The 72,089-nt window shown below is 48.0% G+C and overlaps 2 long non-coding RNA genes across 2 annotated transcripts; both read left to right on the forward strand.

Annotated features, from left to right (window-relative positions):
- Positions 1 to 11,859: 11,859 nt before the first annotated feature.
- Positions 11,860 to 20,469, forward strand: LOC129622519 (uncharacterized). The gene is made up of 3 exons (XR_008700032.1): positions 11,860 to 12,270; positions 16,616 to 16,755; positions 20,145 to 20,469. It is a non-coding gene; the product is annotated as an uncharacterized LOC129622519 (long non-coding RNA).
- A 3,069-nt stretch (positions 20,470 to 23,538) lies between these two features.
- On the forward strand, positions 23,539 to 43,869 carry LOC129623428 (uncharacterized). The gene is made up of 2 exons (XR_008700542.1): positions 23,539 to 23,846; positions 43,520 to 43,869. It is a non-coding gene; the product is annotated as an uncharacterized LOC129623428 (long non-coding RNA).
- Positions 43,870 to 72,089: the final 28,220 nt, after the last annotated feature.

Consider the following 72,089-nt stretch of genomic DNA (forward strand, 5'->3'; position numbering starts at 1 on the left):
TAGTTCTTCTTCACTTTCTGCCATAAGGTTGGTGTCATCTGCATATCTGAGGTTATTGTTATTTCTCCCAGCAATCTTGATTCCAGCTTGTGCTTCATCCAGCTCAGCGTTTCTCATGATGTACTTTGCATAGAAGTTAAATAAGCAGGGTGACAATATACAGCCTCGACGTACTCCTTTCCCGATTTGGAATCAATCTGTTGTTCCATGTCCAGTTCTAACTGTTGCTTCCTGACCTGCATACAGATTTCTCAAGAGGCAGGTCAGGTGGCCTGGTATTCCCATCCCTTTAAGAATTTCCCACAGTTTATTGTGATCCACACAGTCAAAGGCTTTGGCATAGTCAATAAAACAGAAGTAGATGTTTTTCTGGAACTCTCTTGCTTTTTTGATGATTCAATGGATGCTGGCAATTTGATCTCTGGTTCCTCTGCCTTTTCTAGATCCAGCTTGAACATCTGGAAGTTCATGGTTCACATACCGTTGAAGCCTGGCTTGGAGAATTTTGAGCATTACTTTGCTAGAGCGTGAGATGAGGGCAATTACGCAGTAGTTAGCACATTCTTTGGCATTGCCTTTCTTTGGGATTGGAATGAAAACTGACCTTTTCCAGTCCTGTAGCCACTACTGAGTTTTCTAGATTTTCTGGCATATTGAGTGCAACACTTTCACAGTGTTATCTTTTAGAATTTGAAATAGCTCAATTGGAATTCCATCACCTCCACTGGCTTTGTTCGTAGTGATGCTTTCTAAGGCCCACTTGACTTCACATTCCAGGATGTCTGGCTCTAGGTGAGTGATCACACCATCATGGTTATCTGGGTCATGAAGATCTTTTTTGTATAGTTCTTCTGTGTATTCTTGCCACCTCTTCTTAATATCTTCTGTTTCTGTTAGGCCCATCCCATTTCTGTCCTTTATTGTGCCCATCTAAAACTCTAGGTTACTTAAAGAGCGAAATATTTTTTTAAAGTACAGGGGCTTCCCTGGTGGCCCAGTGGTTAAGAATCCGCCTGCCAATGCAGGGGACGTGGGTTCAACCCCTGATCCGGAAAGATCCCACATGCGGAGGGCCAGCTAAGCCAGTGAGCAGCAGTTACTGAAGCCCAAGCACCAACAGCCCGTGCTCTGCAATAGACAAGCCATTGCTATGAGAAACCCTCACGCCACAATTAGAGAGTAGCCCGTGCTTGCTGTAACTAGAGAAAGCCTGTGCCCAGCAATGAGGATCCTGTGCAGCCAGTAATAAACAAGCAAACAAAACAAATTTTTAAGTACAAAAGAATTAGAAAAAAATATGAGATTATTTCTTTGGTTTCGTGACAGAATACTTGTGAAATAAAAAATTTTGATATATATATAAATTATTAACAAAAAGCAAATTATTCTAAAATTTATGTGGAATTGTGAAGGAACTAGAATAGCTACAACAATTTTATTTTAAAAATATTAAGTGAGAATTAGCCTACCCAATTTTCAAGACATTATAGAGCAACAGTCATCAAGGCTGTGTGGTATCAGCAAAGGGATAGACACATGGATCAATGAAACAGAACAGAGAATGCAGATACAGACCCACACAAACACACACCACTGATTTTAACAAAGGTGCAACCCAGTAGAGGAAGGTTAGACTTTGAAACAAATTGTGCCATAGGAACTGCACATCCGTAGACAAAGAAATGAACCTTAACCTAGTCCCCACTTCTTATTAAAAAATTAACTCCAAATGGCTCACAAACTTATACGTGAGACATCAAACTATAAAACGTTTAGGGGAAAAAATGGGAGAAGAGTCTTTGGAATCTTGGGCTAAGCAGAATTCTTTGTCTTGACACCAAAGGTACTATCCAAAAAAGGAAGAACTGATAAACTAGACTTCATCAAAATTAAGAATTCTTGCCTTTTGTGAAAGACCCAGTAAAGGGGATAAAAGGAGAAATTAAAGACTGGGAGAAAATATCTATAAAGCACTTATGTCACAGAGGACTAGTATATAGAATATATAAAGACCTCCAAAAACTGAGCATTAAAAAGCAATGAAATTCAAAAATGGACAAAAGACATAAATAGATATTTCACTGAAGAGAATGCAAGCACATGAAAAGATGTTCAACATACTTAGCCATTAGGGAAACGCCTCTTATATCACACAAGATTTCACTACACACTATAGAAAGATCCACCATGAAAAATAGTGAAACCAGTTGCTGAACAGGATGTAAAGAAAGTGGATCACTTAAACTTTGCAGGTGGGAATGTAAAATGGGAGAGCCATTAGAGTACAGTTTGACAATTTCTTACAGAATTAAACATGCAACTATCATTCAAAATAACAATTGTACTTTTGAACAGTCTGCAAATGTTCATAAGCACCTTCTTTGTAACAACTCCAAACTAGAAACAACCCAGATGTCCTGCAAAGCGGGGTACATCCACACCAGGGAATACTCCTCAGCAATAAAAAGGAACAAATTCTTGATCCACACAACAGCTTGAATGAATCTCCAGGGAAGTATGCTGAATGAATAAAGCCCATCTCGAAAGGTTACATAATGTATAATTCCATTCACTGAGCATTCGTGAAATGATAAAATTATAGAAATGAAGATCAGACTAGCTGTTGCCAAAGTTAAGGATAGGGTGGCAGTGGACTGTGGAGAGGAGGAAAGAAGTGGATATGGCTGTAAAGGGTCAATGTGGAAGCTCTTTGTGGTGAGGGAATTATTCTAATACTTGACTCCTGGTTTTGATATTGTATTATAATTTTAAAGATGTTACCTTTGGAGGAAACCAGGTTTTTTTAAAAAAGAGAGTATACGAGATCTCTCTGTGTTATTTCTTTGAACTGCATGTGAATCTACAATTATCTCACGATAAAAAGTTCAATGAAAACAACTACAAAAGAATTGGAAGAAAATATAGTATATTATTTTCATGGATTTATGACAGGGAAAGCTTATGAAATAAGACATTCGACATAGAGGCTGTTAAAGAAGATATCAATAAATTCAACCACATCAAAAAACACCATAAACAAAATGGAAAACAACCAAGAAAAATGTTTTCAGCAAGTTATAGTGTACACATAATTAATATTCAAAATATGTGTTTTCAATTGATATGGAAAAGCACACAAGGCAGAAGGAAATAGGCTAAAGGATATGAAAGGACAGTTCACCAAAGGAGAAATTCAAATGGTCAAGAGACCTATGTTATGCAATATTTCCAATAATCAAATCAAAGTAAATTAAAATGTAAGTTAAAATCTTTTATTCTATCAGACAAACAAAAGAGAAAGTTCGATGAATCTAGGATTGGTGAAGATGAGGGGCCTTCTCATAGTTTGTTGGTGGGAGTATAATTTTGCAGAATCCCTTTGGAGGGCACCTGAAGAATCTGTTAAATGCACTTACCTTTTGACCCAGTAAATCTGTTTCTTGATTCATCCCAGGAGAAACAGTCCTGAGTGCCTGAGGCAGCAGGTAAAGGGCCCTTCCTGCAACTTTCCTTATCACAATCAAGAATTGGAAATGACCTAGCTGTTTGCCCCGGAGGGGATGGTTATGTAAACTCTGGTGCCTCGATTCTTTGGAATACTGTGTGTAGGGCACACTGGAACTAGTAAAAGCAAGTTGCTAAATGATACAGAGAGAATTATAGATACCATTCGTGTAAACATACACACAGTTTCTGGAGATAATTTTCATTTTACATTCATGACCACAAACCTCAAATGATCATGCAACACAACCTGGTAATCCTAAAATGTTTCTCTCGTAAGTTTATTTTCTTTTTCTAAAATTACTATTTTGTGTCTTCTCTCTCCTTGCGTTTCCCACAGCCCCTCTCCACTTCACAGCTAGCTGATGACCTTGCTTAATACTTCAACAAAGAAAAACAATTGAAAATAGAACTATCATGGCTGCGTGCTCAGTCACTTCAGTTGTGTCCTACTCTTTGGAACCCCATGGACTGTTGCCCTGGCAGGCTCCTCTGTCCATGGGATCCTCTAGGCAAGAATACTGGAGTGGGTTGCCATGCCTTCCTCCAGGGGATCTTCCCGACCCGGGGATTGAACCCATGCCTCCTGAGTCTTTTGCATTACAGGCAGATTCTTTACCCACTGAAGTACCTGGGAATCCTATAATTACCAGGGGATCTAGCAATTCCACTTCAGTTTATATACCTGAAAGAATTAAAAGTGGGGTCTCAAAGGCATATTTCCACACCCATGTTCACAGAAGCATTATTTACAATAGCCAAAGAGTAGAAACAAATATCCATTAACACATGAATGGATAAACAAAATGTGGTTTATCTATATAATGAAATATTATTTAGCTTAAAAAAGGAAGGAAATTCTGATACATGCTACCACATGAATGAACTTTGAAAATATCGCCAAGTCAAATGAGCCAGAAGAACAAATGCTGTGTGATTCCATGTATATGAAGTATCTAGAATGGGTGAATTTATACAGACAGATGGTAGAAATAGAGGTTACCAAGGAGTGAGGATTAGGGAGTTTAAATTTTTTTCTTTTATTTATTATTTTTGGCCATATCATGAGGCTTGTGGGATCTTAGTTTCTCCCCCCACCCACTCCTTGGAAGTGAAAGTTCAGAGTCCTAACCACTGGACCGCCAGGGAATTCCTGAGAAGTTAGTATTTAATGGGCACAGAGTTTTGGTTTGGGATGATGAAAGGTTCTGGAAATGGATAGCGGTGACGGTTGCACAACACCGTGAATGGGCTTAATGTCACTCAGATGTCAAAGTAAAAAGGGTTAAAGTGATAAATGTAATGTATGTCTTATCCCCACATGCACACAGAAAGAGGGAGGAGGTTGACTATTAGTCTTTCTTTCTGTTATACAGCAAGACCCACACACCCCACTGTGCTGTGCCTAGTCGCCCAGTCATGTCCAACTCTTTGCAGCCCCATGGACTGTAACCCATCAGGCTCCTCTGTCCATGGGGATTCTCCAGGGAACAATACTGGAGTGAGTTGCCACGTCCTCCTCCAGGGGACCTTCCCAACCCAGGGATCAAACCCAGGTGTCCCACATTGCAAGCAGATTCTTTACTGTCTGAGCCAACAAGGAAGCCCAAGAATACTAGAGTGGGTAGCCTAACCCTTCTTCAGGGATCTTCCCAACCCAGGAATCGAACCTGAGTCTCCTGCATTGCAGGCAGATTCTTTACCAGCTGAACAACCAGGGAAGCCCACACAGCCTACCAGTACAGGTTTAAAAAAACAAAAATACCTTCTTTTCAAAGACATTCCTTCCCCTAGTCAACTCTGTCAGAAAAACAGAGGTCAAAAATAAGACATCTGGTCCTAGGAGCAGATTGCTGTGTTGAAGAATCAGGTCCTCAGAGGGCTTCAGCCGCCAGCCCCTACAGTCTGGATTCGGCACACTGGGTACCCCAGTGATTTCTGCCCATTTCCAGGAGTTCTGCAGGATTTGGAGGGAGCCACAGAGGACCCAGGCCTCCCATGTCCATTGGCACAGCAACAACCAAGACGGTCCCTGTGTGGGCACAGATGACCAAACTTCTGCCAGCAAATAAGTCATGGCAGGGCAGCCTATGGGAGATCTGACAGTTGATGGCTTGTCGTAGACCAGTCTCTGGCCTCCACATGTCCAGGTTTTTAGCCTGCCCCATGCAGCTGAGGTTTGCATGAGGATCTGCCAGGCAGCCTCTGCAAAACAAACTAAGCCATGAAAACTAAATGGCCTTTGGCTCCTGAGAAGATTTTATACATCCCGCCAGACTTTCACAGCCCACATCTTCTGCCCGCCAACATATGCTTTAGGAAAAGCAAGAGCAGTAAATCAAATTGATCTCATGAAGTTCCCCTCACTTAATGGAGCACATGTACTTCATCAAAAATGGCTACAAGGCGAGAGACTTTTAAGTGAACCTCATTTCCCCACCGATTTTCAATCTAAAATCAGCAATGTGTTCTTCTGGAGAAAAAAAAAAATAATTGGCCATTTAGACATGATTTCAACGTCCCTCCCCCAGCTTTATTAAGGTATAATTAACAAATAAAATTGTGTATTTTTAAAGTGTACAGCATGGTGACTTGGTATAAATACACATTGTGAAGTGATTACCACAGTCAAGTTAATTAACACATCCATCAGCTCACAGTTAAATTTTTTTAGTAGTGAGAATGCTTAAGATCTATTATCTTAGCAAATTTCATGTATATAGTAGTGTATTATTAACCAGTCACTATGCTGTACATTAGATCCTTAGAATTTTTCATCTTATAATTGGAAGTTTACAACATTGACTTATATCTCCCTCCCTCCTCCTCACCCTCCCCCATCCCCCAGCCCCTAGTCTCTTGTTCTATGAGTTCCATCTTTTTTTTTTTCTACATATAAGTGATACCATAAATTTTGTCTCTGTATGGCTGCTTGTCACTTAGCATAATACCTTCCAGGTTCATTCATGTTTTCACAAATGGCAGGATTTCCTCTTTTTTATGGTTGAATAATACTCCTTTGTGTGTGTATAACATTTTCTTTATCCATTCATCTGTCACCACTAAGGTTATTCCATTTCTTGGCTGTTATAAATAAGGTCGCAATGAAATAGGAGTGCAGATATCTTTCTGAGATACTGATTTTATTTCCTTTGGATATATACTCAGAAGTGCTATTAATTTGTTGAACTGCCATATTGGAAAACATACTGGCTGCACCAATGTGTATTCCCACCAATTGTTTACAGAGGTTCCCTTTTTTCCATACCCTCCCTAACAGTTGTCACTTGTCCTTTTGGTCACAGCCATCTTGACATGTTTGAAGTGATATCTCTTTGTATTTGCATTTTCTTGATGATTGGCCATTTGTGTGTTTTCTTTGGAAACGTGTCTACTCAGGTCCTTGGCCCATTTTAGAAACAGATGACTGCTTTTAAAATAAGATTTCTTTTGTTGATTCCTGACTCTTTTTCTGTCAGTTTACCTGAGTGTTTTATGATGAAAATGGCAGCTCAGAAAGGCTTGATCTCTCTAAGACTTGCCTGACCATTTGCTCATCCATCACACATTTATTGAACACCTATAATGTAACTGCCACTAAGCATGTTATGATGAGCAGACCCAGTACAGTTGTTGCCTTCATGGACCTTATAGTCTGTGGTAAAGGTGGATGTTAGACAAATGATATAAATATATATACATACAAGAAAAAGTAGGTTAGAAATCGGACCATTTAGCAAGGGCAATGTGACCCAGAGAAGGCTGAACTGAGGAAGTAAAGTGTGAGCTGAGGTCTGAAATAATGATTCATTAATTTATTCATTCATTCTCTTGACAGATTTTGTTCTCCTTTTTATTTTTTAAATTATAAAAGTATGATAACATTTACAGGAGACTTGAAAAATACAGAACAAAGCTACATATAGTTCCAGTATATATTACAATTATTTTTTAAGTAGATAAATTAAGATTTTTAGTTGGGGGCTGGTGCACTGGGACGACCCAGAGGGATGGAATGGGGAGGGAGGAGGGAGGAGGGTTCAGGATGGGGAACACATGTATACCTGTGGCGGATTCATTTTGATATTTGGCAAAACTAATACAGTTATGTGAAGTTTAAAAATAAAATAAAATTTAAAAAAAATTAAAATCAAACTCTCAAAAAATAGCAGAATGAATATAGAGAAAAGTAGAAGGATACAGTAGACCTGAAAAGACCATGAACCAATTCAACATATGATTCATACAGTTTTCATACAACAGTAGGATACAAATTCTATTCAAGTTCCCATAGACTGTAAACTAGGAGACATTGGAACATATCCAGGGATATAAAAAAGGTGCAAAAATTTCACGGTCTTGACAGATCTTTATTGACTGCTGATTATGCTCCAGGCACTGTTCTAGGTTTTGGGGATGCAGTGGTGAACCAGCCATGCAGAGTCCTTGCCCTCGTGAGCGTCCCTCTAGTCACAGTTGCTGAGGGTCATGAGAAAGGCCATCAGAGGGAAAGCAGGGGCCAAGGGCCTGAGACAGAAAGGAACATGGAATCCTCAGGGACAACCATGGCCTGTCTGGCTGGAGCCCTGGGAGGAAGAGAAGGGCAGTTCTAGATGAGGCTGGACTGGTAGACAGGGTCCTAGACTAGAGCCTATGACTTAGGATGCCGGTAATGCAATCATCAGAACACTTCCACGTTAACTATTTCTTTCCCCAACACAGCCCGATGCTTTTTTTAAAAATTTTTAGTTTGTATTCAGGTATAGCGGATTAACAAAAAATGTTATGATAGTTTCAGGTGAACAGAAAGGCACTCAGCCACACATATACAATGTATCCATTTCCTCCCATACCCCACTCCCATCCAGGCTGCCACATAACACTGAGCAGAGTTCCATGCGCCATACAGCAGGTCCTTGTTGGTTATCCACTTTAAAAATAGCAGTGTGTACATGCCTGTCGCAGACTGCCTAACTATCCCTTCTCCTCTTCCTTCCCTCTAGCAACCATCAGCTCATTCTCAAGGTCTGTGAGCCTGTTTCTATTTTGTAAGTTCATTTCTATCATTTCTTCTTAGATTCCACATATAAGGGATGTTATACAATATTTCTCCTTCTCTATCTGACTTATTTTACTCAGTACGACACTCTCTAGGTCCATCCATTATGCTGCAAACAGCATTGTTTTGTTCTTTTTAATGGCTAAGTAGTATTCCGTGGTATGTAGTATTCCATCGTACCACATCTTCTTTATCCATTCATCTGTCAGTGGACATTTAAGTTGCTTCCATGTCTTGGCTGCTGTAAACGGTGCTGCAATGAACATTGGGGAGCGTGTATCCTTTCAGATCTGTTTTTCTCCAGGAGTAGGATTGCAAGGTCATATGGTACAGCTTGTTGCTTTAAAATTTTTTTAATCGTATTTAATTAGTTAATTAATTTATTTGGCTGCTTCGGGTCGTAGTTCGGCACATGGGATCTTTGTTGCATAATTTGGGATCTTCTGCTTTGTGCTTGGGCTTCATAGTTGCGGCACATGGGCTTAGTGGCTCTGCCGCATGTGGGATCTTAGTTCCCATGGGTTGAACCCACGTGCCCTGCACTGCAAGGCAGATTCTTAACCACTGGACCACTAGAGAAGTCCCTAACCCATTGCTTTTATGCCCATTGGTAATGGTGGCTTGCTGGGCTTGGCAAAGTGCTGATGGCTTCAAGTGTTTTCTGATGAATTGGGTTTTGCTTTGCCACGTGCTTGTATGACCGATGGCAGCAGCCTCAGCAAACCAGATGCCACAACATGGACCCTCTGGACACCCACATTCCCTCGATGTTTTTTCTGTGTAGTTCCTTTGAGATCGTTTACTTGATTTAACAATCCTACTCACTAACCTGTGTCTGTGAGAAAGTTATACAACCTCTCTGAACTTCACATTCTTCACTGTCTTCCAGGGGATAATACCTCAACTGTGAGGCTGTTGGGATGACTCACTGAATAAAATTTCGAAAATCCATGTAACATTGCCCAGCACAGTACCCGGAACTCAGTAGATGGGCATCACAAATGTTATTTCCTCTCATTTATCCCTTATTTAATTGGGAGTTTTGTTAAGTGAATTTTCTTTAAGCAAGGGATGTCTGTTCTCAAATTACAGTAACTGCTACTTTCCGGGGCAAGAGGTTGTTAACAAGACTTCCTCTGGCAATAGTTCGGGACCAGCCAGGGAAGATGAAGAGGGTCCTTTTTGAGTTATTAGGGTGACTCCATCCTGTAACAAAGCAGCAGCAATGATAAAGCCCAGGCCTTTGTCTTCCCTCTTTCATGGGGAGCAAAGTCATATGTATGTGTGTATGTATGTGGGAGCATGTCACGTGGCCGAGCCAGCACTTTAAAGCCCCTGCCTCTGAACACTGATCTCAAAACAAAATAATTGCATGCAGACATTCCTTTTGATCACATTCTAATACCGATTTACAACTCTGCTTTCTTGTAACTCCAAAGAAAGCCCTAATCATGGAACACATACCAAAAATTAGAATTTTGGCTGTGTAGGCGTGGATGTCTCTAAGCGTGTATTTGTAGAGGGGCAGTAAGCAGTGGTTTTTTTTAGTGTTTAATTCTCCCCTAAATTAAGGTCTCCATGTGGCTAGTGGGATATTTTCAACTGAATGGCTCAGTTGAGCACTGGAGGCAGAAGACAACTTTTTTGTGGTTTGCTCGAGGCCAGGCAGTTTTTCCATTCTGTTCTTTTATTATGATCGTGATTACTTCATTACCTACCCCTGATGGGGTTTCTTTGGGTCCCAGTCTGTTTTTAATAAGAAACAGACTGAAAACAAAGTTTCGGTTGTGTTTGAAATCTTCAGCTTTCCCCCCCTTCCTGAAATAATAGGTTAAAATTTTTATTTGTCTTCTGAGGTTCTGAGGTTGGCTCAGAAATGCTCTGACCCAAGTCCTCTGGGGCACTTAAGACGCCACCATGCAATGGAGATTCTGGGGCTCTGCCCTCATTTACTGAATCTGAAGCTTTAAGGGGAGGCTCATGGACCTGCACTTCTAGCAGATATTCTGGGTGATTCTTGTGACAATGAACATTTGAGAACAGGGTAAAGGAGGAGAAGCCCATCAGCAGCATTTCTTTTTAATTGTGATATAATTCAAATGCCGTAAACTTCACCATTTGGAAGAGAACAATTCAGTGGTTTTTAGCATAGTCGCAAGGCTGTGCAACCATCGCCACTCTCCAATTTCAGAGCATTTCTAACCTCCCTCAAAGAAACCCCATACCTATTAGCAGTTAGTCCCAGTTTCCTCCTCCCTCAGCCTCTGGCAACCACGAATCTATTTTCTGTTTCTACAAATTTGCCTGTTCTGGACATTTCATATAAATGATATCATACGATTTATGACTTTTTGTGTCTGGCCTCTGTAACTTAGCATATTGTTTCCAAGGTTTATTCATGTTGTAGCATGTGTTAGCACTTTGGTTCTTTTTGTTGCTGAGTAATATTCCACTATATGGAATATCTTGTTCATCCATTAATCAACTGATTGTTAATCAATATTTGCCAAGTACTGTTTATGAGCAAGATAGTCTGCTGGGCTGCCCAGGGGTTGAGGATGAGTTCTCTAGTAGTGCAAGGAATCAAGAAGAGGGGATGGGGACCATAGCATCTGGCACAAAGCAGGATGAATGAATGAATGAATGAATGGAGAGACCACACACAGGAAAAGAAATTAACTTGGAGAGGCAGCACGGTGCCCAGCTGGGTTGTGAAGGTGCTGCCCAAGTTCAGGACCAGCAGTGAGAGTCACTCAGCCAGGTGTGGCGGCCTCTGCTGCAAGTTGGGTCTGAGCCCTGGGGTCCCAGAGAAGCATCAGACATGCCCCAGCTCACAGAGCTCATAGACTATGAAAGAGGCAAGACATGGACCCAGATTACAGGATAATAATACAGGGTAGTTGTGGAGGGAGTGGACAGGGCAGGGTAGAGGGAGAAGCCCTTTGGGCTCAGGGGTTGGAAAAGGTGAAAGAGGAGGCAGCAATGGAGCTGGACTTGGCAGCTTGGGTGGGGCTTGCATGGGTGATAGACAAGGGGAACAAGTTACCAGGAAAGTCAGGGACAGAGCTAGACTCGGGGACAGAGTTCTGGGACACCTGTTTTACTCCAGTCAATTGTTCTCAACTCTGACTGCACCTCAGAGTTATTCGAGGGCTTAAAAAAAAAAAAAAAAAACCCAAAGCCTGGGCCCCACCCCTGGAGAGTCTGTTTTAATTAAATTGCTTTCAGGCGAGCACAGGCAGCAGTATTTATTAAAAGCTTCCCAAGTGATTCTAATGAGCTGCCAGAGAGAGTTAAAAACCACTGACTCAAAGACTCAAGGAGAAACAGTTGGACGTGAGCCTGGAGCGTTAGGTGGGGAGTGAACCGTAGGCAAGCTGACCACATCATTCATTGTCCAAACTGGGACATCTTTTGCAAGAAAAGGAGGTGCTATTAATCATTATGCCAGGACAGCAGGTATAACCTAGCCTACTTCAGACAAGCTGGACTGTGTGGTCACCCTAACCCCAGAGGACCCTGAATGCAGATTATGGTATTTGAACATCACCTCATTACAAGTGGGAGCCATTGAAGGTTCTGGAGCAGAACACTGACACCCAATAGAACTGATGTTTTAAGAAGATTAAGGAAGCAGCTGGCTGGGAAAGATTGGAAGGGAGAGGAATCAGGGGAGGACTGAACAGGGAAATGAGAAGGCAGATAAGGTATAGTATGAGACACACCCCGTGACCCCTCCAAATAAAAATGGCTCACTTGGGACTTCCCTAGCAGTCCAGTGGTTAAGACTCTGTGCTACTCTTGCAGGGGGCTCAGGTTCGATCCCTGCTCCAGGAACTAAGATCCCACATGCCCTGCTACAACCGCCCACCTCCTCAAAAATGGTGCACTTGCTGGACGGGGGCTGGTTCAAGGCAATTTCTTTGCCTCCTCCTCCTCCTACTTAAAAATTCTGAAATAGCCATGGGTTAGAAGTAGGGGCAGGAGAAGGCAATGGCAACCCACTCCAGTACTCTTGGCTGGAAAATCCCATGGACGGGGAGCCTGGTAGGCTACAGTCCATGGGGTCGCACAGAGTCGGATACGACTGAAGTGACTTAGCAGCAGCAGCAGCAGAAGTAGGGGCAGCAGGGGCTTCCCTACCACCCTAAGTAGCCTGGCATAAGGAGGTCCCCTGAGGGCTGTTTGCAAACTTCCTGCTGCTTATTTGTGAACCATGAGACTACTGCCTTGGTGCCTGGCCTAACCTGCAGTATCCAAGCCACTCCCTGGTGAGTTTCTACCTCTCAGGGAGACCCTGAGCTTCCAGATCAGCGGGAGGTGTTGTTGTCCAGGCACCTTCTCTCTTTTTGTCTCGCCAGGTGGAGCTTGTCAGGTGAGAGGTACACCTGTCCCACCCAGTTTGAGGCCCCAAAACTGGGTGTGTTTGGCGATGATCATGAGAATTCAGGTCATCACTGTGCGTGGGTGTATCTTTGCCCCAAACTGTCGCCTGGACAGGCAGCACCAGGGCAGGCCCCTGCCCTCTGTGTCCCCTGACCCCTAAAGCAGAAAGTGTTGGCCCAGCTGGAGTGGCTTCCCTGGTGGGCTCAGCAATAAAGAATCCGCCGGCAATGCAGGAGACACCGGTTCGATTCCTGGGTGAGGAAGATCCTCTGGAGAAGGAAATGGCAATCCACTCCAGTGTTCTTGCCTGGAGAATACCATGGACAGAGGAGCCTGGCGGGCTATAGTCCATGGGGTCACAAAGAGTCAGACATGACAGAGCGACTGAGCACACGTGCACACAGACCAGGAGAGGGGCAGACCTGGGGAGGCACGACCCTAGCAAACTTTGCAAGATCATTTTCCATAGAGACACCTCAGTGCTGCACCAGAAGCCACGGAAATCAGGACCTTTTGATTTTCCACTTTCTCTCCATTTGCCATTTGTAATTAGAATTACTCACAGGACTAAGTATGCCTCTGATTTCCTTGGGGGTTGGGTGTGGAATGGTGGGTGTGGAATGAGGCTTCCTGTTCATATGGGCATATGGAGCCCAAGCAATTATTGAATAAATAAGAGTGACTGAATTTATGCCCCAGACTGGTAAAGTGTGTTTACTTAGGATAAAGTCCAGAAAGTTATACAACGAAAAGTCATTATTCATTGCCTCTGGTTGGTAAGATATCAGGTGATACTGTTCTTTTTCCTTTTCATTCATCTGTATTTTCTGTTTTCTTTTATTTTTTTCCTGTAGTGATTGTGTAATTACTTGAGTTATTGTAAATGCTTTTACAGTGGCTCAAAAAGTAATTATTATCTAGAGGCTCCAAGAAAAGGCTGCATGATGTCTGTTTTTATCTGTTCCAGGAGGTGGAGAAGGATATTTCATGTTTTAGAGTTCTCTTAATCCCGCGTGATTAAAATAGAAAAGTTAGGGGCCTACTGGTGTATATTCAATTGTCTGGAAAGAATCAATTAGCAGAATCCACCTAGCAGAGTTTGATTTGCAGTGATAGGAGAAACCAAGCCAAAAGTGGAAAGGAGAAGAGAAGGTCCAGATGGGGCCAGGTGTGGAGCACGGTTTCCAAGTCTCTGAGGGCTGCCCTGGGGCAGAGGGAGCCCAGGGCTCCTAAAGAGCAGGAGGCACAAGGGCTGAAACCTCAGGCAGGCCATATAAGGAAGGCCTTCCCAGCACATCTATGAATGGAATGTCTCAGGAGATGTTGTAATGAAATGACCTCTAACTTCAACAGACAAAGATGCTTTGTCTGCTGGTTATTATGTCATCTTAAACATGACACGAGAGGAGTGAGGATGAGCAGTAAAGAGAGAAAATATAAGAACAATTGATCCAGCCAAGAGGCTCCAGAAAAAGAAGACAATTAGGGCACAGGTGACGCCCATATCATGCACGTATGCAAATTAGAAAAGGGTGTCCTGAGTGGATGGATGGCCCCATCCACTCGGGACAAGGGTGAGGGGAATGCGAGCTGGATTTTATCCTTCCACTGGCTTCTTCATCCAGCTGTTCAGTTAATAGCCTATGCGTTTGTATATGGAGGCCCATGGAAAGGTGGCTGCAGGACAGGCATGGATGACAGTCCACAAGTGACCTCAGCCAGCCCTGGGGGTACGAGCTTAAGATGTGGCACTCCAATGAAGAGGCCAGCCTTGCGCATGGCATGGCACAGGGCCCATTGGAGCCCGCTGAGGTCCAGAGAAGGGTTCTAAGGTTAATGGCAAGCTGGGTGTAGGCTCCTGCCTGCCATTGCAGGAGATGTAAGAGATGCGGGTTCGATCCCTGGGTGGGTTAGATCCCCTGGAGAAGGGCATGGCAACCCACTCCAGTATTCTTGCCTGGAGAATCCCATGGACAGAAGAGCCTGGAGAGCTATAGTTCATGGGATCACAAAGAGTCAGACACGACTGAAGTGACTTCACACACACACACACACACACACTCACACACACATAGTGTGAGGCAGGGAAACTGAGGTCGAATCCTATCTGCAGGCACAGAGGCAACATGGCAAATGGACAGAGGCAAAGGATGAACGATGTGCCTTTGGGTCTATCCATCCCAATAGGATACATCTCTGGTCACGAGGCTCATTTAAGACCCCTCTGGATTGTCCTGTTTGCAGAAGTCCTGCTGGGTTTGGCAGGAGGGGATCACAGTCAGGACAGACAGAATGGGCTCTTGGGGCCATTGGTGAGTCCCACTGGGTCCAGGACTGGCAGGTGCTGACTAGGTACCAGACCTGCTCATCACTTAGCTATTCTTTATGGCGTTTCCAAACTTGAGTGTGTATTCTCACCAACCTCTCCTTCAAAGTGTCTGATTCTGTGGGTCTGGGGTAGAGCTAGAGGATTTGCAATTTGTATTTCTAGTAAGTTTCCAGGTGTTGCCGATGCTGCTGAACCAGCGATCACTCTTTGAAAACCACTGCTCCACAGATGTTCTTACCTCCTGGAGCACAAGGCATTCCCCGAGGACTGGCAGACATTCGCCTCCTGTCTACCTCTCCTTGTCACCTCTAGGTGCTTGGAGGGTCCCCTCACCTGTGATCCCTGTATTTGGCAGGATTTTACCTGCTTCAACCCTTCTATTCTTTTTTTAAATTGTATTTTATTTTTAACTGAAGGATAATTATTTTACAGTATTGTGATGGTTTCTGGCATACATCAACATGAATTAGCCAAAGGTATACCTATGTCCCCTCCCTCTTGAACCTTCCTCCCACCTTCCTCCCCATCCCACCTCTCTAGGTTGTCACAGAGCACCAGCTTTGGGTTCCCGCGTCATATAGAAAATTCCTGCTGGCTAACTATTTTACGTATGGTAATGTGTATGTTTCAATGCTACTCTTTCAAATTATCCCACCCACTCTTTCCTCCACTGTGTCCAAAAGTCTATCCTTTATGACCGTGTCTCCTTTGCTGCCCTGCAAATAGGTTCATCAGTATACCATCGTTCTAGATTCCATATGCATGCATTAATATATGATATTTGTCTTTCTCTTTCTAACTTACTTCACTCTATAATAGGCTCTAGGTTCACCCACCTCATTAGAACTGACTCAAATGCATTCCTTTTTACAAGCTAAGTAATATGCCATTGATTCCATTGTGTATACGTACCACAACTTCTTTATCCATTCATCTGTTGATGGACATCTAGGTTGCTACCGTGTCCTGGCTATTGTAAATAGTGCTGCAATTAACACTGGGGTATGTGTGCTACCCTTCTATTCTTGACTTTCTCTGAAAGGACTGATGTTTGTGAGGAAGGGCTGGCCACTCCCCACGTGGGTGGTGGGAAGGGGTTGGCTGATCCTCAGTTTCTAGATGGCAGCCAAGGTCCCCAGGGATGCTAGGCCCTGGTTTTCAGCCTCCCCCTCCCCAGGCAGATGTGAGGGGGGACTGGCAGAGCAGTGGTTGTTCCCCTGACATCCCTGATGGAGCCCTAAGTCAACCCCTTTCAGTCAAAGAGACAAGTTCTAAAGCCCTCAGACTTCGAACTGGAACTGACTTCTTGGGCCCTCTGAGGGTCTCTGTTTCCCCAGATCGTAGCGAGGCTGCCCCATCTCCCTCAGATCCTTTCCAGCTCCAGCCGTCCTGACTCGGAGGAAGAAGATGGATGGGAGGAAAGAGAAGCTTCAGGAGAGTTTGCTGGGCGGGGTGGGCGATGGTGACGTCAGCTGTGGTAAGCCAGGCCTGGGAAGGCAGTGTGAGTCACTGGGCACACTGGGGCCGGGCTGGGAGCAGGGGAGGCTTTCACGGGGAGTTGTGTGAGTGAACCACTGCTGAGAAGGCTGGGCTGGCAGTGGCGCTGGGGTTTGGGACCAATGAGGCTGCCCGAGGGTGTCATTAGTCTCTGGCCTGGGGGAAGGGGGCGGTGGGCCACCCCAGGGCTCCTGTTGGATCTTGGGCTCTGGAGAACGTCAGACTGATGGGAGTGGCCGCCCTTCAGTGATGGCTCTGGGCCCTGACCCAGACTGTGTGGGTGATTTAGGGAGGCCCTGCTGGAAAGTTCCCACCTGCAGGGAGCCCTCCCGGTCCTGCCCCACCCTGACCCTCCAAGTTGCAGCTCCGGTCCTGGGGCAGCTTCACACACTCCTCCGCTGGTCTCAGTGCCTTGAAGGCCAGGCTCAGGATGTCCCCCCTTTCGCACCCCACCCCCAGCATTGTTTAGCACAGTGCCGGGCACACAGTAGGGACCCACAGACAGGCAACTCCTCCGTTTAGTCCAAAGGCTACTTGGAAAGAGCAGGAGGTGAAGGCTCAGGGTCTGATCCACCCCACTCCATCCCACCCCTGCCCTGCTTGTCCCCTCTCTGCCCCCTGTAGCTTTTGCTGAGACCCCTGGTGCTTTGCCACACTGCTCACCATGCTGAGATGGGTGGGCCACATCCATGTGGAAGGACCTCAGCCTCCCAAACACACACCGGGTGGACTTACCCAATGCTCCAGCCTCTCCAAGACCAAGCAGCCTTGCGTGAGGCTTTCTGTCTCTCACCGGAAGAGGCACCTCATTTCTGATCAGCTCTGGCATGGCCAGCTGTGTGCTCTGGGTGTCCCTTTTCTTCTCCAGTGCTGGCCCCCTCATTGGAGAATTAGGAACATTCTTGTGCCACAGACAGGAGCTCCACCAATGCTTCTTTGCTGTTGTTATTGGAGATCCCAAGAGCAGGGACCAAGGGTGCCTGTAGCCTTGCCTTTCTGGGGTGGGTGGGGGAAGAAGGGAGCTGGGCCCAGAGTTCTGGGGAGCTGTTGGGGGAGGGGAGCGTGCAGGCCGTCTTTGACCCTTGAGAGAGGAGAAGGAGGGTAATGGGAAGGAACCCGAGGCCGGTGGGGAGGGGGGCGCAGAGGGGCTCCCAGACTTGCTCAGACCACATTTGGGAGACGCAGTGACCCCTTTGCAGGGGCTTCTGGTCAGGCAGGGGCCCGCTTGGGAGGTTATCTGAGGGCACAGGAAATATCTGGAATCTATGGGAATAGAAACTCAGGTCAGAGGTCACCTCAAATTAAAATGTAAAAAGCCCCCGCTGTGTGAAGGGAATCAAAGGAGGTGAAGACGTCTGCTCTTCCGGAGGCTCCTGAACCCAGATGTTAGCGGTTAACATTCTTCTGGGGCCAGACAGTAGGCACGGAGAGCAGAGAGCAGTTCTGGGAGCCCGAGGGATGGGAGCAGCCAGGGGCCCATGTGGCTCCTCGCATTCCATCTACCCCCTCCCACCCCGCCCCCCAGACCAACTGCCGACACTGACCCCAGGATTCACTTGAGCAATGCTGGGTGCTGTGGGGACATGGGCGCTCTGGGGTCCAGGGCCTCCCGGGGCCCTCACTCTGGGCCGGCTGCTTCCTGGAGTGAAACAGGATCCGGACCTGCTCTGGTCTGAGCCAGGGCAACTTGTTAGCCGGAAGCCCGGCCCCTTCTGATTTACGGTCTGGAGCCCCTCATCCCAGGGCTAGGGTCTTTTGATCTGAGCCCAGAGTCAGGGACAGGGAATTCCTGGGTCTTAATTGGCATCAGCCAGGCTGATACTGACCAGGTCTCCATCCCAGCCCCCAGCCCCCAGCCCCCGCCTCCATGAAAGATGCCGATGGGGGTGTGGAGGGGGCTTCGGAGTGGGGACAGAGGGTGTTGGGAGTTTGTTTCCACTCTGGGACCTCATGGGCACAGAGACCAGGGCAAGAATTAATAGCTCCAAAGGACCATCCTCCCTGCAGCCCCTCCCCAGCCTTGACCCACCCCTGACCTTGACCCTGACCCCTTCCCTCCCCGTCTAGTCTCACCTCACCTGGACCAAGTGTAGTGCAAAGGGACTTTGTAGGGGTGGGGTCGCGGGCGGTAACCTGGGAGCTGGGAAGGCTGTCTGCCTCCAGGGCCTGCAGAGGAGGGTGGGAGCAGGCTGGGACGCTCTCCTGTCTCTCCAGGGTGAGGGGATGCTCTCCCAACAACTCTGCGGTGTCTGAGTTGAGCTCTGAATTGGAGGAACAGACGAGGGAAGCCCAGTTGTCCCAGGACTGGGGAGACAGGAGCTGACCCTTTGACGCCCTGGCACTCTGTGGCCAGGTTGCTGCCTTTCCCACGGGATGCCCTGCCCCCTGACGTCTAGGGAGCTAGGCGGTTTCCGGTGGGTCTGAGACCTTCAGCATCACCCAGGAGAATTGCTTCTGTTCACTTCCGCAGCCTGGGTGTGTCTCCTGGGGGAGTCTCCCAGGTTCTCTGCCGGGTCAATGGTTCCTTTCCCTGCTCTTCCATTGAGGCAGAAGGACAAGGATGTGCTAGAAACTCAGAAATTTGAGCAGAGTCTCGGCCCTGCCACTGCCTGCCTTTATGACTGCTCTCTTCCCCGTTCTGGGTCTATTTCCCCATCTGTGAAGGGACAGGTTTTGGAGACCAGAGGACCCTAAGAATCCTGCCAGTTCTAGATCTTTGTGAACAGTGACTTGTAGGGGCCGAGAGCAGGGGGGCCCCCAAAAAGGGTGCAGAGGGCTGTCCCCACTCTGGACACCTGGGCTTGTCCTGATATAGCCTCTCTAGGGAAGGGGTTTTAGCCCCTCAGAGACACCCATCCCCTTTGAGCTCTGGCCCAGGCTCCCTGGTGCCTTGGTGCAGGCCTGGCTTCTCCAGAAAGTGGGTGAGGAAGGCAGGGGAGGAGGCGCCAGAGCCACACCGCACCATCGAAACCAGGTCAGCCTCCTGCTGTTCCCAGCTATTATCCCAGCGAAACTGGGAGAGCACACACCTGGGGCCATTGCTCAGCGTCTCGGGTTTATGATCCTGAGCCCAGGAAAGTATGAGTTCATCCCCGCTGCTCCTGCCTCTCCTCTGGGCCTCCACGTGGCCCCTGCCAGGCTGGCTGTGGGTACCACATCCCAGAAGGCACGTGCTTCCTCCACCCCCAGCCTGCTCTCCTCAGCCCCTCGGGTGCAGTTACAGGGGGGCAGCTGCCAGCACCCTGAGCTGGTCTGGGGTGGGCTGGGAAGGCCTGCTGAGGCAGAGGCTCTCAGGAGGGCAGGACTGGCCTCGAATCTCCCCCAGGACTGTCTCAGAGCTGGGGACATGCAAGCCTCTCTCCTTCACAGACTGGCCTTAGCTGGAAACTGGTCACAGAAGATTCCTAGCTCTCCTGGCTTCCTGGGTGTTCCTGGAAGTCCTTCCACACTTCTGCATCCTAGAAGACGGCCTTCCCGTCCCTTCTTCTCTCCCTACCTAGTCTCCCTTTTTGCTCTGGGCCCTGACTCCACATTGTGGCACCAAAGCCCTCATCCCAGTAGGATGGTGATGTCACAGGACAGATAGACCTGGGGGAGGTGAGGGGAGCAGGGCCCACCTCCCTGGAAGCTCTGTGAGCATCCCATCACAGCGATGCCCTTTCATCATCATTTCTGTTAGGTTAGTATTGAACTCCTGGACTAATGCTCTAGCAATTAAAATCTTGTCTCTCCTACTTCCACTTCTGGAAGCTATGTCATCTTCCCAAGTTGTAATTGCTGTTAGCTCTTCTGTTTTCCTTATTCTTCATATTATCTTAATAATTTGTATTTATTTATTTGGGCTTCCATGTGGCACTAGTGGTAAAGAACCCGCCTGCCAATGTAGGAGACATAAAGAGATACAGGTTCTATCCCTGGGTCAGGAAGATCCCCTGGAGGAGGGCATGGCAATCCACTCCAATATTCTCACTTGGACAATCCGGTGAACAGAGGAGACTGGAGGGCTACAGTCCATAGCGTCGCAGAGAGTTGGACATGACTGAAGTGACTTAGTGAGCAACTTTGGCTGTGCTGGGTCTTCATTGCTGTGTAGGCTTTTCTCTAGTTTGGCTTCTCTTGTTGTGGAGTGTGGACGCTTGGGCGCATGGGTTTCAGGAGTTGTGGCACGTAGACTCAGATTGCAGCTCCTGGGCTCTCAAGCACAGGCTCAACAGTTGTGATGCACGGGCTTCCCAACGTATGGATCTTTCTGGATCAGGGACTGAACTCATGTCTTCTGCATAGGCAGGTAGATGCTTTACCACTGAGCCACCAGGCCAACTGTCCTCTCTATTATTTTAGTAAGACTGTGGGGGAAAAGTGAAACTGGATGTGTGTGTTTAAGCTGTCATTTAACCCGAAACCCTTAGCTGTTCTTTTCTTCAAGCCCCTGCTCTCCCAGGCATGTCTGCTTGGGGGTGGGAATTCTTGGCAGCCCTCTCTTCTCACACCCAGCCTCCCACCTTGCCGCTTGGGTGCCTTCTGCTTGATGCTTCATCACCCCCTCCCATCTCCAAGCCCTCAGGTCGCCGTGGGGTCCAGGCAACACCCCAGAGTCTTCTCAGGTCCTGGTCTGAGCCATCCGGCCTTCCCACTCTCCTCTCTCTCCATCCAATCTGTGTCCTGGGCCCCTCTTGCCTACTCAGAGAGGCCGTCAAGGTGCTGGACCAGAGACCAGTTGACAGGTTTCTCCCTGAAAGCAGCTGGGCCTGCAGTTTAAGGAGGCAAGGAGCCCCTGGCCATGCTGCCCCTTCAGAGGAAGAGCAGGTGTGAGTTGGGGGGGGCGGGATACAGGGGATGAAGGTGAGTGGAAGGAGCAGATGCTCTGCAGGGCCAGGCCACCCACCTCACCCACCTGGCTTCAGCACAGCTATGCTCTTTTTCCAGTAGTCATGTATGGATGTGAAGAGTTGGACTATAAAGAAAGCTGAGTGCCAAAGAATTGATGCTTTTGAACTGTGGTGTTGAGAAGACTCTTGAGAGTCCCTTGAACTGCAAACATATCCAACCAGTCCATCCTAAAGGAAATCAGTCCTGAATACTCATTGGAAGGACTGATGCTGAAGCTGAAACTCCAATACTTTGGCCACCTCATGCAAAGAGTTGACTCATTGGAAAAGACCCTGATGCTGGGCAAGATTGAGGGCAGGAGGAGAAGGGGACGATAGAGGATGAGATGGTTGGATGGCATCACCAACTCAATGGACATGAGTTGGGTAAACTCTGGGAGTTGGTGATGGACAGAGAGGCCTGGTGTGCTGCAGTCCATGGGGTTGCAAAGAGTCGACCATGACTGAGCAACTGAACTGATGCTGAATACTTCCTGGCATGTTACTCATGTTCCTTCTATTCTGCCACAGCTGGTCTCTGCTTTTTTGCTCCAAGATTTTCTCGGAAGTGACAGAGAACTCAGTGTCAGCCCGAAGTGGAGGGTGGTTAATGGTCTCAGGCACCACTGTCAACGCTGGGGGTCAGCGTGTTCATGGAGAGATGCCTGACTCTCATCCTCCACTGGGACAATCCTAAGACAGGCTCCACACATTTTCTGGTGGATCCCCAGGCCAGTAATCGGTCCTTTCCCGAATGATGGTCCAAATAAATTAGTTGAACCCAAGTCCTTGTCTTAGGCTTTGGGTTTTCCCAACCTAGACACCTGGCCTGGAGATGTAGTGGGTAGCCTTTTCTATTAGTGTTCTCACAAGGACCCTTTCCCTACCTCCCAAACCCATATTGGGAGTCACAGACATCCACTCTGTGTCATCTTCACCTTCATCCCATATTCATCCCATAGTCCTCCTGTCCCCAAGTTCCATCAATTCCCTTTCCACTAGCCTCACCTCCTTGTTTGAGGGCTCCTTGTCTCTCTTGTGAGTGGCAGCCCCAGCCCCCTATCTGGTCTCCTGGCTCTGACTGGCAGTCCCCTGCAGTTTTTCCCTCCCCAAGTTGGATCAAGAGACTGCATGAAGCTCTCCAGACTTGGGGATGTTTACGACAGTAGAAAACAATCCTGGGTTTTTATAAAGCAAAGGACTTCCTTCTCTGAACACTTTCTGCTTTCCCAACCTCTGGTCACAGGTCCTCAGCCTGCTTACTGTCTGCTCTGGGGTTCCCCAGGGCTAGGAACCCTTCTCAGGTGAGGACTATCTCTGCTTCCTTCCTGCCTCCTCACAGGGCCTACCTGAGGCTGCACGCAGAGAAGGGCAAAGAAAGAAGGAGCTGGAAGAACCCAGAGAGGCTTCTGCCCTGGAATAGAGATGGCCGGGCCTGGGGAGGAGGATGGCTCTGGCCCTGGCTCAGATTTCACGCAGGCGGACTCACAGACAGACAGACGCTCCCAGTGTCCCGAGGTTGGTGCTGGGAGGTGGAAAGCACAGGATCAATTGGGAACCCAGAGAGGGTGTGGCTAACTTAGCTGGGAGTGTGGGTGGAGAACAGGGGAGAGTCAGGGAAATATCCCAACTGAGCTGAGTCCTCAGGCCCAAGTAGCTTGTGGCCACACGGAGGGATGGGTGGCAGGGGCGGGTGTTGGAGGCAGGGTCTTTGCTGGCCCACATGGTACCTTTGTGAGAATTAAACCAAGGTTGCTCTCTAGGAATATGCAAACCCCGGCCCATGCACACAGCTTGATGAGCAGAGCCTGGCCTGGATCAGAGCCTTAGCCTGGTCTCTCCATCAGCCATTATCCTGCCTATCCCAGTGCGGAGGCACCGGCACATGCCTAAGCTCAGAATCATGGTATCCAAGATGTCCATGTTCTAATTCCCCGAACATGTGACTGAGCTACTTGACATGGTAAATAAAAGAGGCTTTGCAGATGTAATTAAATTAAGACTCTTGAGATGGGAGATTATCCTGGATTATCTGGGGTTGGCCCTAATGCAATCACCAGGGCCTTTATAAGACAGAAGCAGGAGTGTCGGAGAGGTCCAACAGAGAAATAGACCAGAGTTGAAGGTGCTACCTTGCTGGTGTTGAAGATGGAGGAAGGAGCCACATATCAAGGAATCAGGTGGCATTTTGAAGCCAGAAAAGGTAAGGAAATGGGTTCCTTCCTAGAGCCTCTGGAGGGACATCGGTCTGCTGGCACCTCGATTTCAGCCCCTTAAGACCCATCTTTGGATTTCGGACTTCCAGAGCCGGAAGATGATCAACCTGAGTTGTTGGGAGCCACTAGTCTGTGGTCGTTGGTTACAGCAGCCACAGGGACTAAGGCACGAGCCTCCGTGCTTTCAGGGAATGGCTGTGGGACACGGTGCCTGGAGCCCAGAGGGTGGTGGGAAGGGGGACAGATGAGGGCAGACAGGTAGGCTGTGATGATGAAGGGCCTTTTCAGTCATTGAAAAGAATGTGCCTTTGTGTGAAAGTGGCCCAGCAGAGTGACACAGAAGGGAGCCACATTTCAGTTGTGGATGTGATCAGAGGCAGTGACCAGGAGGCCAGCTGTGGGTACCAGGATGATGACGGGGTCTGGGCCCAGCTGGTGGCAATTCAGGGAGGCAGAGCCTCTCCCCTGGAGGCCTGGAGGCTCAAGACACAGTGGAGGGCAAATTCCTCTTCCCCAGCCCCTGTCCTTTCTGTTCCTACCTCACCCAGCTATAGGGTCAAAGGCACCGAAAGGCCACCTGAGATAAGGAGGAATGGTAAATCCCGGAGAAAGTTTCTGAGGGCTCAGTGGAGAAAGGGTAAGTCACACCCACACACCCACACACGGTGGGGCGGGGTCTGGCACACCCAGAGCTTTTCTGCTGGTCAGCCTTCTCCCTCAAGGGCGACTCGGCACGGATGCTGCTGCAAGGCCCCGTGGGGACTGTCTGATGCCAAGTCTCCAAGGGTGACTGCCCTTTGGGGTCACCAGGCTGAGGAGTGAGGGGCTGGGTCTCGGACGTCTGAACCCTGGGTGGGGCTGCAAGGAGAGTGCAGGAAACCGATTTTTCAGTCTCACCTGTGATTGCCTGGTCACAGGTGAAACTCTGGTTACTTTGTGCGAAAGATGAATGAAATGTATCAGAAAGGGCCGCGCCTCGGGTGCCCTCCCTTCACCCCCATCCACCCATTCTCACAAGCTGCAGCCGCTCTGAACCTTACCAGTTCTCAGAATGCCTCCCGATTCCCACCTCTGCCTGACCCTTCCTCTGGGCACCTCCTCACTCCTGGTCTGCCTGGTTAGCCCCTCCTAACCCTTCAGGGGTCACAGTCCCCTGGGAAGCCCCTCCCCCAAGGGCTGAATCCGGTCTCCCATCCATCAGGCCCTTCTGGAGGCGGTGACAAAAATGCCACTGATTGGCTTATGAAGCTGAACTTGCAGCAGGTGAGGCACCACCTGGTACTCTGACTGGGGAACCTGGCCAGGTTTCCTGCCCTCCCTTCTGGGGCAGACTCTGCCCTGCAGTCCCAAGGAGGCTGCATGTGGTTCTTGGACCATGTGTTCTCCTGTAGAATTTTATATTTAATTTTGTTATATATTTATATCTTTAAATTTCCTATTTGTATTACTAAATGCTATTGTATTATTGTTTTACTTATACTTTATATATAGTATGCATTTGTACATGAAATTTATGTTTAAAAGATAAAGGAAAAGAGGAGCATTTTAAAAGGAAGGGCTGTCTTTTTACTCCTCTCCTCTGCCCACCTGGCTCTTTTGGTTGTGGCAGAAGGGAGTTCTATTAGGAGATGAGAAGAAAAGCTTTATAGAGCTTAGTGACGTGTTTTTAAGGACTAAATGTTAGATGGAGAGCATTAACATTTTAAATGTAGCTAGCCTTGTCCCAGCAGTTGCACTTCTATGAATTTATGTAAATATGCGACACTTATTCAAAATAATACGTGCACAAGGTTATTCATTGTAGCATTATTTGTAATTGTGAACAATTAGAATAAGCATGAATAGCCATTAATAGGTATTGGATAAATTATAGTAAAGCTGAAACTCCAATACTTTGGCCACTTGATGCAAAGAACTGACTCATTTGAAAAGACCCTGATGCTAGGAAAGATTGAAGGTGGGAGGAGAAGGGAACAACAGAGGATGAGATGGTTGGATGGCATCAATGACTCGATGGATGCAAGTTTGAGTAAGCTCCGGGAGTTGGTGATGGACAGGGAAGCCTGGCGTGCAGCAGTCTGTGGGGTTGCAAAGAGACGGACATGACAGAGCGACTGAACTGACCTGAAATTCTAGTATCTTCAGATAATGGAATACTGACACTGTGCAGTTATTAGCCAAGAATGAGGTATATCTACAGTGATATGAAATGAGTTTCAAGATTTTCACTTGGAAAAAAAGCAGAGATGGCGAATATTGTGTGATCATTTATGTAAAAACTGTGTGTGTGCTCATGGGAGTGTGCACATGGACTTGTGTGTAAAATGTAGTATATCTGGAAGGCACAAAATCTGGACAAAGGTGTGCTCTCTGGAAAGGCTCAAAGGGGCATTAACACCTTTTGAATTCTGTATTTGTCTATATTTACCTATTCTAGAGTAATAATAATTCACACTTTTAGCACTTCAAAATAATGAAAAAGGAAACAAAAATAAATGAAGAGCTTAGAACAGAGCCTGGCATACAACAGTCACTGGTGAACTCATCTCTTGCAAGGCTGCCCTGGGGACTTGCCTGTGTTCCTGCTGCATGGTGTACACACCTCCATTCCATCATCGTATTAATATGATGTGAAAAGTGTTAGTTGCTCAATCGTGTCTGACTCTTTGTGACCCTTTGGATTGCCGCCTGCCAGCTCCTCTGTCCGTGATTCTTTACCATCTGAGCCACTAGGGAAGCCTCTATATATAATATACATTATGGCAATAATTGTCTCTTTCCACATCTGACTGTCTAACTGGACAATGTACCAAGTACGACTCCAAGGCAGGGAAAAATACATCTTCACATTATGTCCTGGCACCAAACAGAGATTCTGGCACATGGTGGATTGCTGAGTGAATGTATGATCGAATGAATTCACTAATGAATGTTTTAGAAGGAAAGTGAAGCCATAGTCCCTGCTGTCTATCATAGAAGCTCATGCTCTGATAGTGAGGCAAGAGTCACACACGACACATGTCCGTGAATACCGGCTGCTTATGACAATGACCCATGATCCTGGAGATCTGGGGGAAAGAGAATGAAAGATTCCTCAGAACTGAGAAGTGCTTACAGTTGCAGGGTGATGTTTGGGCCTGTAAAAGACGGGAGTCAGGAAGGAGACAGTCCAGGATGAAGCACAGCGGCTGCAGGAGAGGAATCAGGTCTGGTGTGATGGGGAATATAGTGTGGATCCAGGTGGGACCAAGATGGCAGAGCTACAATCAGATGGCCTGCTTCCCTGTGAGCCAGGGTGGGAAGTGGCTCCCCCATCCTATCCCACTATACCGTAGCCTTCAATCTCAGAGCTGTGCAAGGGCATCTGAATGGCACCTGAACTCGCCATCTGCTTCTCTGGGCCAGCACATGGAGGTAGAGCTGAGGAGCCAGCCAGTCCCCCTGCTTTGGTCTCCAACCCTGTGGGAACTGGGTTTTGTGATTCGTTTGGAAGCTCGGTGCTGGAATCTGACAGCATGTGCAACCCCTTCCTGTACTTGTTCCAAAAACTAGCCAGCCTGCTCAGAATGGTCAGTAACATGATGATTCACGTGGTCCTGACTTAACCATGTTAGGTCTCGGGGGCTGGGAAGAAGGCAGCACAAGACAGGAATACCAGCCAATTTCTCCAGCAGGGAGATTATTTTTCATTGTCTATCACTGCATAACAAACCGCCCCCAAAATCAGGGGCTTGAAAACAACCACTGCTTTATTATTTCTTCTGGTTCTGTAGTTGACTGGGTTCAGCTGCTGGTCTTGTTTGGTGATCTCTCATGCAGGGCATTTAGGTAGAGGTAGGGGCTGGAGGCGTCTAGAGGCTGACGAAGAGGCTGGGTCAGCCAGTCCTCTCTTCTTCTCCATGTGGTCTCTCCACATGGGCCCTTTGGCAGGGTAGCCAGACATCTTACACAGTGACTCAAGGATCTCAAAAGCTAAACTTCCAAGAAAGAGGAAGTAGAACCTACCGTTCCTTGTAGAACCTGCCGTTCCTCGTAAAGGCTAAAGCTGAAATTTGCATGGAATCGCTTCTGCCACATTCTGTTGAGTAGTGTATGTCACTGAAACCATTTATTTCATAATGGGACTTGAACCCATGTGGCTGGGACTCGAACCCAGCCAAAACCCTGCCTGGGACTTGAACCCATGTGGCTAGGACTCGAATCCAGCCAAAACCCATGGTACCTGGTTTCAGAGCTTAATAAAGTTCAGGTTCTTAACATCTCATCACAGAAAGAATTCAGTGAGAGACAAAGTGATAGGTAAGAAGTGGATTTTTTACCTATTCAGATTCAGAGAGAAGCACACTCCACAGACAGAGTGTGGGCCATCGCAGAGGGCAAGTGCGGCCGTGAAATGTGGCGTGGTTAGTTTTTATAGGCTGGGTAATTTCATAAGCTAATGAGTGGGAGGATTATTTCAACTATTTTGGGGAAGGGGCAGCGATTTCCAGGATTTGGGCCACCACCCACTCCTTGGTCTTTTAACAGTGCCTTGGAACTGTTGTGGCACCTCTGGGTGTATCATTTCACTTGCTGATTGAGGATCAAGGTCAAGTCTTGTCTGCCATCTTGGTCCCATTTGGTTCTAGTCGATTTATGTTGTGTCCTTGGGCAACGTCATTCTTTCAAAAGTTGTGCCCTGCTCCTTTTCCTCCTGTTACATCACCAGCCTGCCTACAGTCAGTGGGGAGGGCACTACATCAGGGCACGAACGCTGGGAAGTGTGCATCACTGGGGACCGTCTTTGGAGACCAGCTTATGTATGCCTGCAGTGTTAGCAGTGACAGCTGAGGCACCAAGGAGAGAAGTGGGCAGTGATTGGGGATGGATTCAGGTCTAGAGGCCCTCTTGGCTGGACTCTCCCTGGCACAGAGGGGACAAACCCAGGTGGATCTCTTTACAGCACTTTCCCCCACCCCATCCTCATGTCTTACCTGTGTTCAGGGCCTCAGCCCCACTATGAATGGAATGGGTTCCCCTGGACTGATCACTTTAACATGCGGGGAAAGAAGCTCAGACCCAGGCAGTGGGTGTCTGGCCAGGGTAAGGGGAGGCTCCACTTTCATATGCCCAACTGGATCTTGGGCTGTTCCACTTGGGTGTCCCAAAGACACCTCAACCTTAGTATGTCAAGAACTGATCTCTCACGTCCACTCCTACTCCCTTCTTCTGAGAAAGGTTTACCCCAGAGCTCCAAGGTCATTTGTCCTTCTAGATAAGATGGCTCAAAGGACTACAAGGTGATTCTCTAGCCTCTATGATAGTAGAACAAAAAAATCAACTTCAATATCTGAAAGTGCTCTTGGTCTATAGTAAAACAAGGCTGATAACCATACCTGGCTCAAGATTATCTCCTGATAAGCAAACTGGATAAATCATGTGGAAATGGTTAAAAATATGGAGTGCTATAGCCAAGGGAGGGGCTGGTATTTAAGGAAGGGGTATTTGACCTCTGCTAATTAACCTGTTTAGTAACCACCCTCCACTTCTGATTACAGAACCCTTTTTTACCTTGGGAAACTCATTCCATGTGGTCTGGGTGGGATTTGGCCTGCTAGAGAAGTAGGAACATGCCTCAGGCTTAGCCAATCAGAGAACTCCATATCTTGACTACAAGGGTTGGTTCAGAAATGGCCCTGTGACCTTGGAAGATGTCAGCTAAATTCCTCCAAGTCTTTTTCGTCTGGAGCTCTTGGGAGAGACAATTTTTATCCACTTGAATTGCTAAAGTCAGTACAGTCTCTCATGCGGTGAGAGCCCAGTTAGGAACTACAGAGACAGAGGGAATACCCTGGAGGTTCAATAGTTAGGACTCTGCACTCTCACTGCCTAGAGCCCAGGTTTAGTCCCTGGTTGGGGAACCAAGATCCCCCAAGCCACGTGGCTTGGCCAAAAAGAGAGAAAACAATAGAGAGACAGAGTTCTGTTAGAATCATTCTAGACTCTGGATCCAAGACTGTATGAAGTCACACCCACCCTGATGTATCAGTTCCATAGGTCAATACATCATCTTTTTTTGTAGCTTAAAGAGCCTGATTGTGTCTTTAAAACAACAAACCCTTACTCACAGACTTAGAGAATGAACTTAACAGTTGCTGAGGGAAGGATGAGGGGAAAGGAAAGTTAGAGAATTTGGAATGGACAGGTACTCAGTGCTATATTTATAATGGATAACCAACAAGGTTCTATGGGATAGCACAGGGAATTCTGCTCAAAGTTAGGGTTAGCCTGAATGGGAGGGGAGTTTGGAGGAGAATGGATACATGTATATATATATATGGCTGAGTTCCTTAGTATTCACCTGAAACTTTCAGAACATTGTTAATAGGCTATACCCCAATACAAAATAAAAAATTTAAATCAGGAAACAAACTCCTTTCCTCATTTTTACCAGTGCATGACCTTGTTCAAGACTTGGCTCAAATTCTCCTCTTCCAAGAAACCTGTCTGAATCCTCCCATTATGTGATATGTTATCATTCAGATTATATTACCTCGTGCTGGTTTGTCTGTATTAAAAATGTGTTGAGTCCTCCCAAGCAAGGGAGCTTCCTCCCTCTGTAGGGCAGGAGTGTGATGTGTGAGCTGTGTGCACACTGGGATGGACTGGGTGAGTGAGGACGCAGGGGCACATTGGACTCCATCTCTCAAGACTAGAAGGCATCCTGGATTCCCGCTTTCTCTTCCTCACCATGTGAGAGTCATCACAAGTCCTGTGAACTCCATTCAGTATATCCTGATCCTCTTCTTCTCCACCCCTGTCACAGTCCCACCCACAGGGCTGTTAGAGCCTCTCAATCCTCTTGTCCCCTACAATTCAGATTACCATCACACCCACAGTCATCTTCAGATCGTGTCACTTCCCTCTTGTTATTGTAATAAAATCTGGATTCTTCACCTGCAGTTCTGTACACAACAGGGCCCCTACCTGCGTCTCCCACCACCCCCTCTACATCAGCTTTCATCCTACCGTTTAAACTTGGGGAGCAGCACAGAGGGCCACCTTAGGGGGAGCTCCTTAACTCTTTCCCTGCTTGGAATGTTCTCCCGGAGATCATTGCCTGCCTCAGCACAAGCATCACCTCCTTAAGGCAGCATTCTCTGACCCCTCCAGGCTCTCTCACTGCATCACTCTATGTTCTATTTACAGCATTTATCATCACTGAAATGATCTGTTTTGAGTATCTGTTTACTTGTTTTGTTGTCTCTCCCCCGACTAAGATGGAAGCTCCAGGAGGGCAAGGAACTTCTCTCTCACATTTACTGCCATAGCTCCTGCATCTGAAACAGTGCTTGACACACTAGAGGATGCTCAATACATCACTGATGAATAAATGAACAAACAGAGACCAGGCAGTGGTGATAAAACCAAAACCGAATCTGATATGGTCCCAACCCTGGAGGCCCAAACATGGTGGCATGATGGAGAGAAATAGGCATTTAAATTGCAATGTGATAAGCACGTCCATAAATGCCAAGACTGCTCCTTGGGCTCACCTTGAAGACGTGCCCACCCAGAGTGTGTGTGAGAATGTGCTGAACAGGCTTCCTAGGGAAGCCAGGTCTAAGCTGAGACCTAACAGATTGTGAGCAGGTTCAGGGGAGGTAGAAAGCTTGTCTCAGGTAGGGACACCTGAACCTACAAAGAGCCAGAGGGCGTGAGAGCACAATGAAGGCTGGTTCTGAAAACAGCACCTGCAGAGCCTCTGACCTGCCCACCTGGAGAAGGGCTGTCTTCACCAAGTCCCTGGGTGACTTGGAGGCCATCGCCTGGATCCAGATCATTCATTTCTTCATTTATTCTTTTAATGACCGCTGGGTTCTGACAATGTGCCAGGGCCTGGACTAGGCATTGGGGAGGCAAAAATCAAGGGGCTTAGACCTCTGTGGCTGAAGAAATAACACTGAGCCACGTAGATGAAAGAAGTCCTGCCCAAGACAACACCATGAGACCTCAGCCACCACATGCAGAGGGTACAGCTGGGTCCTCCTTCCACCCACGTGCCTGGGTGTCGAGGCGAAATCAGGGACACTCCTGCCAGCCTTGCAGGGACTTGCCCTTGAACTGGTCCTTCTGCCTGGAGAGCCTGCCTTTCTGCTCCCCTGTGCACACACTTGCTCAGCACACACACAGGCACACATATCACCTCCATTCTGGTCACAGGCACACACCCACGCCTACCCCATGTCCTCACACACACGAGTCACACACTGGTGCCAGTTACCAAGATGGGGAAAACCAGATTGGGGTGGGGACAGAAAGCAGAAGTTTTGGCTTGCCTATGTTAATTTTGAAATGCCTGGTAGATATCCAAACGGAGATGACAAGCAGATGTGAGCCTATAGTGCAGTGGAAAGGTCGGAGTAGGTGATGCAGGTGTAGGAGGCATCAGCATATGAATGGTTTTAAAGCCTCGAGGAGATCATCTAGGTAGTGTCCGGAGGAGAGGAGAAAGTCTAGAACCAGCCCTGACACACAACAACATGTAGAGGTTGATTAAAACCAACAGAGGAGCCTGTGATGGGCAGAGAGAGAGAGAAAGGAGAAAAGCAGGGAGCTGATTTTCGCTGAAGCCAAGAGAAGAGAACATTTCAACGAAGAGATGCAGCCAGTCATCCCACTGCTACTGGTAGATCCAGCAACCGGGCAGAGAGTGACCACTGGCTTCAACAACATGGAGGTCGCTAGAGGGACCTTGACAGACAAGAGTGGTTTTAATGGAGCAGTAGTAATGGGACGCCAATGGGGCTGGGTGTGGAGAAAATGGGAGTGAAGAGGTGAGAGCATCAGATAGAGAGAGCTTCTTAAGGAAATTCTGCCATGAAGGCCTGTGGGAGCAATAGCTGCTGGAGGGAGAGGGGCATCAAGGCAGAAATTTTTTGTCTGATTTGCTTTTCTTTTATTTTTATTATATTTTTTTATGGGAGCATAGTTGATTTACAATGTTGCATTAGTTTCAGGTGTACAGCAAATGATTCAGTTATATCAGGAGTACAGTGTGTACAGCAAATGATTCAGTTATATCAGGAGTACAGTATGTACAGCAAATGATTCAGTTATACATATATGTATTATTTTTCAGATTCTTTTCCCTTATAGGTAGTTACAGAATATTGAGTATGATACTCTGTGCTATACATTAGGTCCTTGTTCTTTATCTATTTTATATGTGTGTGTGCTCAGTCACTCAGTTGTGTCTGATTCCTTGCGACCCTATAGACTGTACCCTGCCTGGCTTCTCTGTCCATGGGCTTTTTTTCAGGCGAGAACACTGGAGTGGGTTGCCATTTCCTCCTTCAGGGGATCTTCCTGACACAGGGATTGAATCCATGTCCAGGTGGATTCTTTATCCAGTGAGCCATGGGAGAAGCCTTCTATTTTGTAGTAGTGTGTATACGTTAATCCCCAACCCCTTATTTATCCCTCCCTGCCTGCCCCACTTTCTCCTTTGACAAAAATACATTTGCTTTCTGTGGGTCTATTTCTGTTTTGTATGTAAGTTCATTTTTATCATTTTTTTTTAAGAGATGAGATCTCCTAGAGAATTTATGTATGCTATGGGAAAGATCCCATGGAGAGGGGGGAAATTATAATAAAGAAGGGAAGATAATAAGACATTTCATGGGCAGAGACCCTGAGAAGGCAAGAGGAATGGGATCTAGAGCTCAAGACAGAGTTGGGTTTAGATAGACGTTGGGATGGTGGGCCAGTCCATGGGTACAGATGCCAGGGGCCTAAAAGTTTTGGTGGAGGGAAAATGGGTTCCTTCCAATATTTTCTATTTTCTCTGTGTAATAGGAAACTACATGATGAGGTGAAGAACACGTGGCCTTAGAAGACAGAGAAGAAGGTGGAATGGAAAGGCCAGGGCTAGAGAGAGAACTCTTGTTGGGAGCCCACTGGAGAATTCTATCGTTGAATGAGATCAGTCAGGCACAGAGGCTGAGAATTAGGATACATGGCTCTTGGGCACCAGGGCTTGGGTCAGAGCAAGAGCATGAGATGGCCCGAGGCCCCTGATGATCTTGGCCTCACCCGCAGAGAGGTCTGTCCCGCCACCGCCAGCCCTTGGCGTGTTCCGCACTCAAGAGACACCAGCAATTTCGATGGCGAGGGGGGCCACCTGGGGGTGGGCAAGAGGCGTGAGGTCATTGTGTTGAATGCTCACCCCTCTTCACACCCCACTCCAGCACAGCCTAGAACAACCACTCCCACGTGGTGGACCTGGGAACACAAAGATAACAAGGTATGCGGCTGGGTCCTGGCCCCAGACCTGCTCTGAAGACAAACAGCCCAGTCACAAAGAGCTTCTCAGAAGAGTTTTATTGGGGTGCATGTGTGTCTCCTTCACTGTCAGGCACCCACTTGCCTCCAGAGAAAGGGCTCCTTCATCCCTCACGTTAGTCATGAGTCCCTGCACAAACAAGGGGCCCTTCCACGGTTTTCCCACCCATCCTGGGCCAGAGCCTAGCACAGAGGCTGGCTCAGACAGAGATGCTCTGTAGTTTCTTATGAATAAATGAAGTGAAGTGAAGTCGTTCAGTTGTGTCCGACTCTTTGCGACCCCATGGACAGTAGCCTACCAGGTTCTGCCATCCATGGAATTTTCCAGGCAAGAATATTGGAGTGGGCTGCCATTTCCTTCTCCAGATGAATAAACAAATGGACATACAAACAAGTGGACATATAAACAATGAACGAGTGGACATATCAGGGCAAGTGTCCGTCCAAGGAATGAAAGCCTTCACTCAAACCTGGCCAGAATGACCAGCCCCTCGCCCATTGCTTCCCTGAGGACAGCCGGCATGACCAAGACCAGCTCAGGCAGAGTCAGAAGGTCTCCGGGTTCAAAGGAAGTTCCTTCTGAGATGGGAGGGCCGACAGCGTCCTCTGGAGCTGAGGAGAGAAAGCAGACCCTTTCTATCCTAGAGGTGGCTATAAAAGGGCCCGATGTTAATTTAGTTCTGGACACCGTGGCTCTGGACAAGAGAAGCTTGTCCGCCTTCTCTCATGACCTCTGGTCGTGACCCTTGATGGCCAGAGTAGCCCCCGGAGCTCTGACCTCTGCTCCTCACCAGCGGTGGTGAGCCGCTTGACCTCAGGCTAGGGCTCTCCGAGCAGAGTGGCCACCTCAGTGGCTGCAGAATCAGAGGTCAGCGAGTCAGGGGTCATGTTGAGAAGGCACTGTTATTTCCCGCCTGTTGGGGCTGAAGGGCTAGCTGACGGAGACCTGACCCAGGGCCCAGGCCGGCGGGCAGATGGGCTCGCCCACCTGTACTCTTGAGACGCTATTGTTCCCAACTCTCCTTTGTTGGGTCCTCCTGAATGTCCAGGTCAGCTAGACAAGGGATGGAAATGCTAGCTGGAAGAATGGAAGAATGGAAGAATGGAAGAATGTTGAGAGGCCAACCTCCAGGAACACCCGCTGATCCTTTCTGAAGGGGTTCTCAGTCTGGCCGGGAACCAGGAGAAAGAAGAGGACTAGGTGGGCTGAGGACCAGAAGTGGTACAGATGAGGGGTGCCCACACTTGGCTCCAGGTCCCTGCTGAGGGGCTAACCAAGCCCTTCTGGGCAGGAGCAGGCCCAGCTGTCAGCCTGCTGCCCAGAGAGAAGCTCGAGTCCCAGGGATGCTTGAGAGGGCTGTTGGTCTGGCCGGGAATGAGCCGCCCTACAGGAGACAATGAGGGCGACCCTCCCCACCGCCCCCACCCCCAGATGTGAGGGCGGGCAGGGCAAGTCCAGGGAAATACCACCTGAGAGGAGGCCTTGAGAGGAGCTATCCAGGACTTGCCATGACTGCCTGTGGGTGAGCCTGGTGAGTAAGAGTATCAGTGTCCTGGGGCCAATGTAACAAAGCATCACAGACTGGGAACTGAGATAACAAAAATGTAACGGACTTCCCTGGTGGTCCACTTAAGAATCCGCCTGCCAAAGCAGAAGACATGGGTTGGATCCCTGGTCTGGGAACTAAGATTCCACCTGCCTCAGGGCAACCAAACCCATGCACCACAACTACTGAGCCCACACACCACAACTCCTGAAGCCTGCACCCTGGCGTCCACGCTCTGCAGCAAGAGAAGCCACTGCAGTGAGAAGCCCAGGCACCGCAATGAAGAGCAGTCCCTGCTCACTACAACTAGAGAGAGCTGGCGCACAGCAATGAAGACCCAGTGTAGCCAAAAATAAATTAAAAAAATTATCTTCTCACAGTTCTGGAGGCTGTAAGTTCAAGATCAAGGTGTCGGGAGGGTTGGTTGCTCCTTGGCCTACAGATGGCCACCTTCTCACTGCATCCTTGCATGGCCTTTCCTGGTGTCTCTCCCTCTTCTTACAAGGGCACCAGTCAGATTGTACTAGGGCTTACATGACCTCATGTCACCGTAACAACCTCTTTATTTTTCTTTCTTGATTTTGTTTTTTGTTGGTTTGTTTTTTCATTTTGGCCGTGTGGCCCAGCATGCAGGACCCTAGTTCCTTGACCAGGGATTGAACCCTCATCCCCTGCCCTGAAAGTGCAGAGTCTTAACCACTGGACCACCAGGGAAGTCCCCTTAATCACTTCTTTAAAGACTCTATCTCCCAAAACAGTCACACCTGGAGGAGCTGGGGGTTAGGCCTTCAACACACCAATTTTAGGAGACACAGTTTAGTGCCTAACAGTGACTACGGCCCTGAGTGACTATGCCTGTTATAGAGAAATGGACTGCTGGGCCAGGTAATAAAACACCAACCACAGGAGGGGCAGTTCCTCCTGTGTGTGTGTGTGTGTGTGTGTGTGTGTGTGTGCACGCATGCTCACATGTGTACATGTACACAGCAGCCTGCTAGTCACTCAACAGATGTGCTTCCCTTGGTTTACCTGATATTTGCTCAGAGAAGGACAGGCACTACAGGCCCATTTCCTGGATGAGCTGAAGTTGTCCAGGTCACAGGGCAGGCACAGGACAGCACTGGAACCTCTACCCAGGCTGCCTCGGTGTCCTGGGTGCTCCTTGCTCCCTGCCCCATCCTTGCCAGTAAGGTCATATCCCCAGATCTCACACCACACCTCTGGAAGAGTCCTAGCAGTCTGTAGCGGGGCCTCTACCTGTGTGTCATGTAGGCGGAAACGGAGGTGGCAGTCTACTGCCTGGAAGTGGAGTGATTCACGAGGCCGTGCGTTTACTGGCCAGTGCATGTCTTATCTCCCTGACTCACTTGATTTTTAGGCTCTGACAAGCTCAGCTGTTTGCCAGGGTCTGACAGGTGCTTGTACCTAGAGGGCAGGGCTCGGTCCCTGCTGGGCCCAGCTCCCCCAGAGACCCTATACAGATTTTTGGAGACCTCCTGAGCTGGCCCACAGCGGGTCCCTCTGGGAAGGGCACATCCAGTCTTGGCTACACCCTGACAGCCTCTGGCTCTGCTCTCTCGTTCTTTTTTTTTTTTTTTAAAGGACGGGCGGGAGAGTAGTCTGAATTGGGTTATGAGGCCCCCACACGGGGTACCTCACCTCAGCCATTGAACTCACTTCGCTGGCCGTGAGTCTGTTCCAAGCTCCGGCTAAGGAGGCATCTGCCAGGCCCCTCCACGAGGGCGGGGTCCATAGCATCTCCTGCCCAGTCTGCCCTTGCGCGGAGCCCCGTTCTCTGGGAACTCACCTCCCCGAAGCTCAGGGAGGGCCCTGTTAGGGCCGCCCTATGGCCCTAGTCTCAGACCTTCCCAAGGGACATTGGATAGAGTGACTAGGCGCACTCAGCTCGTAGCCCCACTGATGAGCTTCCCTCCGCCCTATTGCTCTCTCATTCTTGAGGGGCCTTTGCCCCTCCTGTGCCAGAGGACCTGGTGCCCCTTGGACCCCACCCTGTTTCCCCCACTTGGCTATGGAGGAGCTTGGCTTCCCAGGAGCCACCTGTGGAGGGCTGGGGGCTGTGGCAGGTGAGGGGTCACATGTACAACTGCCAGGAGACCAGAGTGCCCAATCTCTAGGACGCCGGCCAGTTTCTCATGGAGGCTCTTCTTTGAATTGGCTCTGATCAGAGAGCCTTGACCAGCTGCTCTTAGCCCCACTGGCTGAGGCCTTGCTGGTTTTTCTGTTGGAAAATTTCATCCAGACACTTCCAAAGAGCTCCAGCGCTCCTGTGTCTGCCTCCAGGGACATGGCTGATGGGAGGCCAGAGAACAAGTCCTTCCTTGACCTGGTCATGGTAGGTAAGGGGTCCCTGGGGGAAGGGCTGGGGCCTGGAGAGCTACTCATCTTTGACTGTCAGGTTCTTCCAGCCAAACGACCACATGAGGGCCTGGATCAGTGGCCCTAGAGCATGTCCTCAGGGGCAACTTTGGGTTTAATCTTGTCAGTCATGACCTCTCCTGCCTGTGAATGGACCAATGGCATATGGGCACTACCCCCGTGACAGCCAGAATGGCCAAGGCTACCTAAAATCTCTCTTCCTAATCAGCCCGGGTGTTGAGGCTCTTCCTAGCAGAGACATATGGGTAATCTCAGATATGCGTATAACACCACCCTTATGGCAGAAAGCAAAGAGGGACTAAAGAGCCTCTAGATGAAGGTGAAACAGGAGAGTGAAAAAGCTGGCTTAGAACTCAACATGCAAAAAACTAAGATCATGGCATCCGGTCCCATCACTTCATGGCAAATAGATGGGGAAACAATGAACAGATTTTATTTTCTTGGACTCCACAATCACTGCAGATGGTGACTATAACCATGAAATTAAAAGATGCTTGCTCCTTGGAAGAAAAACTATGATTAAACCTAGACAGCATAGTAAAAAGCAGAGACATTACTTTGCCGACAAATTCCATCTAGTCAAACTATGGTTTTTCCAGTAATCATGTATGGATGTGAGAGTTGGACCATAAAGAAAGCTGAGCCCAAAAGAACTGATGTTTTCAAACTGTGGTGTTGGAGAAGACTTTTGAGAGTCCTGGGACTGCAAGGAGATCAAACCAGTCAATCATAAAGGGAGTTATTACTGAATATTCATTGGAAGGACTGATGCTGAAGCTGAAGCTCCAATATTTTAGCACCTGATGAGAAGAACTGACTCGTTAGGAAAGACCCTGATGCTGGGAAAGATTGAAGGCAGAAGGAGAAGGGGGTGACAGAGGACTAGATGGTTGGATGGCATCACCGACTCAATGGACATGAATTTGAGCAAGCTCCAGGAAATGGTGGAGGGCAAGCAAGCCTGGTGTGCTGCAGTCCATGGGGTCTCCAAGAGTTGGGCATGACAGTGACTGAACAGCAAGCAGAGACCAGGACGTAGTGACCAAGGACTACACACGGCTAGCCTGGAGGGTCCCTCAGGACCACTTCATCTAGTCCTCTTGTTGCAGAGACCTCACCTCACTGTCAGCTCCCAGGGCTCTCAGGGTTTGTGTGGATGGTTGCCATGCCCTAAGGCAACCACAGCGCCCTGATATTCAGGCACACTTGTAACTGTTGAATGAATAAACGAATTCAGGTCCTCAGGTCATTCCAGCGCCCATCCCCGCCTCCCCCTACACCCCCACCCCCCCTCAGCAACCGTGGTCAAGGGCCTGAGATTCAGTTCATTGCTGCCGGAGGTGTGTGTGCGTATGTGTGTGGGAACCACTCTCCATTTCTATCAGGAGCCCAGGGGTTTACCTGGATGGGAAGAGACTGCAAGTCTATCCTGGGCCTGTGGCTGTGAGCGTGGAACTTTTCAGGAAATAAAGAGGCATTGATTGTGGGTTCTGCCAGCAGGTAACTGAAGCTGACTGATTCCCTTCAGACCAAACCCTGAGGTGCTTGGGGCTCTGAGCTGGCGCGGCTCTGAAAGGCACTGACTGGGCCCTGGCCCGGCTCCAGGAGGAGTGGCGTGGGAACGTGGCCTTTACCCTCTGCTGGGCCTCAAGGGTGGGGAGGTGGGTCTGGGGACGGGATCTGGGACCGAACCCTAGGGTGGCCTCTGAGGGACACTTCTGGGCAAGGCAGGCCTCAAAGGGCCCAGAGCAGCCATTTCTGTCACCTATCCCTCCCTAGTGGGTCTTCCAAGACTGTATTTGTTGGTGGAGAAGGCTCACGGGAATCCCCTTGTTCCCGTGAGTGGACATGGACTGTTCCATTGCCCCTCCCAGGGACCACTCTTGGGTCCACTTGGAGAAGCACCGGGCATCAGAGAGGAGTAAGACCTGCAAAGGCTGTGTGCTTAGAGAACCCTGGATCCAGCAGGCCCTGTCCTCTCCTCCTTCCAGATTTTGGGAAGAAGGCTGTTTCCCACATTTTGATGCATCAGGGACTATGACTGTGGGGCCGGGGTCCTGGGTGCTCATGTCTAAGGGTGGCAGCCCTGGCAGCAGCAGCAACAAGTGGGTCTGTTCTGCCGGAAATTCTTGGTCTGGCCTGGCCTCTCTAGAGCCTGAGGCCAGCAGGAAACCTGCCTTTCCTGTCCGGGGCTCCCAGCCCCTGTCAGGCTCCCTGGGTGAGGGCAGGGCGCTCTCTTCAGTTCTCACACAGAACTCTGTTGGGTTGGGTTCCCAACAAAAAGAGGTCCGGCTCCATTGGACCCGCTTACTTTTTCCTTCTTCTCTGGCTGGGGCATGGGAAAGGGGTAAAGAGTTTGGGGTTCAAATTTCTGTTCTGGCCCGTTCTGACGGAGGCCCAGGACAAAGCCATTTCTTATTTCCTCTATGCTGAACCAAACCTCCTTGGGGATCTCCTCTCATCCCCTGGTGGCTTTTCCCTGCTGTCTGGGGAAGGCCGTCCTGTGCACCAGCCAGCCTGGGGGCCTTATCACTGTGTGTGTGTATCTGCGTGTCTGTGTTAATCATTCAATCCTGTCCAAATCTTTGCGGCCCCATGGACTGTAGTTCACCAGGCTCCTCTGTCCATGGAATTCTCCAGGCAAAAATAATGGAGTGGGTAGCCATTCCTTTCTCTAGAGGAGCTTCCCAACGCAGAGATTGAACTCAGGTCTCCTGCATTGGCAGGTGGATTCTCTACCGTCTGAGCCACCAGCCCCATCCAAGGTCCCATTGGAAATTTTGATGATTGTACAGGATTGTCTACACTCTGACTTGGACTTGACCAACCTGTCCAGTGTCCTGCCCTCTGAGGAATCCAGGACCATAATGCCAGCATCATCATGCCTCCCACGTGCCGGGTACTGAGCGCTTCACAACTGAGACCTCAAATATTCCCAACAACAGACAGATGAGGTGTGATTATCCACAGTCACAGAGGAAGAAGCCAAGGCTCAGAGATGCTGAGTGACTTTCCTGAAGTCACACAGCTCATAAGTGGGCTGATCAGATACTGGAAACTAAAGTCCATGCACCTTCCTTTGAAAGTATTTTATGGGGGAAGGGGAGGGTAAGGAGCTACATCGGGAGCAGTTACGAGGAGGGACCTTCTTCTGGGTAATGGTTAAGATGCAAAATAGCCAGCAGCACTCCAAGCCTGTGGAATCATCTTCAGGAATCCCCTCTATCTTTGGACCTTTAGCATCTAAGATCTGCTTCCCTCCATAACAGCCTCAGCTGGGCCCCATGATGGGGCAGCCGATCCCCAGACCAGCCCCAGCCTGCCTACCACTCTTACTGTCCTCCTCGTGTCCAGACTCATTGGTTCTGGTTCTGTCGTGAACAAAGCAGACCAAGGATGAAATGGGAGGCTCCTGATTAGGTTATTCCATGGACTCAGGGGCCGCTTGCCAAGGCCTACGAAATGTCAGAACCACTTCACAACTTCTCCTGAAGAGTGTGCAAACGCACAGCTCTGGATTCATGCAGTGGGGTCCAACATTTGCTGGCATGACACAATGGGAAATCTGTTTAACTTGCTGAGTCTCAGTTGTCTCATCTGTAAAGTGGGTCATTATAAGGATACATTCTGAGAATAGGGCATTGGTGTTGTGCTTGGAACATAGTAGAGGCTCAGGAAATGGTGATTGTTATTAACCTTTCTCTAGATCTCTATAATCTAGGTGGTGTCGTTTACCAGGATTTTAGGAAACTTATGGATTTTATTGCCGCTCTGTACTGAGCATTCCCAGGTGAGGAGCTGAGATCAAGGGCAATTCATTCAATAAGGGAACTCCCCTGTGGGGTCAGGCTTCCCTGGTGGCTCAGTGGTAAAGAACACGCCTGCCAATGCAGGAGATGTGGGTTTGATCCCTGGGTCGGGAAGATCCCCTGGAGGAGGGCATGGCAACCCACTCCAATATTCTTCCTGGGAAATTCCATGGACAGAGGAGCCTGGTGGGCTACAGTCACAAAGAGTTGGACACGACTTAGCTACTGAGCACACACAGGCACCCAAGCTGTGGGATCATGAGGGCCCACAGCGGTATGAACTTCTGCAAGGGGCCAGAGAGGCAACCCAGGGGCAGTGACGTCACATCCCAGGCTGGCAGCAACAGCCCACCTGCCCCCTCACTGGAGACCAGAGCCCTGCCCCCTTCCTTGGCCCCTCTGTTCACTTGCAGCATCATTCACAGCCCCTGTGAACAGAAAGGACTAACAAGAAAAGAGTGTGAGCCTCAAGGATGTGATGAAGGCACGTGTTGCTCTGCTACCCTTTGAGAAGGCCAGCCCTGCGACTCACTGTTCAGGGCCTAGACCAATATCAGGTTGGTTTGCCCAAGGCCTTGGATGCTGGGTGAAGAGGAGGCTGTGCTTCCTGCAGCAGGACCAGGGAGCTGGAGGGGAGAGACCAGAAGGAAGCCAGCTGCCAGCTGGGTCAGGGAGGCTGGGGAATGGATGGGACTGGTGTGGGTAGTGGTCTTTCCATCTTGTGCTCCACATCTCAGGAGCCACCCCTTGGCAGGGCCAACAGACTGGATGGAGGATGGATGCTGATGTTGCTTGGAGGCTGGACATATATCCCCTGGGAGCCAAACCCCAGAACATGTGCTCTCTGATGGGAAAACTCTCAGCTGGTTTGACTGGATTTCCAAAGCTCCCAGTCTTGGGACTGAGACCTCAGAAAGAGCAGCTGGGGGAAGATAGAGGACATCTCCTGGGGCTCTGGGTGACTCAGGAACTTCAAAGGCTAAATCACCTCCAGCATTTGTGCGCACAAGAAAAGCTAGTCAGGGGAGGGTTGAAGATCTGTCTCCTGGGACAGGGTCAAGGATTTGACCCTGCCAGATTTCCAGCAAATGGACTCATCCCAGGGGGTGACCAGGCATCCCCACTCACATGCCCCAGCAGCTTTGCTGCTCACAGAATGGCTGCAAATTACATGTTATTAGAACAGTCTGGCTGATGAAGTCACTGCAGCCCTAATCCTATTTATTTCAATGACAGCCTTGGCAGAGCCGTAAATCTTGCTGCCAACCATGTCTCTGGTGGCCGGTTCCCTGGAGGCGCTATCGTCAGACGTGACTACAGGGAGAAGTCCTTGTTAGAGCTTCAATTTGCCATTCGTCACCTTTTTCCTTCAAATGGAAAGTTCTTCCAGGAAACCCTGCCATACGGCAGACTATAATTTTCAAAGATGGCATCCATGTTATATCCTATTGGGACATACTTCTCTTGACACTCTGGGACTCACTCTGTGACTACCTTAATGTGGAAGTCACTGCAGAAGTAACATTGAGATGATTTCCACAGTTAGGTTGCAAAGATGCCATGTGCTTCCTTTTTATCTTCCAGGGACTCTTGCTATTGGAATCCAGGCACCATGCTGTGAGAAAGTCCAGGCCGCACGGAGAAGCCACATATAAGGTGTTCTGGTCCATAGCTCCTACTAAGTGCTAGCTGGCCCCCAGCACCAGCCACCAACCATGTGAGTGAGGAGACATGCCAGATGACTCTAGACCATCTGACTGCACCTTCATGAAGGACCCTGAATGAGAAACACCCAGCTGAGCCTGGCTGACCCTGAGAACTGTGAGAGATAATAATAAAATGATCATCATTGTTTAAAGCCACTAAGATTTGAGGGGATGGTTACATAGTGATGGATCACCAGAACATCCACAAACAATGATGATGGATAACCTCTGCCTCTTGAGCTTCTCTGTTGTTGAAAACTGGAAGTACTCCATCCTCCCAAACATGCCTTCTCAGGTTCTAAAAATGTAATATCTGGGTGATTTGGTCTCGAAGTAGGATTTGAAAGCAGAAACTCCAGTTTTCAGCAGTGCGAAGACAGGACTTCCCTGGTGGTCCAGGGGTTAAGAAACTGCCTGCCAATGCAGGGGACACGGGTTTGATCCCCGGCTGGGGAAGTTTCCACAAGCTGCAGGGCAACTGAGCCCATGCACCACAATAACTAAGCCTGTGCTCTAGAGTGCATGGTCACTCTTGTTGCTGCAAGAGAAGCCATGGCAATGAGAAGCCTGGACACTGCAGCTAGAGAGTAGCCCCTGCTCGCTGCAACCAGAGAAAGCCCACGTGTAGCAATGAAGACTCAGGGCAGCCACAAAACAAACAACAGAAGTGGGAAGACTGCTCCCTCACATTCCGCAGGGAGTTCTTCTCGCCAACATTTCTACTGAGAGGCAGTTACGAGGTCATGGAAAGATCACGACCCAGACGTCAGGTAGACCCAGTGTGTTGGTCTGTTCAGGAGAACATAGCAAAATACCAGAGTCTGAGAGGCTTATAACAACAAACATTTATTTCTCACAGTTCAGGAGGCTGGGAAGTCCAAGATCAAGGCACAGACCTGCCTCTGGTTCAGAGCAGTGCCTGGAAGTTGTAATCTCACATGGCAGAAAGACACGTTTCATAAGGCCCCTGTCTCCTTCTCGAGGCTCTGCCCTCATGACTTTTAATAACATCCCTGAGACTCCGTTTCCTAATACCCTACCTTGGGGGGACATAAACCATCAGAGCATCCAGGTACAAATCTCGATTCTGCCACCTCCTAGCGTCAATCACTTTACTTCTTTGTGTTTGGAGAGTCACAGCGACAAAATGGGAACGCTTACACCTACCTTAATGGATTGGCATGGCAATTCCAGTCTTATAACCAGTCTTGGCTCAGACAGTAAAGCGTCTGCCTACAATGCGGGAGACCTGGGATCAATCCCTGGGTTGGGAAGATCTGGAGAAGGAAATGGCAACTCACCCCAATATTCTTGCCTAGAAAATCGCATGGACAGAGGAGCCTGGTAGCTATAGCCCATGGGGTCACAAAGAGTCAGACACAACTGAGTGACTTCACTTTCACTTTTTTCACTTTTCATCCTAAAAAAGAATTTGAGGCAGACTATGGGGATGATCTACGCAAAGTGCCTTGTGATAGCTATTAAAAGTACTTGTCAAATGCTTACTAAGTGCCAGGCACAATTTTAAGTACTTTGCATGTGCTAACTCCCAGGTGGTGCTAGTGGTAAAGAACCGCCCACCCCTGCCAATGCAGGAGGTGTAAGAGACACAGGTTCGATTCCTGGGTCAGGAAGATCCCTTGGAGGAGGGCATGGCAACCCACTCCAGTATTCTTGCCTGGAGAATCCCATGGACAGAAAAGCCTGGCCTGCTACGGTCCATAGGGTCGCAAAGAATCAGACATGACTGAAGCGACTTAGCATATAGCACAACTTGATAGTCACAATAGTCCTGTGAGTTAAGTGCATTTTAAAGATGGGGGAAACCAAGACACAGAGAGATTAAGTAATTTCCCCAAGGCCACATAGTCAGTAGGTAGCAGAGCTGGAATTTGAACCCAGGAAATTTGACCCTGGACTAGAATGGACAGAATGGACTAGACCATACTGTCTCTCAGAATGGACTAGACCATATTGTCTCTCTGGATTAGAGGTGCTGGTGGCATAAGTGTCCAGCCCATCCTCTTCATGAAGAACCAACATGAAGAGATCCAGGGCTTGACCCAAAGTCAAAGCAATGGTGAGATGTCCAGCACTGAGGTTGCTAATAGGAGAGACACAGTATGGATGAAGGTCAAACCCAGTGGCCTTGGTGGAGGCAGGGGGAGGTGGGGTGTGGTAAGGGGGTGACAGACCAGGAGGGAAGGGAACACCTGAGGAAGAGGACATTTTCAATATCAGGACAAGGACACCCATCTGGAGCCCTCGGGGGTGGGGGTTAAATCATCCTGGAGAGACGTGCCAAGGACACTTGACACTGAGACTGGCCCCTTTCCTTAGGCCATGGGACCCTCAGTGAGTCACCTGCCCTTGGATTTGAAGTGCTACTAAACATCGCAGCCCCCAAATGAGAGCATGTGTACAAAATGCTCAGGAAAAGAAGCTACCACTCCATTTTCTAGTTAGCAAACGATATCTTTTCTCTAGCTTCCTATAGTAAGGTTTCAGAGAAGGCAATGGCACCCCACTCCAGTACTCTTGCCTGGAAAATCCCATGGATGGAGGAGCCTGGTAGGCTGCAGTCCATGGGGTCACTAGGAGTCGGACACAACTGAGCGACTTCCCTTTCACTTTTCACTTTCATGCATTGGAGAAGGAAATGGCAACCCACTCCAGTGTTCTTGCCTAGAGAATCCCAGGGATGGGGGAGCCTGGTGGGCTGCTGTCTATGGGGTCTCACAGAGCGACTTAGCAGCAGCAGCAGCAGCATAGTAAGTTTTAACTGTTTTGGAGGGCCACTAACTTAAAATGAATCAGGTGCTTCCTTTGCTTCTTGAACAGAGTCACTGGAATATCATTTAGCCTGTCTTCATGACTCAAGGTTAATCATTATGAACACCTGTTTCCACACTGAGCTGCACAGTGACGCTGGGCTGAGCGGGCGAGTCTTGTCTGGGTGCGACTCTGGGCCCCTGCGGGATGGCCCCAGGCTGCTGGGCTTTTGGAGCCCTCTCATAGCCCTGGATAGGTCATCAGTTTCATCTCTTACTAAGCCTGTCAGCTGTCCCTTCTCTGTGCTGTCAGAAGGTCAGCCCAAAGCCGGTTGATGACACTTAGATTTGTACTCCTCATCTGATGTGACTTACAAGCCAGAGGCTCACGTTGGTTACAAATGTTCGTAAAAGCAGGGATACCTAAGTACCGGGTACCAAGGGGTTCAACTCAGCATGAGCGTTAGCACCTGGGAGTTTATGCCATCAGTCTTGACTGCTCAGAGACCCTTGACCCGCTCCTTTTGTGAATTTTAACAGCTCCAGGTTGGGGAGGTGTTACTGTGGCTGGTGACCTGTCAAGGATCCTTTTTGATCTAGTTCTTAATTATTATTTTAAAACGTCCGACTCTTTCTTTTCGTTCCCGGAACTGGTGTTTATTGTCATTTACAGAAACTTCAGGGCCACCGCTGCTCCTACAGTCCCACAGCTTCAGTCCATGCCTCCCCAACCTTGACCCAGCCTCCCTAGGTTACACCTGGTAAAGGTCTTCTAAGTGCCCCTCTGTGCCCAGCACCCAGCCAGCCACTCAGTGGAGATGCTGGAGCAGGCTGAGCCATGGCCCGGCCTTCCAGGAGCTCTCCTTTCTGGCTGGAGAGGCAAGGTTGACTCACAGGACCAGTTAGGGAACACATGGGAAGACCAGAAGTAGAGACGGGCTGGCTGTGGCCCCTGGTGGCTGGTATGTTAGTGCAACGGGCGGTCAGGAGGGAAGGCTGCTGGGAGCTTCAAGGAAGGCCGTGGGGAGGCCTGCAGGGCCGCGTGCTGGAGGGACAGCCCCTCCTGAGCGGTGCTCAGATTTCAAAGAATGCTGGCAGGTCTGCGGTGTGGGCAGGGTTCCCCGCAAGAATGAGAGAATGTGGGCCTTGCTCCAGGAGATCTGGGGTTGGGATGGGGTGGGGAGAGAACCAGGAAACAAATGCGAGCAGAAGGCATCAAACAGAGGCAGGGCGGGACTCAGGAAGTCAAAGTCCAGGCTGGGGAGACCTAGTGCCAAGCGGGCACTGGAGGCGAGGAGAGGAGCTGAGATGTCACCTGCCCCTCGAGGAGCCCAGTGTCCCAGGCGGAGCGCAGACAGAACTAGTTCAAAGGCAGGGGAGCCTGTAGACACCCAGGTTCCGGCAGGGGTGCCCGGTCACTCCAGCCTGTTGTAACAGGCAATTATGAAAGTGAATGTAAACAGGAAGCCTCTCATTCAGTCACCTGGAAATTGGTTTCGAACAACATTAACACTCCGTCTCTCACTGCTCAACAAAAGGAAGTTCCTTTTCAAATTTACCGGCTGGGGACTTCCCTGGCCGTCCAATGGTTAAGACTTTCCCTTCCAATTCAGGAGGTGCCGGTTCAAAACTCCGTCAGGAAGCTAAGATCCCACATGCCCCATGGCCAAAAAATCAAAACATGAAACAGATTTACAGGCTGTAGGAAGCATACTTGCACTTGCTCAGAGGAGCCGGGAGGTGGCTCCTCTTCCTCCCTCCACGACCCCCTCCCCTCAACAGAGCACACCAGTTACGGGGCAGAGATGTCTTAGGTACACTGAGGTCCCAAGGAAGGCTCTGGGAAGGTTGTGCTTCCCCTGACATTGTTGGAACTCAGATGATCAGTGGACCATCCATGCCCAGGAGGCCTGGCCTCACCCCAGGGTGCTGAGGGCCTAAGAGGAAACAGTGCACTTGCATGGGGTGCGGTCCCAGTGGTGGTTCTGGCGAGGGCAGGGCCCACGTGGAGTTCTGGCTGTTGCTTCAGAGACCCCAGGAGTTGAGCAGGAGGGACTGTGTGCCCACCTTTCTCCCAGAACACCCTTCGCCCTCTATTAAGTCCTCTTGGTAGACAGTCGCATCTCTACCTTTGTTCAGGTGAGGCCGCCCAGGCCTGGACCCATGCACAATTCCAGGGTCACATCGATGCTAAGTGGCCAAGCATGCTCACTGAAGCTTCCAGGCCCAAGATGACATGCAGAGGCCGCCAGGGGATGCTGATGGCAATTGTCGCTGTTTGGAAAGGTACAGAGATCTCTGGTTTCCAGAAACATCGATCAGATGTGAGGGCCCCGGTCAACCCGCATGTCCCGCCCAGAAAGGACCCCACCCTCAAGGCCCTGCCTCCTCCCGGCCCTTCTAGAACGAGATGTCCACAGGGAGGCGGGGAAAGCGCATAGCACCCGGCTCGCCGGGGCGCAGAGGTGGCGCGGACGGCGCGTTCCTGCCCAGCGCGCCCCACCGTGCGACCGGAGCGGGTACTGCAGGAGCGGGCCACCGGCCACTTGTCCTTTACCCGCCCCGCCGGCCTGGCCGTGCCCCCAACAGCGGACCTCCCGACTTCACAGGCTTGATCTTCACGGAGCATCACCAGGGGCAAAGAACTGGCTTATTTTACACGATGCATCCTCCCGTGAAGGGCGCGAAAACCCCTAGCTAAGGGACAAAACGGACGGTGGAGTGACTGATGCCAAATAGAGGCAGGGGCAGGAGAGATGTGTTGGGAGAGCAAGGAGTGGGGCGTGGGGGATGACACCGGAGACCCAGGAGGACCCATCCCAGGGGACAGGGAACTTCCAGGGGGGACAGACAAGCCAGAATGGGGCAAAGATGGGAGGGAGGTGGACCTGGGCTCTAGGGCAGGGTCACCAGCAGAGCTGGGGCAGGGTAGCCCTCAAGAGCCTCCCTGAGCACTTTTCCTGGTTATTAGTGTTTCTCAAACGAGAGGGGTAGCACCCCTGCTTCCAGAGGCATTTGATGATACACAAGGAAATCCACAAGTCCCAAGATAAACATGAGACTTCCTTGGCTGTCCAGAGGTTAAGTAAGACAGGGGGTGTGGGTTCAATCACTGGTCAGGGAGCTAAGATCCTACAAGCCTGGGTGCCAAAAAGCCACAGAAGCTATGTTGTAACAAATTCAATAAAGATTTCAAAAATGGTCCACATCAAAAAAACCTTTAAAAAACAAAGGATAATGGGGCTTACTTGCCTTTCTTGAGTTTGCTTAAGAGTTCCAAGCAGGCTCAGTGGTAAAGAATTTGTCTGCCAATGCAGGATAAGCAGGAGACATGGGTTCAATCCTTGTGTCGGGAAGATGCCCTCGAGGAGGAAATGACAACCCATTCCAGTATTCTTGCCTGGAAAATTCCATGGATAAAGGAGCCTGGCAGACTACAGTCTATGCGGTCACAAAGAACCAGACACAACTGAGCATGCATGCATATATGCAAATAAATACACAAATGCATCTCTTTAAAAATGGTCATCTTATGGAACATATAATGCAAAATCCCCATGCCTTTAAAGCAAAAACAGGAGACTTCCACTGCATTTCAGCTATGGTGGGCTGCTTCAGGGTGTGTCCCCATGTATGAAGACACCATTCTGTCCATCTGCCTTGACAGGATGTCTATGGAAATGCTGGAAAAGCCCTGGGAAGTACCTGGAAGAGAGGAGGTCAGGTGACGTTGGATACAGATCACTCTGGCTGCTCCAATGGAAGAGGGGAGCCAGGGGTCCAGAAAAGGAACTGTGCTGCTTCTAGGTCTTCGGTTTTGACCTTGGGGCTCCCTGAAAAGGTCTTGGAAATGCCCAAGAGGGCCTAGACCCCTTTGAGAACTACTGAATTAAGAATAGGATCATATAAGCTACAGGCCTGTATACAGATCTGGAACCAAAAAGTAAAATTTTTTTTTAATTTAAATTTATTTATTTTAATTGGAGGCTAATTACTTTACAGTATTGTATTGGTTTTGCCATACATCAGCATGAATCCTCCACAGGTGTACACGTGTTCCCCATCCTGAACCCCGCTCCCACCTCCCTCCCCGTACCATCCCCCTGAGTCGTCCCAGTGCACCAGCCCCAAGCATCCTGTATCCTGCATCGAACCTGGACTGGCGATTCGTTTCTTATATGATATTATACATGTTTCAATGCCATTCTCCCAAATCATCCCACCCTCTCCCTCTCCCACAGAGTCCAAAAGACTGTTCTATACATCTGTGTCTCTTTTGCTGTCTCGCATACAGGGTTATCATTACCAACTTTCTAAATTCCATATATATGTGTTAGTATACTGTATTGGTGTTTTTCTTTCTGGCTTACTTCCTGGAGTTCAGGTTCCCTTTTCTTATTTCACCCAAAGGAACTTGCCTGGCACTGAGAAGGGTAGGGGTCCCGCTCCTGTGATGGCTGCTGAATCAGGAGACTGTAACAGGGCTGTTAAATCATTCATTAAACATGACCAGAAAAACATATTTATAGATACATTCACAAGTCATTTTCCAACATAGATATATAAAGAAAGTTATGGGATGTTAGAGCTAGTGGGACCCTGAGAATTCTAGTCCAATTTTCTCATTTTAAAGATGGAAAAGTGGGGAATTCCCCAGAGGTCCAGTGGTTAGGATGCCATGTGTCCACTAAAGGGGGCACAGGTTCAATCCCTGGTTGGGAACTAGACATGCATGCTGGGTGGCACAACCAAAAAAAAAAAAAGATGGAGAAGTTACAGTTCAGATAATCCAGTTCAACTGAATTCATCAAACATTGAGCACCTACCACCGCGTGGTGAGTAAAATCGAGCAGAGTAAGATGGCAGGGACTGATGGATGGTGACAGCTGGGGCAAGGGTGATAACAGAACAGATGCAAGAAGCGGTCAGAGACTAGAAATATTTGGAAGGTCGAGACCTCCTAAAAGAAAGTTGCCCAGGTCACACACAGGAAGTGACATGGCTGGGGTTCATGGCTACTGAGACCCCAGTCAATGCCTCAGTGCTTTGCATTTATTATCTGCAACTAGGGAGGTGGGTACAATTAGTCCGGTTTTATAGATGAGGAAACTGAAGTTGAGAAAGACAAAGAGAACGTCCCAAGGTCACCCAGCTAGTAAGTGGCTGTCTCAGAACCCCACCAGCCAGACTCTAGAACCCACTTCACAGAGGTCCAGGGCATTACCAGGGATTACCTCCTTCCTTCCCAGAAGTCTCAGTTGACACTGTCATGGGGTCAGCCCCAGGGGGGCAAAGACTGCTGTGAACACACCCCAATCTCCTGACCTGAAAGGTCCCTTTGGTGGCTCTTCCATGTATATTAAATCCCCATCAATAGAGATCTCTCTGAGGGATAAGGCATCGCAGGACACTGTTATGGGCAAACAGTGATTAAATCCTGGTGAAGCTATGGGTTCCAGGACTTGAATAGGCAGCCCGGGGAAGCAGAAAGCAGAGAGCCCAGAACATCATGGGAGCATGAACCCTGCCCTTCTCAGTGCAACCTCAGTTATTTGGCTAGAATAGCAAAGGGAACCTTAACCTCAAAAAATTACCATTAGAATTTGTTTAGATTCTAGATCCATGGCCAGGCCTGTGATTCATGTGACTATATTCTTCTTCTTCTTTTTTCTATTTTTTGGCTATGCTGCACAGCATGTGGGATCTTTGTTCCCCAACCAAGGATCAAACCTGTGTTCCCTGCAGTGGAAGCTTGGAGTCCTAACCACTGGACCACCAGGCAAATCCCATGTGATTATACATATGTATATTTTTAGGCAGTTCTCAAAGTTGAAATTTTTTAGTATTCAAATGGTCAAGCTGTATAGATTGCTTTTTCAGATGTACATACAACATATGTATATCATAGCAAAGTTACTTGTTAACAATAAAATATGATTTCCTTAAGGACTAAAAAGTGAAAGTGAAAGTGTTAGTCACTCAGTCATGTCCGACTCTTTGTGACTCCATGGACTGTAGCCCACCAGGCTCCTCTCTTCAAGGGATTTTTCAGGCAAGAATACTGAAGCCGACTGCCATTCCCTTCTTTAGGGGAGTCTTCCTGACCCAGGGATTGAACCCAGGCCTTCTGCATTTCAAGCAGTTTCTTTACCGCCTGAGCCACTAGGAAGCAAAGAAACCACTAATTAATTAAATAGTTGATGCATATTTATAAGGGCTTTCCTGGTAGCTCTGATAGTAAAAAATCTGCCTGCAGTGCAGAAGACCCAGGTTTGATCCCTGGATCAGGAACATCCCCTGCAGAAGGAAATAGCTACCCACTCCAGTATTCTTGCCTGGAAAACTCCACAGACAGAGGAGCCTGGTGAGCTACAGTCCATGGGGTTGCAAAGAATCAGATACAACTGAGCAACTAAGCATGCATACACATTTATGGGTAATATTAAAGATCTGACATAAATATGTAATGCTGTGACTATATTCTTAATTTGGCAGTTCTCAAAGTGGTCTGAGATCTTTTAGTGGTTCCCAAGTCTCTGTCAGGGGGATATTGAGGTCAAAAGTGTTTTCATAGTAATATTAAGATGTTAATTGCCCTTTTCACTCATTCTCCCATAAGAGTACAGTGGAGTTTTCCAGAGGTTACGTGACATGGGACATGGATAGAGAGCAAATGCAGAAGCAAATTTAGCTCTTTTCTAGCTGTTTTTTACTAAGCCAGACATTAAAGAGATTTGCAAAAGTTTAAAACCATGTCATGCTTTTCACTCTTTGTTTGTTTTTAAAACCCTGGTTAGTTTTCATTCAAGTATTGTGTTAATATGGGTTTGCTGTGGCTATTCTAAGTGAATTAATAAAGTGTTATTGTTCAGTCTCTAAGTTGTATCTGACTCTTTGCAACCCCAGGGACTGTAGCATGCTGGGCTCCTCTGTCTTCCACTATTTCCTGGAGTTTGCTCAAACTCATGTCCATTGAGTTGGTCCTCTGCTTCCCCCTTCTCCTTTTGCCTCCAATCTTTCCCAGCGTCCAGATCTTTTTCAACGAATCAGCTCTTTGCAGCAGGTGGCCAAATTAATTAATAAATAAACATTTTAAAATTCTCAGTTTCAGTTTCTCATGTAGTATAAATCAATAAGTACAACCCACATACACATACTGGGATCCTCAATAATTTTTAAGTGTGTAAATAGGTGTAGAATGTGAAGGGATGAAATGGTCAGTCTGGCTAGAGAAGTCACACTCAGAAGCCCTGCCTGTGTTTCTTCTCTGAGCACATACGTGGTCTAACAGGTAAGTGAGAAGGAGACAGACGCAGGGAGAAGAGAAACGCAGGATGAAGAGATATACCCAGAGGAATTGTGTCCCTGCTGTGAAGACCAAGTTGACATTACCCTGTAGTAACACATGAGGGCGCCCTTACCAGTCAGCAGATTTCACGTTGTGCTGGGTACTGGGATTACTAGTCAGGAAGGCACATCAGGCATCTGACTCTGTGCCTCCATAGTAGCTGCTGAAACTCCAGTCTCCTCTCGAGTTCTGGTGAGGATGGAAGGACACTTCTACTGCATGGAGTCCCATAGAAGCCACAGTGCTGGAGTAGGCCACCCCAGTCAGGGCAACATCCAACACTTTTGCTCTGTGATGTCAGTTTAGTTCAGTCGCTCAGTCGTGTCCGACTCTTTGTGACCCCATGGACTGCAGCACGACAGGCCTCCCTGTCCATCACCAACTCCTGGAGCTTACTTAAACTCATGCCCATGGAGTCGATGATGCCATCCAACCATCTCATCCTTTGTCGTCCCCTTTTCCTCCTGCCTTCGATCTTTCCCAGCATCAGGGTCTTTTCCAATGAGTCAGCTCTTTGCATCAGGTGGCCAAAGTATTAGAATTTCAGCTTCAGCATCAGTCCTTCCAATGAATATTCAGGACTGATCTCCTTTAGGATGGACTGGTTGGATCTCCTTGCAGTCCAAGGGACTCTCAAGAGTCTTCTCCAACACTCCAAGACTTCTCAAAAGAAGTCTTTTGCTTCTCTCAAAAGCATCAATTCTTCAGTGCTCACCTTTCTTTATAGTCCAACTCTCACATCCATACATGACCACTGGAAAAACCATAGCCTTGACTAGATGGGCCTTTGTTGGCAAAGTAATGTCTCTGCTTTTTAATATGCTGTCTAGGTTGGTCATCGCTTTTCTCCCGAGGAGCAAGCGTCTTTGAATTTCGTGGCTGCGGTCACCATCCGCAGGCCTTCTGGAGTGGTGTGTGATGTCACAGACTGGTTTTCTTGGGTTTTGTCTCTGTCCCATCCTTGTGGTGTCCACACCTACGACCGGTTGAATCTAATTCGATCCAGTCTTTCGAGGGAGGCAGCCCCAGGAAGAGGGCTGGCTGGGGTCAAGGATCTAGCTTTCAGATACGCCTTCTTGAGGGCCAAGGGTCACAGGTTTTCACCTTTCAAAGGGCTCCTCCTGCCAGGGTCACTGATGTTATCTTAGATGAACTTCCCAGAGACAATCTGACAGGGTGAGATCCCCAAGCTTCCAGGCACTGGGCTGACATAAAGGACCCCGGAAGGGACTGAAAAGGGCACCACGGAGCTCCCTTTTCAAAGTCAGAGATGCCTTCCTTCCTACTCCAGACAGACTTAATGGGATGTCTTTGTTCATTTTTTTCCCAGCACTACTTCCCTGATTTTATTCTAGGACCATAAGATCTGGCTTTATATTGTGAGAGAAATGGTATTTCCAGAAATGGTATAGTCAGAGAGTGTTAGAAAAAAAAATAAAAACAAAAGCTGTTGTCAAGAGGATATCATCAATGAAATATTTCAAGAAACTTTCCCAGACCTGATGGGAAAGTTTCTACATTGAATGGGACCATTCCAACAAAGCAGATGAAAAATTACCCACATCAAGGCAGGTCATTGTGAAATTTCAGAACACTGGGGACAGAAAGAAAAGATTTAAAAGAAAAATTCTGTTTTCAGACAAAGAAAACAGAGATCAAAATGGTTTCCTGTTTCTCAACAGTAACTTTTTTTTTTTTTTTAAGGCAATGGAGCAATATTTTCAAAATTCTAAAGGAAAACAATTTTCAATCTAGAGTTCCTTATCCAGGGTTTCCCTGGTGATACAGTAGTTAAGAATCCACCTTGCAATACAAAGGACACTGGTTCGATCCCTGGTCCAGGAAGATCCTATGTGTCTCGGAGCAACTAAGCCCGTGTGCTACAACTACTGAGCCCACACGCCTAGAGCCCATGCTTTGCAATGAGAAGCCCATGCATTGCAACTAGAGAATAGCCACCACTCTCCACAATTAGAGAAAGCCTGAGAGCAGTAATGAATCTTAAGAATTCCTCACCCAGACAAACAACAAAATGCAAGGATAGAATGAAGAGTTTTCCAAGTATTCAAGTGTCAAAATATTTACCTCTAAAGCATCTTTTCTCGGGAAGCTACTGGGGCAGAGGCTGTGGTCCCCCAAACTACAGGATGAAACAAGAAAGAGGAAGACAGCAGGACACTAACCAAGGCGACACGTGTCAGGAATCCTGCAGTGATGGGCGTGCACTCCGGGGGATCGTCCAGCTGGGAGCAGGGACTTCCCAGAAAGACAGAATTCGTAGGTCACCACAGGCTTCTGAACATCTTGAATGGAGATTTATACACTTGACACGAAGTCTGGAGTTTAACTAGGGCTGAGTTCTTAGAAACCTACACAAAACAAGGACAATGATGAATTTCAGGAAAAGCGCAAAAATAAGCCAGAAAGAAAAAATTACTGTGTAAAAATCACATTGTATAATTCAGTGTGAATATCACTGATACAGTAATAATGTAAACACAAAATATTTATCTAACTAAAATGATCGTGTAACTGGAAACTTCCCTGGTGGTCTTGTGGCTAAGACTCTGAGCTCCCCGTACTCAGGGCCCTGGACAGGGATCTAGATCCCACATGCTACAACTAAAGATCCTGTAACCAAGACCCAGTACAACCCCACTCCTCAAAGACAATAGACAGTCAAATCAAATTAAAATAAAATAGTGTAACTATATTTGAAGAGATAGGAAATATGTTTCTGTATAATGGGAAAGAGTGAAATCACCTTTTCTAGTGAAGATACAATGAATGACATTTAAAACTGGAAAATCAAATGAGTAATCAGATCAGATCAGATCAGTCACTCAGTCGTGTCCAACTCTTTGCGACCCCATGAATTGCAGTACGCCAGGCCTCCCTCAGATCACATCAGATCAGATCACTCAGTCGTGTCCGACTCGTTGCGACCCCATGAATCGCAGCACGCCAGGCCTCCCTGTCCATCACCAACTCCCGGAGTTCACTCAGACTCACGTCCATCGAGTCAGTGATGCCATCCAGCCATCTCATCCTCTGTCATCCCCTTCTCCTCCTGCCCCCAATCCCTCCCAGCATCAGAGTCTTTTCCAATGAGTCAACTCTTTGCATGAGGTGGCCAAAGTACTGGAGTTTCAGCTTTAGCATCATTCCTTCCAAAGAAATCCCAGGGCCGATCTCCTTCAGAATGGACTGGTTGGATCTCCTTGCAGTCCAAGGGACTCTCAAGAGTCTTCTCCAACACCACAGTTCAAAAGCATCAATTCTTCAGCGCTCAGCCTTCTTCATAGTCCAACTCTCACATCCATACATGACCACAGGAAAAACCATAGCCTTGACTAGACGAACCTTTGTTGGCAAAGTAATGTCTCTGCTTTTGAATATGCTATCTAGGTTGGTCATAACTTTCCTTCCAAGAAGTAAGCGTCTTTACATGTTTATTATTTAGAACTATGGTGGTAAATACTGAAAGAACCAGGTGAACACTTGAAGAAGAGGAAAGGGTGAGAACTGGGCCCAGGGACAAGGGCCTTTGGACCATGAGCATGTATAACTAATAAAAATTCAAACTGAGTTAAACACACTCCCCCATACCCCGGGGCCCCCTCTTCCCCATTGAGTTGTCCTTGTGATTTGCCGTAAGCTTATTTCCACCGCTGTCCCTCTCCCCACATACCTACGATTCTTCAGTCTGGATTGTATATTTCATCCAGAAGCTGTCACCTCTGTCTAAAATGCATTCTCCCTCCACACCCTGCCTGACTCCCATCCACTTCATAGAAGTCACTTTAAATGCAACCTCATCCATCCTTCTAAGACCCCGCCCACATCGCCCAAATAGTAATCAACTTGTCACATGCACTGAGGTCTGTCTCTCTCCACAATGTGTGTCAGTGCCTGAGATTGTCTGTCCACGAGGCTGTGGGATCCTGAGAGATCCAGATCCTATAGTTTCTCCTGCAGGGCCCACATACGGTGTCTGGTCCCCACTGGACTTGTTGAATATCAGCTCTTTGCATCAGTGTGTGCTCAGTCACTCAGTCATGTCCAGCTCTGCGACTCTATGGACTGCAGTCCACCAGGCTCCTCTGTCCATGGGATTCTCCAGGCAAGAATGCTGGAGTGGGTTGCCATTACTTCCTCCAGGATATCTTCCCTACCCAGGGATCAAACCTGTGTCTCCAGACGCATATATACATGGGGTGATCCCAGTGAGGTAGAAATTACTAGGCAGTCAGTGAAGAACTCTGAGACCTAGGTTTTGTTTTCAGTAAACATCCTGCTCCATTGTCCTGAATACCTGAAACATGTCTTTTCAGTTCCCTTCAGTCGTTCAGTCGTGTCTAACTCTTTGTGACCCCATGGACTGCAGCATTCCAGGCTTACCTGTCTATCACCAACTCCCGGAGTTTACTCAAACTCATGTACATTGAGTCAGTGATGCCATCCAACCATCTCATCCTCTGTCATGCCCTTCTCCTCCTGCCTTCAATCTTTCCCAGCATCAGGGTCTTTTCCAATGAGTCATCTCTTTGCATCAGGTGGCCAAAGTATTGGAGTTTCAGCTTCAATGAATATTCAGGACTGATTTCCTTTAAAATGGACTGGTTGGATCTCCTTGCAGTTCAAGGGACTCTTGAGAGTCTTCTCCAATACCACAGTTCAAAAGCATCAATTCTTCAGCACTCAGCTTTCTTTATAGTCCAACCCTCTCATCCATACACGACTACTGGAAAAACCATAGCCTTGACTAGATGGAACTTTGTTGGCAAAGTAATGTCTCTGCCTTTTAATATGCTGTCTAGGTTGGTCATAACCTTTCTTCCAAGGAGTAAGTGTATTTTTATTTCATGGCTACAGTCACCATCTGCAGTGATTTTGGAGCCCCCAAAAATAAAGTCTGACACTCTTTCCACTGTTTCCCTATCTATTTGCCATGCAGAGATGGGACCGGATGCCACGATCTTAGTTTTCTGAATGTTGAGCTTTAAGCCAACTTTTTCACTCTCCTCTTTCACTTTCATCAAGAGGCTCTTTAGTTCTTCACTTTCTACCATAAGGGTGGTGTCATCTGCATATCTGAGGTTACTGATATTTCTCCCAGCAATCTTGATTCCAGCTTGTGATTCCTCCAGCCTAGCATTTCTCATGATGTACTCTGCATATAAGTTAAATAAGCAGGGTGACAAAAAGAGCCTTGACGTACTCTTTTTCTTATTTGGAACCAGTCTGTTGTTCCATGTCCTGTTCTAACGGTTGCTTCCTGACCTGCCTACAGGTTTCTCAAGAGGCAGGTCAGTGGTCTGGTATTCCCATTTCTTTCAGAATTTTCCAGTTTATTGTGATCCACACAGTCAAAGGCTTTGGAATAGTCAATAAAGCAGATGTTTTTCTGGAACTCTCTCGCTTTTTCGATGATCCAGCAGATGTTGGCAATTTGATCTCTGGTTCCTCTGCCTTTTCTAAAACCAGCTTGAACATCTGGAACATCTTGAACATCAAGTCGCCATTAACCCCACCATAGAGCTGCCAGAACTTACATAGGACTGGGAAATAGACTTTTGGAGGGCACAACAGAACCTTCTGCACTAGGACTCAGGAGAAAGGAACAGTGACCCTACAGGAGGCTTGCCTGTGGGTGTCCGGGAGTCTCTGGTGAAAGCATGGGTTGGTGGTGGCCTGCTGCAGGGTTGGGGGTATGGACTGTAGCAGAACATGCATGTGATCTTTTGAGGGAGGTCACCATTATCATTATTACTTCCGCCATAGTTTCAGTTCAGTTCACTTCAGTCACTCAGTCGTGTCCGACTCTTTGAGACCCGATGAATCACATCACGCCAGGCCTCCCTGTCCATCACCAACCCCTGGGGTTTACACAAACTCATGTCCATCGAGTCGGTGATGCCATCCAATCAACGCATCCTCTGTCGTCCCCTTCTCCTCCTGCCCCCAATCCCTCCCAGCATCAGAGTCTTTTCCAATGAGTCAACTCTTTGCATGAGGTGGCCAAAGTACTGGAGTTTCAGCTTCAGCATCAGTCCTTCCAATGAACACCCAGGACTGATCTCCTTTAGGATGGACTGGTTGTATCTCCTTGCAGTCCAAGGGACTCCCAAGACTCTTCTCCAACACCATAGTTCAAAAGCATCAATTCTTCGGTGCTCAGCTTTCTTCACAGTCCAACTCTAACATCCATACGTGACCACTGGAAAAACAATATCTTTGACTAGACGGACCTTTGTTGGCAAAGTATTGTCTCTGCTTTTCAATATGTTATCTAGGTTGGTCATAACTTCCCTTCCAAGAAGTAAGCGTCTTTTAATTTCATGGCTGCAATCATCATCTGCAGTGATTTCAGAGCCCCCAAAAATAAAGTCTGACACTCTTTCCACTGTTTCCCCATCTATTTCCCATGAAGTGATGGGACCGGATGCCATGATCTTTGTTTTCTGAATGTTGAGCTTTAAGCCAACTTTTTCACTCTCCACTTTCACTTTCATCAAGAGGCTCTTTAGTTCTTCTTCACTTTCTGCCATAAGGGTGGTGTCATCTGCATATCTGAGGTTATTGATATTTCTCCCAGCAATCTTGATTCCAGCTTGTGCTTCCTCCAGCCCAGCGTTTCTCATGATGTAGTCTGCATAGAAGTTAAATAAGCAGGATGACAATATACAGCCTTGACATACTCCTTTTCCTATTTGGAACCAGTCTGTTGTTCCATGTCCAGTTCTAACTGTTGCTTCCTGACCTGCATATAGGTTTCTCAAGAGGCAGGTCAGGTGGTCTGGTGTTCCCATCTCTTTCAGAATTTTCCACAGTTTATTGTGATCCACACAGTCAAAGGCTTTGGAATAGTCAATAAAGCGGAAGTAGATGTTTTTCTGGAACTCTCTTGCTTTTTTGATGCTCCATTGGATTCCTCTGCCTTTTCTAAAACCAGCTTGAACATCTGGAAGTTCATGGTTCACGTATTGCTGAAGCCTGGCTTGGAGAGTTTTGAGGATTACTTTACTAGCATGTGAGATGAGTGCAATTGTGTGGTAGTTTGAGCATTCTTTGGCATTGCCTTTCTTTGGGATTGGAATGAAAACTGACCTTTTCCAGTCCTGTGGCCACTGCTGAGTTTTCCCAATTTGCTGGCATATTGTGTGCAACAACTTTCACAGCATCATCTTTCAGGATTTGAAATAGCTCAACTGGAATTCCATAACCTCTACTAGCTTTGTTCATAGTGATGAACAAAGGCCCACTTGACTTCATATTCCAGGATGTCTGGCTCTAGGTGAGTGATCACACCATTGTGATTATCTGGGTCGTGAAGACCTTTTTTGTACAGTTCTTCTGTGTATTCTTGCCACCTCTTCTTAATATATTCTGGCAACCCACACCAGTATTCTTGTCTGGAGAATCCCATGGAGGGAGGAGCCTGGTAGGCTACAGTCCCTGGGGTTGCAAAGAGTCGGACTCGACTGAGCGACTTCACTTTCACTTTCTGTTAGGTTCATACCGTTTCTGTCCTTTATAGAGCCCATCTTTGCATGGAATGTTCCCTTGGTATCTCTAATTTTCGTGAAGAGATGTCTAGTCTTTCCCATTCTGTTGTTTTCCTCTATTTCTTTGCATTGATTGCTAAGGAAGGCTTTCTTATCTCTCATTGCTATTCTTTGGAACTCTGCATTCAGATGCTTATATCTTTCCTTTTCTTCTTTTCACAGCTATTTGCAAGTTTGAAAGTGAAAGTGAAGTTGCTCAGTCGTGTCCAACTCTTTGCGACCCTGTGGACTGTAGCCCTCCAGGCTCCTCCGTCCATGGGATTCTCCAGGCAAGAATACTGGAGTGGGTTGCCATTTCCTTCTCCAGGGGATCTTCCCGACCCCAGGATCAAACCCAGGTCTCCTGCATTGCAGGCAGACGCTTTAACCTCAAATTTGTAAGTCTGGCCCCAGATAAATAGCAGGGAGGGAACACAACTCCACCCATCAACAGAAAATTGAATTAAAGATTTACTGTGCATGGCCCCGCTCATCAGAACAAGACCCAGTTTCCCCCTCAGTAGGTCTCTCCCATCAGGAAGTTTTCATAAGCCTCTTATCCTTCTCCATCAGAGGGCAGACAGACTGAAAACCACAATCACAGAAAACTAACCAGTCTAATCACATGGACCACAACCTTGTCTAACTCAGTGAAACTATGAGCTATGCTGTGCAGGGCCACCCAAGACGGATGGGTCATGGTGGAGAGATCTGAGAAAATGTGGTCCACTGGAGAAGGGAATGGCAAACCACTTCAGTATTCCTGCCTTGAGAACCCCATGAACAGTATGAAAAGGCAAAAAGATAGGACACTGAAAGATGAACTCCCCAGGTTGGTAGGTGCCCAATACGCTACTGGAGATCAGTGGAGAAATAACTCCAGAAAGAATGAAGAGACGGAGCCAAAGCAAAAACAGCACCAAGTTGTGGATGTGACTGGTGATGGAAGCAAGGTCTGATGCTGTAAAGAGCAATATTGCATAGGAACCTGGAATGTTAGGTCCATGAATCAAGGCAAATTGGAAGTGATTAAACAGGAAATGGCAAGAGTGAACATCAACATTTTAGGAATCCAGGAACTAAAATGGACTGGAATGGACTGGAATGTGATTTAAGGAAGAATATAAAAACTGCTGTAAGTCCCACCTGGGGGATACTCTACCAGATCTCAGGGTCTATGTTGAGAGCTTTGTACTTTAGACTCTGATGCTGGGAGGGATTGGGGGCAGGAGGAGAAGGGGACGACAGAGGATGGGATGGCTGGATGGCATCACTGACTCGATGGATGTGAGTCTGAGTGAACTCCGGGAGTTGGTGATGGACAGGGAGGCCTGGCGTGCTGCGATTCATGGGGTTGCAAGGAGTCGGACACGACTGAGCGACTGATGTGATCTGATTCGGTTGAGAGTTTGTTTGTGTGTTCATGGATTCCATTCTTTGACTGTGGACAAGAACTCAGATTCCCCTCTTATCAGTAGCTCCAAAAACTTGGCCTTCAAGGCTAGCTGGCTGTGATTTCTTCCTGTCCCACCTTCCCCTGCTGGACTGGCCAACAAGCTCCGGGCAAGATGCCCCCTACTCATTGGCCAATCGCTGCATTCGAGCTCACAGCCCCATCCCTCCACTTCTGTAAACTTCTAAGGCAAGTTGGTACAGGAGGAGGCAGATTTACTAGAAAAAGGTGGGGGATGATTCATTGAGCTATTACTACATGTTCTCCCAGTGTTTTCTCCTCCCATAATAAGCCTGAGGGAATTTTACTAAACAGACCTGAAATGCCTTTAACAAAAGTCCAAAGTCAAGAACAGTAAAAAAATCCGCCTGTAATGTAGGAGACCCGGGTTCTATCCCTGGGTTGGGAAGATCCCCTGGAGAAGGGAATGGCAACCTACTCCAATATTCTTGCCTGGAGAATCCCATGGACAGAGGAACCTGGCAGGCTACAAATACTCGGACACTACTGCATGACTAACACTTCCACTTTCAAGGTCAAGGAAGAGCTTTGCTGGTGTCCCGCAGAGGGTGCCTTCGAGAGAAGGGCTGAAGAGAGGTTCTTTGCCCAGGCTGAAGGAGATCCCAGCCAGGTCTGTGAACACAAGGCCCGTGGCGCACCTGGGCCTCCTGGACTCTGGTGCCTGGGCTGCCCTGCCAGATACTCCTGCGCTGGGAACAGAGAACACACAGCACCCCCCTGACCTGAAGGCTCACTGCCTGAGCGAGCAGGTGTCCCAGCCCTCAACAGTGCCAGAAGCTCCCAGAAGTTTCCACACTTTCTCATCTCCAACAGCGGAGTTAATCACATAGTAAAGTTAACGCGTGGCTTCAATACAGCTTTCCCTGGTGCTCAGATGGTAAAGAATCGGCCTGCAACATGGGAGACCCAGGTTTGATCCCTGGGTCGCAAAGATCTCCTGGAGAAGGGCATGGCAACCCACTCCAGTATCCTTGCCTAGATAATTCCATGGTCAGAGGAGCCTGGTGGACTACAGTCCATGGGGTCAAAAAGAGTCAGATATGACTCAGTGACTAATTATTTTACTTTTGCTTTCTTTCAATACAGCTCTGTGTGACTGGGGCTTTGAAGCCATGTGACAATGTGTAGCAGTTTTCCCCACATGATGTGGTTGTGAGGGTCTCAGAGAAAGCAGTGCCACGGCGTATCGCCAGAAGGAATTATCTTCTGATGGTGTATTATCAGAAGACACCGCCAATTATCATGGCAGTGTCGTGGCTGACCGCTATGACTCCAGCTATGGCAGGAGGGCGCCTGCAAGGGCGGCCGAGCCCACTGGGGTCTGACAGCACACAGTGGTGGGTATCGTCGTCCAGACTCGCTCCCCGGGGAATGTCAGCCTGGCCTTGACCAGCGCACACAGTACCTTTGAGAGAATCAGAAACAGGCGCCCTGTCTGGGCAGATGAACTGTGAAAAGGCACCCCTCCCCCGCTCATGGGACCTAGGTTGAATTTCAGCCTTGCTCCATGGCCAGGCACTTTTGAACAATGACCCTGGACGTGAGTGAAACACTGTAGGAGAGCCAGAAGTGCAGAGAAGAGAATGGAATTGTCATGGCAAAGCAACCTGATCAGAGCAAGATGTTTTTAAAATCTAAGCAAGTATGAAGAAGAAAATTGACATCATTCATATTCTCAGGATTTGATGTTGAAGCCTTAGAAAATTTGATGCAGAGAGAAGTCAGATCCAAAGTGTGTTTTGGGCCTCCCTGGTGGCTCAGATGTTAAAAAATCTGCCTGCAATGCAGAAGACTTAGGCTTGATCCCTAGGTTGGGAAGATCCCCTGGAGAAGGGAACGGCTACCCACTCCAGTATTCTTGGGCTTCCCTGGTGGCTCAGCTGGTAAGTTATCTGCCTGCAATGCTGGAGACCTGGGTTTGATTCCTGGGTTGGAAAGATCCTCTGGAGAAGGGAATGGCTACCCACTCCAGTATTCTTGCTTGAAGAATTCCATGGACAGTGGAGCCTGACAGGTTAGAGTCTGTGGGGTCACAAGAGTTGGACACAACTGAGTGACTAACACTTTCACTTTCTTCAGAGCATCCTTTAACATCCTTTCATTGGATGACGACCTGATCTCACTTTCAAACATGGCCTTTGATGGACATAGAATGCAGCTGCTCCCTTAACAAGCAAGGCCCCGACCATGAGTAACAAAATTACTGCTTCCTCTGCAGCCTGGACACAGAATTCCATTTTTTCTCATGACTCGGAGAACCTGAAATCCCTGAGCCTCTGGAAAACCATTCATCGATTCATTCTCACTTAAGAGCGTGTATATATATGTATATGTATGGCTGAGTCACTCTGCTCTTCACCTGAAACTTTGTTAATCAGCTATATCCCATTACAAAATAAAAAGTTCAAAAGAAAAAAAAAAAGACTATTTCTTGGACATCCTCTCTGCTCCATTCTTACCCTTGAGGAAGAAAAGTCTCAGTGTGTAGACATGGACAGTTGTTTCTGCCCCTCTGTCCATGCAGCTGCTGCCCTAATCCCCCTGTCAGCCCTCTGCTCAGAGACCTGCCTGTCTTTGGCAGCATATCCTCATGAACTGCTTCTGCAGCTCCGCTGAGAGCTGCTATATATTATTTCTCTCTGACAGTTGCTCCTGATATAGGTCCCATGATACCCCTTCCCAGTAGCCTACCTTTTTCAACATCCTTTTAACTGGCTCAAGACTTTGAGCTCAAGACTGGCTCAGATCAGATCAGTCACTCAGTCATGTCTGACACTTTACCACCCCATGGACTGCAGCACGACAGGCCTCCCTGTCCATAACCAACTCCCGGAGTTTACTCAAACTCATGTACATTGAGTCGGTGATGCCATCCAACCATCTCATCCTCTGTTGACCCCTTCTCCTCCCGCCTTCAACCTTTCCCAACATCAGTGTCTTTTCAAATGAGTCAGCTCTTTGCATCAGGTGGCCAAAGTATTGGAGTTTCAGCTTCTGCATCAGTCCTTCCAATGAACACTCAGGACTGATCTCCTTTAGAATGGACTTGTTGGATCTCCTTGCAATCCAAGGGACTCTCAAGAGTCTTCTCCAACACCACAGTTCAAAAGCATCAATGCTTCGGCATTCAGCTTTCTTCACAGTTCAACTCTCACATCCATACAGGACTACTGGAAAAACCATAGCTTTGACTAGACAGACCTTTGTTGGCAAAGTAATGTCTCTGCTTTTGAATATGCTATCTAGGTTGACCATAACTTTTCTTCGAAGGAGTAAGTGTCTTTTAATTTCATGGCTGCAGTCACCATCTGCAGTGATTTTGGAGCCCCCAAAATTAAAGTCAGCCACTGTTTCCACTGTTTCTCCATGTATTTGCCATGAAGTGATAGGACCAGATGCCATGATCTTAGTTTTCTGAATGTTGAGCTTTAAGCCAACTTTTTCACTCCCCTCTTTCCCTTTCATCAAGAGGCTCTTTAGTTCTTCTTCTCTTTCTGCCATAATGAAGACTGGCTCAAGACTTTTTTTAATGGCCCTGCCATTATCTTAAAGGTCTTAGCTGATGTCAGAAAGTGATCACAATAGAGGAAGGAAAAATATACACACGGAGGAGGGTTTGAAGGACTGTGAGGTTCTCAAGAAGTGGAAATGGCAGAAGAAGGATATTTCAGCCTGAGCAGTGGAGAAGGACCCTGGGGACAGGCTGAGGGAGCCCTGAGCAGAGGTTCAACACTGCCAGCCTTGCCTGCATGCAAAGGTCACACAGCTGCTCGTCCCACCTGTGGCCAGGATTGTACCTGAGGCTGGTGCCCAAGAACATTAATCCTTCCATGGTGGGGGAGTGGCTGCAAGCGGCTTCTGACGTAAGTGGTGACAGCTTCTACTCACCTTTAGGGGTCCTTCCTTCCTCTATCATCCCTTTCTTCCTTGCTTCCCTTCATCCCTCCCTCCTTTCTCTCTCCTTTCTTTCTTTCCTTCATCGCCAGAAGGGGCATTTGAATCCCACAAATGTAATATGACTATTGTTCTTGGTGAAAATGGTAAAGTTATTAACTAATAAAGGACTATGTATGGATGCACTGAACTGTATCACCAAAGTTCTGGTGATGTGTGTATGTGTGTGTGGGGGGGAAATAAGCCCAGAAGGAAGGGGTGAGAAAAGCCTGGAAGCTTGTAGCATAGATGACAATACTGTACCTTAACTGTCTCTTGTTCTGAGGAAAAGCGTGATTGCTGAAACAGGAAATATTGAACCAGAACTTCTGTGATTTTTTTTTTTTAAGCTTTTTCTTCAGGAAGATGAAAATTCAACATACATACAAAACCACACCCTTGTTAACAGATAATTGCACAACTTTGCTTTGAGCTACAAGACTGATTCTGGAAAAATACAAATATTATACAAGCTCTCTATCAGCAAGCATAAATTAATTATAAATGAATAGTTGATATGTGTGAGTTGATATGTTCACTACACTGTGTCCATTTGACTCCTGCCCAGGCTGGTGCTCTGCATGTGTGGGGTGACGGCTGGCCACCCCTCGTGGACAGGGCTCCTGGGGGCAGGGAAGGCAGGATGAGGGGACAGAAGAGGCTGAGGGGGCTGCTCTGAGCACCAAAGCACAACTTTCGCTACACTGTTTAAAAATTTAAAAGAATTCATAAACTTCTTGAAACTCATCCAGGGACCCCATGTTAAGAAAAACAAAAGCCAGAGAAAACTCTTTCTTCCATGGAAAACAGCATCATAAATCATTCACATCAACAAGTCTTTATAAGAAAAAAAAATGAAAACGATGTTTGGTAGTTTTGGTTTTAATTAAAAAATTAAACTTGGTTATGTTGAAAAGTTAATCTTTTTCAAATGCTATCACATCCTAGGAGAAGTGGTGAAGAAAGCAGGAGTTTAAACATCCATCAGAAAGGTTCTCAGGACTGCCCTGGTGGTCCAGTGTTAAGAATCCTCCTTCCAGAGCAGGGGACTCAAGTTTGATCCCTGGTCAGGAAGCTAAGATCCCACATGCCGTGGGGCTCTACTCGACTTTGTGGAGCCTGCTGTCTCTAGAGCCCACTGTCTCTAGAGCCCATGTGCCACAACTAAGACCCAATGCAGCCAAATGAATAAATATTAAAAAAGAAAGGTTCTCATTCTACCAGGACAAGAGACTGGATCCCCAATTCTGTGTTGTGTGACAGTGCCAGCTGCAATCAGAATTTTTTCACCAGAGTAAATCAGCAAAAATTTATTGGAAAAAAAAAAAAAGTAAACAAACCCAGGTTATCTGATTCCAAAGCCTGCTTTTATATTTTTTCAGTTTACCACAAGTACCAAATTAGGCAGATCTTTTAGTTGTTTAATAACTATAATTAAATTGTTGAACTATAATCAAGGGGTATAATTTAAAAACAAAATCATTGCATTCACATTCTCAGAACTGTGCTGAAGGGAAGGCTTAGGAGGAGAAAAAAAAACATTCTGGTCACAGAAAAGGGACACAGACAGGCAGCGAGTAGGACAGAGCAGTCTGTGATGAAAGGGAGAGAGCTGTAGCTACATGTCCAAGTGTGCAGACCTGGCAACCCTTGATGGCTTCCTGGCAGAGGCCACGATAGGACCTTAAAGGCTAAGAAGGGTTTGTTGGCTGGAAAAGAAGTGGCTTTAAGTGTGTCCTTTCTCTTTGCCAAGCCTGAGGCTTCCTGTCTGACATATAAAGGGGTGAGAACAGATTCCTCTGAGGGCCATTCCAGCTCTAAACTCTAAGACTGATCAACAGAAGAATGGATAAAGAAGATGTGGTGCATATATACAATGGAATATTACTCAGCCATGAAAATGGACAAAATAATGCTACTCGCAGCAACATGGTTGGACCTAGAGATTATCATACTGAGTGAAGTAAGTCAGAGAAAGATAAAAATCATATGGTATCACTTACATGTGGAATAAAAAAAATGGTACAAAAGAATTTATTTACAAAACAGAAATAGCCACAGGTATAGAAAACGAACTTATGGCTGGGGTAAACTTAAGTCGGGGGAAGGATAAATTGGGAGACTGGGACTGACATATACACACTGCTACATATAAAATAGATGACTAATAAGGGGCTACATGGGAACGTTACTCAGTACTCTGTAATGGCCTATATGGGAAAAGAAGCAAAAAAAGTGGATGTATGTATAACTAACTCATTTTGGTGTGCACCTGAAACTAACACAGCATTGTAAATCAACTATGTGTGTGTTAGCTGCTCAGTTGTGTTTCTTTGCGACCCCGTGGACTGTAGCTCACCAGGCTCCTCTGTCCATGGAATTCACCAGGCAAGAGTACTGGAACGAGTAGCCATTCCCTTCTTCAGGGCATCTTCCCAACCCAAGGCTCAAACTTGGGTCTCCTACATGGCAAGCAGATTTTTTTACTGTCTGAGCCACCAGGGAAGCCTATACTTCAATAAAAATTTTAAAATTCCAAGACTGCCCAAAGGAACAGCATAAGCAGAGGCCCTGAGACTGGATTGAGCCACAATGAATTGATGGCTCACCCAGCTCAGAGCAGTGGGTATGTCTCAGGAGATTAGAGGAAAGACTCCTTAAATGTTAAAGCAACTGAACTCCGTGCTCTAGGCAGTGGGAGCCAGTGTAGGTCCTAGGGGAGGGGGATAGTCATAAGTTTAATTACTCCGCCTCTCACCACTCCTTCTGCCCATTCCTTTCTGCCTTGCTGAGCTCTGGCGCTGAGCTGGTCATGTTCATCTGCCCCTGGGCACCTCCAGCTCCACCAGGTTCCTGAGGTTTCCCCTCCTACTATCTCTCCTATTGCCCTCCAGGTCCAGTTGCCTGCTGCAGCTAGTCTTCACATGTCCTTAACTTTGTATTGCCAGGAAAACAAAGCAAAACATGATTCCCCATTAGATTTGAACTTTAGAGAAATAGCTATTACCTGGAAACTGTGGTTTGCCTCTTGGTGGGCATCGAACCAAAAGACAACCAAGTCAAAGATCAGGAGAAGGAAAGATTTATTACTACTTGCAGCAAGCAAGGAGAATATGGAAATCTTTCCTGAAGCAATGGTTCCCTGAACAGTAAGATTGGGGAAGTTTTAAGCTAAGGGTACATGTATGTTCATGAAGGAGCTTGGGCAGTAGCAAGAGTCCAAGCTTTAGTTGATTGAGGTCCTGAGGGTCAGAAAATGCCGACATCACCATCCTTTAGGTTGCTGTTGATCTGGTGGTTGAGTGACCAAGTGGGGATTGAAATTCTTCAAAACAGCTCAAGACAGTCCTTCAGGCTAGTTTTCATCATTAAAACAGAACTGAGAGTCCTTACAAATGATTTATCTTTGCTACTGTTACTTCTCTCACCTGATAAATTTGTCATTTTGTTCTCTTCCCCTGGTGGCTCAGATGGTAAGAAATCTGCCTGCAATGTGGGAGACCCAGGTTTGATTCCTAGGCGGGGAAGATCTCCTGGAGAAGGGCCTGGCAACCCATTCCACTAGGTGGGAAATACCACTAGGTATTCTTGCCTAGAGAATCCCATGGACAGAGGAGTCTGGTGGGCTACTGTCCATGGGGTCACAAAGAGTCGGACACGACTTAGAGACTGAGCATGCAGGCATACACACATGCACACTGACCCGTACACATATCCACCGGCTTTCCTGAGGTTCAGGGCGTTGCAGTAGCAGCAGGCCCTGCTCCTTACAGACAGCGAGGCTTTGCCCCCAGCCCAGGTCAGTCAGCACACACTACCTCCTGCTGCTGCTGCTTCTGGCAATACATGATCCCTGGAGGCCCCAGGGGAGCCTCATGTCAGTCAAGATGCTGGGTTACCTGCATGGGGCCAAACTCATTCAGCTTGTGCCCGAGAAGGACAGCTGAACAGACTCAGCCTCCCCACAGGCCTGGATGTCTGGGAGGAGACCTTCTTGATGCCAAAAGCATCGTGGCTACAGGCAGCTTCAGACAGTGGAGCATCCCTGAATCCCTAGATGTGAATCTCAGCTCTTCCCACCTCCTGGCTGGGTAGCCTTAACTGCTCTGAGTTTATCTCCCCATCAGTAACTTGGAGATATTCTCAGCCCCAAAGTCACTGGGGAAGAATATGTATGTAAAAATTTTGAAGGTATTTAAAAAATAGGATTGAAGGTATTTAAAAAATAGAATTTATTTGTAAATGTTTCATCATATATGCCTGTCTCCCCCTGTGAGACTATGAATCCTTGAGGCCAGAAATTGTATCTGCCCAGGGCCCCACAGAGGGCAGGGCTCGGAAACATCAAAGGAGCAGCGGGTGTTGGGCTGCGTTCACCCCCGACAAAGATTGCAGAATCAGCAAGAGTGTTCTTTCCCTGAGTTAAGCTTCTGGGAGGGAGAGGGGCCAGATGCAGACCTTTATCAGCCCTGAGCCCTAAGGGTGAAGAATGAGAGAGGTAGCACCACCCTTTGGATGATCTTTTCCAGCTGTCAGTATCCCCCGCCCCTATCTTTTGTGTGGATGTGAGCCAGCTTGGCTGATGCATTAAATGTAAGCTTTATCTATGTATTACACGACCAGTGCTGGGAGATGGGGCTGGGACAGCGCATTTCTGGGGCAGAGGACCTCCTGCCAGACAGCAGTCAGGCCTGCCCGCAGCCTTCTGGCACTTTCTGCCCCTCGGAGAGCCAGGACTGCTCCTCCAGGGCCGCAACTTGGCAGAACCCTCCCGATTGTGGCTGGTTTCCCCTGGTCGCAGACCACTCACCAGTTCTAGGATACCCCGGGCCAGAACCCCAGGAGTTTTAAGCTGGGTTATAAAAAGGGTGGAGGTGAAGGAGCACCCATTCAGGGAGCCCCGAGGGACAGCTCAGACACTCCTCCTCCCTGGTGACTGGGGGCTTCTGAAGCCCCTGGTTCTACTGCTGGGCCATCTGACTCCTGGTTTGACGTCAGGCTGGGTGCGGGCTCCATCACTGGCCACCCAGCACAGGTCCCCCTGGGCTTGGCAAAATAAACATAGTCAGTAACACCTGGCCACACAAGGCCAGACCCCTCCTGGCCTCAGACCTCCGGGGCTCCCCAGGCCCACATCTCACTGAATTCAATGTCTGAAGCCAGGTCAGGCCAGGACACTGGCAAACCGGTGTAAACCAGGGAGGGTCAGAAACACCTTGAAAATCACAGGGTTCATCCCTCTGCCACATGGTCACCAGCCAGAGACACATCCCCGTCCGTATCCCAGATAAGCTGCCCAGGTGACATCATCTAGAGGAATAACTTAAACTAATGCAACAGAGGAAGTTTCTGGAATGGATGAAAGGTGTTTTGCT

The sequence above is a fragment of the Bubalus kerabau genome, chromosome 11 (genome assembly GCF_029407905.1).
Source record: "Bubalus kerabau isolate K-KA32 ecotype Philippines breed swamp buffalo chromosome 11, PCC_UOA_SB_1v2, whole genome shotgun sequence".
Classification (NCBI taxonomy): Eukaryota; Metazoa; Chordata; class Mammalia; order Artiodactyla; family Bovidae; genus Bubalus; species Bubalus kerabau.